This window comes from Cottoperca gobio, chromosome 21, assembly GCF_900634415.1.
Source record: "Cottoperca gobio chromosome 21, fCotGob3.1, whole genome shotgun sequence".
Taxonomy (NCBI): Eukaryota; Metazoa; Chordata; class Actinopteri; order Perciformes; family Bovichtidae; genus Cottoperca; species Cottoperca gobio.
The window spans coordinates 23,275,766-23,346,541 of NC_041375.1; the positions used below are offsets into that span (position 1 = coordinate 23,275,766).

The 70,776-nt window shown below is 42.5% G+C and overlaps 6 protein-coding genes across 8 annotated transcripts; all 6 read left to right on the forward strand.

Moving 5' to 3' along the window:
- The first annotated feature begins 1,569 nt into the window (after positions 1–1,569).
- Positions 1,570–3,607, forward strand: LOC115026178 (trace amine-associated receptor 13c-like). The gene is made up of 2 exons (XM_029458855.1): positions 1,570–2,056; positions 2,323–3,607. Exons 1-2 carry the CDS (start codon positions 1,887–1,889, stop codon positions 3,140–3,142), a joined length of 990 nt encoding a protein of 329 aa, XP_029314715.1. The 5' UTR covers positions 1,570–1,886; the 3' UTR covers positions 3,143–3,607.
- Positions 3,608–14,043: 10,436 nt separating this feature from the next.
- Positions 14,044–25,570, forward strand: LOC115026576 (alpha-tectorin-like). The gene is made up of 17 exons (XM_029459441.1): positions 14,044–14,135; positions 14,291–14,518; positions 14,706–14,789; positions 15,295–15,400; positions 15,507–15,636; positions 16,319–16,562; positions 17,469–17,625; positions 18,543–18,630; positions 18,756–18,818; positions 19,003–19,205; positions 19,481–19,615; positions 20,049–20,236; positions 23,243–23,397; positions 23,530–23,775; positions 23,864–24,026; positions 24,128–24,220; positions 25,473–25,570. The coding sequence occupies exons 1-16, from the start codon at positions 14,079–14,081 to the stop codon at positions 24,218–24,220; spliced, it is 2,340 nt and encodes a 779-aa protein (XP_029315301.1). The 5' UTR covers positions 14,044–14,078; the 3' UTR covers positions 25,473–25,570.
- A 4,489-nt stretch (positions 25,571–30,059) lies between these two features.
- On the forward strand, positions 30,060–31,265 carry LOC115026570 (trace amine-associated receptor 13c-like). The gene is given in 3 exon segments (XM_029459434.1): positions 30,060–30,229; positions 30,499–30,978; positions 30,980–31,265. Coding segments are annotated over 3 exon segments (936 nt in total).
- Positions 31,266–36,472: 5,207 nt separating this feature from the next.
- Positions 36,473–51,279, forward strand: LOC115026511 (alpha-tectorin-like). Of its 3 annotated transcripts, XM_029459360.1 has the most exons (20): positions 36,473–36,595; positions 37,878–37,974; positions 38,711–38,771; positions 39,192–39,289; positions 39,445–39,672; positions 39,866–39,949; positions 40,448–40,553; positions 40,660–40,789; positions 41,482–41,725; positions 42,632–42,788; positions 43,705–43,792; positions 43,918–43,980; positions 44,165–44,367; positions 44,643–44,777; positions 45,211–45,398; positions 48,412–48,566; positions 48,699–48,938; positions 49,024–49,186; positions 49,288–49,380; positions 50,767–51,279. In XM_029459360.1, exons 3-19 carry the CDS (start codon positions 38,726–38,728, stop codon positions 49,378–49,380), a joined length of 2,421 nt encoding a protein of 806 aa, XP_029315220.1. In that variant the 5' UTR covers positions 36,473–36,595; positions 37,878–37,974; positions 38,711–38,725; the 3' UTR covers positions 50,767–51,279. The 3 variants fall into 3 exon arrangements, with proteins under 3 accessions (XP_029315220.1, XP_029315222.1, XP_029315221.1); XM_029459362.1 differs by lacking the exon at positions 39,866–39,949; XM_029459361.1 differs by lacking the exon at positions 36,473–36,595 and having other exon boundaries at positions 37,853–37,974.
- Positions 51,280–56,051: 4,772 nt separating this feature from the next.
- Positions 56,052–57,310, forward strand: LOC115026600 (trace amine-associated receptor 13c-like). Its single transcript, XM_029459474.1, has 2 exons — positions 56,052–56,221; positions 56,491–57,310. Exons 1-2 carry the CDS (start codon positions 56,052–56,054, stop codon positions 57,308–57,310), a joined length of 990 nt encoding a protein of 329 aa, XP_029315334.1.
- A 5,975-nt stretch (positions 57,311–63,285) lies between these two features.
- Positions 63,286–64,550, forward strand: LOC115026424 (trace amine-associated receptor 13c-like). The gene is made up of 2 exons (XM_029459264.1): positions 63,286–63,455; positions 63,731–64,550. The coding sequence occupies exons 1-2, from the start codon at positions 63,286–63,288 to the stop codon at positions 64,548–64,550; spliced, it is 990 nt and encodes a 329-aa protein (XP_029315124.1).
- Positions 64,551–70,776: the final 6,226 nt, after the last annotated feature.

Consider the following 70,776-nt stretch of genomic DNA (forward strand, 5'->3'; position numbering starts at 1 on the left):
ACGCCTACTCCATGTATTAGATGAGATGTTTACAACCCTTTGTGCACACTTGGAGCGGGACCGTCAGACAGTTAACTGGGGCTTTTAGAGCGTTCAGTCTGTGGAAACGGCGAAGTGAAAAGTGTCCTCAGCTGAGAGTATTTTCTATGTTTGACTTATCACGTTAAATAAATATATCGATTGAACTAGAGGATTGCTGTTTTGATTCGACATTCAAGCTCCGAGTTCTTCAGCTTTTTCCAAACCCTTTATACAGCAGGCCCTGATGCTCCGATCCCAGTTCGTTGCAGAGAGTGGCGAACAGCCTGGTGTTGAGTGGACGTGATTTTATGTAGTTGACCATTTTTATCGCAGTCTCAAGAACACTTTTAAGCTCTGGGTTGAGCGCTTTACTCGCAAGAGCATCTCTGTGGATAATACATTGCGTAAAGTTTACGTGGGGCGCCACTTGCAAGACTCTTGCTTTTAGTCCTTTATTTCCGACCAGCATTGATACAGCACCGTATGTACACACACAGATGCACTCATCCCAAGACAGTCCCGCTTGTCATGTTTTGTGAACATTTCCTCGCCTGGGCACTTAACCTCCAGCGGGGACAAAACAGCATATCCTCGTTAAGTTTTCCCTCAAAACGGTATCTGACGAAAACAAGCAGCTGGGCAGAGTTTGATACATCTGTGGATTTATCTAACGGCAAAGCATATTTCCCTTTCTTCACTCTGTCTAACAGCTGACACTTTATGTCCTGGGCCATGTCTGTGATGCAACGGGATATGGTCCCGTCAGACAGCGGCACTGCTTCTCGCTCCCGCGCCTGTTTATCTCCATGCATTGTCTGACTCATAGCGATAGCAGCAGGTTTTATTAGGGTTTCCCCGATTGTGTGTGTAACTTTTTGCCTGTGCAATTAAATATGCCACCTCATATGATGCCTTTTGAGCCAGAAGTCGATGGCCTTTCTGACAGCGGTTCTCCGCGCTCCTCTGCTGCCTTCTCTGCTGGCCTCTCTGCCTTGTCTTTGGTCGGTATTAAAAAAAAAAATGTCCTATAGGATTAAAGACTAGTGTTTTGATTTGGGCTGTTCGGAAGAAATCTGCACACTGACATGTGTGTGTGACGTCTGTGATGTCTACTGCCGGCATTTGCACGGATGTAAAACGGTGGTGTGCGTGATGTCAGCTGGTTAACCCGCCGGCCACCCCAAAAGCAACGTTGCACAGTTTTTGGACTGAGCCGGACACTACAGAAATTTCTATGCGTTGAGTTTGCCTGTAAAGGCTGAACCTGAGTTTAATAAAATGTTGTGTTTTCTACCCTCCTCTCCTTCCGTCCTTTTATGTGTGTGTGGAAAGGGTATTTCCATGATGTCTTTGTGTGTTTTTTCCTTATCTATGATCAGGAATGTGTGATGGTCGAAAAACACGGAGGATGGGGCTGTAAGCTTTTTGTAGCTAATATTCTTCATTCAGTTCCTGTTGGTTTTTCCTATTAAAGATATCATAATATTCTGTAATAATGTAGGGTTGGAGTCACCAATCTTTGCTACACTGTTGTAATTGAGTCACTGAAGTAAAGTCAGAAGGTGTAATGGCTGAAGAAACAACGTGTATGTTTATATTTTCAAACCTTCATGAATCACGTTCACTATCAGAATCATGATGCCGTGGGGTCAACACCTCTAGGGTCACACTGTTTTCAGACACGGCCAACACACGGCTGACATTGCCTTAGTAACTAAAGGAAACAAAGTACAGAGGAGGGACTTCAGTCTTTGCTGGAGAAGATCATAGCAGTAGTCTAGCATGAGAGACGAGAAGAGATAAATCAGCTGTATAACAGAGAGCTTTGACAGAACTCAGCAGCTTCTCACCACCTCCCTCTGCAGATGGAGACTTCAGAAGGAGCTGAACTCTGCTTTCCACAACTCAACAATTCCTGCAGGAAACCCATGCCAGCTCAGTCAGATACCATGCTCACTTACACCGTGGTGTCCTTCATCTCTCTGATCACTGTAGCTCTCAACCTGCTGGTCATCATCTCTATCTCCCACTTCAGGCAGAGACACACTTTCAGCCTAAGATGATATATTTTCATATTAGATATTTAAAATAATTAGGCTTACATGTCTTCTTTTACATAAGAATGTTCCAGTTAACATTAATTCTGTTTTAAAATATTATATGTTCAAACATGATATATAACCTTTAAAAAGTAATTCCAGAATAATTTCATGTCAATATGGATGTCCTTTGTACCACTGCTGTTACCAACAAGCTACTATTGATGAATATCTCATACGTGATGATATTCTTCCTCTCCAGGCAGCTCCACAGCCCCACCAACCTCCTCATCCTCTCCCTGGCTGTCTCAGACTTCTTCGTGGGCCTCCTGCTGATGCCGGTTGAAATTCTTTTAACAGATGCTTGCTGGTGCCTGGGTGACCTAATGTGTGCTCTGTATTGTGTTGTATGTTTTTTCATTACATCTTCTTCTGTTGGAAACATGGTGCTCATATCAATTGATCGTTATTTGGCTATTTGTGACCCTCTACGTTACACCACCAGAGTTACTCTGTACAGAACAAAAGTCTGTGTTTGTCTCTGTTGGATTTGCTCTTTTCTCTATAATTGTCTAATTTTAAAGGACTTTCTGAGACAACCTGATTCATATAATTCCTGCTATGGAGAGTGTGTAGTTGTCCTTAACTATATCACAGGAGCTGTTGACTTTGTCTTTACCTTTATTGTCCCTGTTACTGTCATCATAGTTCTGTATATGAGAGTGTTTGTGGTGGCTGTGTCTCAGGCTCGAGCCATGCGCTCTCATATTGCAGCTGTTACACTCCAGAGTTCAGTTGGTGGAACTGCTAAGAAATCTGAGATGAAAGCAGCCAGGACTCTAGGTATTGTTGTAGTTGTGTTTATAATGTGTTTCGTTCCATATTACTCTCCATACCTGAAAGGTGAGGATATTGAAGACAGTAGTTCATCCTCACTTGTTGCAGTCTGGCTGCTGTATTTTAACTCTTGTCTAAACCCAGTGATCTATGCCTTCTTTTACCCCTGGTTTAGAAAATCTATCAAACTCATTGTTACCTTTAAGATACTTCGGCCTGACTCTTGTGATGCTAAAATACTGTAGAGACAGACTGGAGAAACAGCGTTGTTCTTATATGTTTATATTGTCGAACCTTCATGAATCATTTTCACTATCAGACAATCAATTGTGTTCATTGTCATGACTTCATCTGAAAGTATAATCCTTCTGTTTAGAACATGCTTCTGTCATTACCTCTGCCAAGGAAGTTATGTTTTCAGCTCGGTTTGTCTGTCAGTTTGTCACAGGGCTGTAAAATAGTCAATTTCACAATATGCCTTTTGTGCTCTAATATGCATACATTGTACATAAGTTTGTTTCATTTATATTTCCACTGTGCTAGCAGAAGGTCCTAAACCGTATAACAACTAATTTTGGGAGTAGGTTTTGTTTGTAATATGATTTATACACGCACAACTACATTGCGCATTGTTTCTGTTTTGTATCAAGTGCTGACAGCTGTGTGACTCTTCCACATCTCCCCTCTCTACTCACTGTCTTTTAAAATGCACGAACACAGATACACAGTTTGTCTCCTCACCCAGACTGGCTTACATTCTGTATGATGATTGAACCTTTTTTAAGCAGAGAATAAATACTCCAAAGACAATTGTTCTCCCAAGAATCTTTATTTCAGTATTATAGACTTCCCTAGTCATTTGTATAAAGACTTAATAAAAACTTTCCGCGACAGCTGATACTTTTGTTGACTGTGTCAGGGCTTTTGTGCTTTCATGTTCATGTTCATTCATGTAGTGTCTGTATAATCTGAAACATTAGTTCCCACTGTGGCAGTGTTCTTCATGTCAATAGTTGAGTGTTTTAGCACAGTGACAGTGGATACTTTTGCTTTGGGAGCTTAGTGTAAGATTAGTAATAGAGTACAGTACATTCATTGTGTTTGTTAGCAACATAACATGTATTTATCAGCAGGCAGGTAACAGGCAGACAGAAAACAGCATTGAAACTTTGATGATCTGACAACTGAACAAAAGACATTGAAGCAGGTTACATTGTAGATATAACACTGACAATGGACAGCAGAGGGAGACAGTGTCAGTCTCACAGATATTATAAATGCACATACAGTAGATCCCATACTGTAAAGATGAAAGACAACATCTGTCATTTGTTGATTTTAGGATTTTTAACCTTTAAGTGTATTTTCTTAACATATATTTGGATAAAATAGAATACCATATTCTGGATAGACGCTGATCTTAGTCTCATTTTAGACATTTTAGTCAGGTACAGTTTTTATTGAGACATACGTAGGTCGACAGCTACTGAGCTCTACTGACAATCATCAATGTCTGCAGCAGGAATTAGTCCCAAATATAGACGAACACAGATAACTCTTCTCACGTTTACAGGGATGTTGTGAAACAATGAGACAAACTAGAACAAAAGCATCCTGTAATCATTGTCTGAAGGCGGACTGGTGATATTGCAAACATGTGAGTGAGGGTGTGGAGCTGCCAGAAACAAAACAAACGCATCTCATGTCATTTATTTGAAAGGAAACATTCCAGCTGTCAAACTTAAACATACACATGTAAATATAGCAGGTGCACACACATGGCCACAGTTCCTTATTCTACTTGTTTATGCATATTTCCTTTTAATGATTTTTCATTAAAGTACCTCAAACTGCATTTATTGATAATTACAGCATGAAGTTAAAGTCAATCAAGGCCTTGTCAACGAAGTTCACAGAAGAATGGCTCTGACACTTGAACAGCTTTTAAGGGAATTAAATCAGTGTTGGTGTGTGTGAACACAACTCTGACAACTGGAGCACACAGACATTAATAAATCAAAGTAATATCTACATTTACAAAAGATATCTTGATGAAAAATATCTAAAATGTTATGTCATGCTAGCTTGTGATGCTACATTGACTATGTTCACAGAGCTATGTGTTCTTCACTGGACAACGTTACAGATGTAGTAACTGATTTACACATTACTAAAGTCTTTACTATCAGACATTTCTTAAGTATAAGTGATGCAACCTGATTTGGAAAATCACTAGTTTCAAACTATGGAAGAATTTACAATGAATTATGTTGCATCATGTGTTGATGTGTAGACTTTACATCATATGTTTACGTTGGATAATGGAGGCTTCTCTTTACACCTCTGATTAGAATTATCCCTCTAAGATTAGAGTTTTCAAACATCTGACAAGAATACAAGAAGGTATGAAGAGAGAGAGCAAGAGAGCAATAACTTTGTGTGAAGTATCCTGATGGCTCCTTGCACACAGTACAACCAGCCCCTTCTCAATATATCAATGAAAGCGCACCAGTATGGGATGTGGTCGGAGGCTATGGCACGGTCTGGGACACACACTGCGGTGAACCTGGTCAAGTTTAGGTTGACAGGAGAAATAATTCCTAACTTTTTTCAAGAATCTCACACATAATAATAATCTGTATCCTACAATATGCTTTTTTATCCATCTATCTCTCCTTCTCACACACACACACACACACACACACACACACACACACACACACACACACACACACAGGGGAAGGGAGGAGAAACTGAAGGCTAGGCCGAAGTGGAGGCCATGACAAAAGCAGATTTACCTGCTAAATATAGACTCTCATTGAGACCTGACATACCTGTCAATTAACAGATTAACCTAAACAAAGCATGAAAGTCGTTCCTTTGCGTCCCATATGTCCAAGTCAGCCACTTGAATCTTTACATTGTTCCAAGTTTGGCTAACCTAATAAAGCTTTAGTGCATTATTTTCAGAGTCAAGGTACACTGGAGGGATTTTGTTGGCTGTGGTCTGATAAGTGAGAGATTGTGTGATATTCCCCTGTTAGGGCTCACTTGTGGAGAAGTCAGTACAGGTGCTGTGCACAGTTTCAGAACTACCTGATTAAGATAATAAATAAAAAAGTCAACCAATCAAAACAGGTCATTATTAGAGTTGATTTAATGTTCATTGTGTGTCTTTTGGGCTAACATTTCATGAGTGAAATGTAAATGTCCATCATATAGTTGTGTTAAATTGAAATGCCTCACCAGTACTCAGTTTTCTGTCAGTTATGACTTGTTATTATAATTACTATTATATACTATATAATATACTATCTTATTATCTACACTTTGAGTCATTTTAATCTTAATGCATTTTACTTTGATACAAAGTCAAATTGCATGTAGCAGATTTAATAATTAATGCCAAAATATATATTGATAACTAATGACTCAAAAGGATGTATCATAAACACATTAATTGGTACAACAGCTTTCAGTGTAGAGTTTGCCTGTAGAGGCTGAACCTGAGTTTAATAAAGTGTTGTGTTTTCTACCCTCCTCTCCTTCCGTCCTTTTACCTGTGTGTGTGGAAAGGGTATTTCCATAATGTCTTTGTGTGTTTTTCCTTATCTATGATCAGGAATGTGTGATGGTCGAAAATCACGGAGGATGGGGTTGTAAGCTTTTTGTAGCTTAATATTCTTCATTCATTTCCTGTTGGTTTGTCCTATTAAAGATATCATTTTCAATACCAGGCTGCCACCATTGTACCCCTGAGCAAGTTACTTAACCCTGAGTTGCTCCAGGGAGACTGTCCCTTAATTCAATGTAAGTCGCTCTGGATAAGAGCGTCTGCTAAATGACCTGTAATCATAATATTCTGTAATAATGTAGGGTTGGAGTCATCAATTCAGTAAACACCTTCAAATGTTGATTATGCGCTGAAGTTGTTATGGCTGACTGTTGTACTTGATGATATTTGGCAGTGTTAGTGGGAATGGACCAGCATGTAGGTGTTGATTTTCCCTGGGTCGCCTGCTTGTTTCTCTCTCTGTGTATGTGTCTGTGTTGTGGGCGTGTTGCCCCCCTCACTCTCCCTTGATTGCAGTTCAGTCAACTCCCCTGCTCCAAGCCTCACTCCTGCCATCCATTAACTCATCAACCCAGCAATATATCAACCCCAGTCTTCAGCCACGTCGCTAGATCCTCTACTCAGCTAAAGTGGATCTCTGGCTTCCTGTCCACCCACCTGCTACCCACTTCACCCTCTGCCTCCACGTGCCTGATGTTCTCCGTCCTCCGTCCCCTTTCCCTAGAAACCCTTCAATAAACCTCCTACCTATTGCTCCAAGTTTGTGTCCTGCGTTTGGGTCCTTCCCTTGTTGCACACGTGACAGAACGATCTAGCCACCATGGACCCAGCGGACTATGATGTTTTGAAGACTGCAATCTCCAACCAGGGACAGCGTTTGGGTCATCAGGAGCACACGCTGCAAACTGTTGTGGATTAGTTGAGGGACATCACCTCCACACTGGCAATGCTCTGCTTCCAACAGACCCAAGCTGTGGCAGCAACCTCTGCTCAGCAACCAGTAGCTGCCCAACAAGCTCCTCATGCCTCTCCAGTTTCTGAGCCTCACATCCCACCCCCATCCAAGTATTCTGGTGACCCCAACACCTGCCGTGATTTCCTAACACAGTGTCAGCTAGCTTTTGATGCCCAGCCATCCCGCTACAGCAGTGATGTAGCTAAAGTAGCTTACATTGTTAATCTGTTGGAGGGAGCCCCACTTAGCTTGTACAATGCCCTCTATGTGCAAGGCTCCACCACAGCCCAGTCATTTGTAGCTTTTTCAGCTGAATTAAGCCTTGTTTTTGATCACCCTGTACGGGGGCAGCTCGCAGGTCAACACTTAACAAAACTGCGACAGGGCAAGCTCAGTGTCCATGAGTACATAGGAAAATTTCGCAGTTTGGCTGTTGAATCAGGCTGGAATGATTCTGCCCTTATCACTGCATTTCAGATTGGTTTTAACAGGGATATTGGTCGGGAGGTGGCTCTCAGGGAGGAGGTTAGGTCCTTAGATGAAGCTATCATAGTTATTAGGATATCTGACCAAGTTACTCAGTGGTGCCTTGAGCCAGAGCCCCCTAGAGCAGCTAGCCGTACCTTGGGGGTTTTTGAGGGTGCCAGTTCTAACCCTCAGCCCGAACCGCAGTTCATGCAGTTGGGTCGTGCTTGACTGTCTCCAGCTGAGAGGCTCCGAAGGATGAGAGCAGGGGAGTGCCGGTACTGTGGCCGGACCGGTCATTTCCTGGCTTCCTGCTCCTTTCAGCCAAAAGAATAGGCTCACCGGTAAAAGTGGGGGAACTGGTGAGTCAAACTTCTTCTCCACCCTTCGAACGCTTGCAGTTTCACGCCACCCTGTGTTGGAATCAAGAGTCGTTACCCTTGTTGGCTTTAGTGGATTCTGGTGTGGATGAGAATTTCTTGGACAGTAACCTTGCTGCACAAGCTGGCATTCCTGTCAAATCCCTTGCTTCCCCATTCAATGCTAATGCCCTGGATGGGAGACTTCTGGCCAAAGTCACACTCCGGACCATTCCTGTGCACCTCATTCTATGTGGTAACCATCATGAGCTGATCGAATTCCACCTCATCTCCTCTCCTCGTGCTCCTATTATTCTGGGACAACCCTGGTTAAAGCGTCACAACCCCTATTTTGACTGGACAAGGGCAAAGTTGTAAGTTGGAGTCCCTTTTGTCATTCATCATGTTTGCAGTCTGCCATTCCCCCTACAGGGGGCACTGTTACAATCACGTCACTAGTCTCTGAGCCTCCAAACCTTTCCAGCATTCCCCTCGAATATCATGATCTCGGTAAAGCTTTTAGTAAGCAACGTGCTCTCGCTTTGCCTCCCCATCACCCCTATGATTGTGCCATTGACTTACTTCCTGGTGCTCCCCTACCTTCCAGTCGGCTATACAACCTGTCACGTCCTGAGAGGGAGACCATGGAGAAGTACATCAAAGAATCCTGGTTGCTGGCATTATTTGACCATCCTCTTCTCCTGTTGGTGCTGGCTTCTTTTTTGTGTCCAAGAAGGATAAATCCCTACGGCCATGCATTGACTTCTGAGGGTTGAACAACATCACCATTAAAAACAAGTACCCGCTATCTCTGATCAACTCAGCTTTTGAGCCTCTCCATGGTGCTACTATCTTCACCAAGCTGGATTTGAGGAACGCGTCCCACCTGGTTAGGATTCGAGATGAAGATGAGTGGAAGACAGCATTTAACACCCCCCTTGGCCACTTTGAGTACCTGGTAATGCCCTTCGGATTAACCAATGCTCCTGCGGTTTTCCAGGCTCTGGTCAACGACGTGCTCCGGGACTTCCTCAACCGCTCTGTTTTTGTGTACTTGGACGACATTCTGATATTTTTCTCGCAACATTTCAGAACACATTCAGCATGTCCACCAAGTTCTACAGAGGCTCCTCGAGAACAAGCTGTTTGTCAAGATCAAGAAATGTGAGTTCCACGTCAGTTTAGTGGGTTTTTTGGGTTTCATTTTCGAAGGCGGGCAGGTGAAGACGGATCCTGAAAAGATTCTGGCAGTGGCGGAGTGGCCAAGACCCTTATCAGTGAAACAGCTCCAGCGGTTCCTTGGTTTTGCCAATTTCTACCGACGGTTCCTTAGAGACTATAGTCGTGTGGCAGCCCCCCTGACCCAACTCTCCTCTCCAGCAGTTACCTTCTCCTGGACCCCTGAGGCAGGGTGAGCATTCACTGAACTGAAGAGATGCTTCACCTCTGCCCCTATCCTGGTTCAGCCCGACCCCTCTCGGCGGTTCGTTGTGGAGGTGGATGCTTCCGACACGGGTGTTTGTGCCGTTCTGTCTCGACGCTCTCTCTCAGACCAGAAACTTCACCCCTGTGCCTTTCTCTCTCGCCGCCTATCTCCAGCTGAGCAGAACTACGACGTAGGAAACCGTGAGTTACTGGCTGTCAAACTAGCGCTGGAGGAATGGAGACACTGTCTTGAGGGAGCTGAACACCCATTCATTGTTTGGACTGATCATAAGAACCTGGCCTACATTCAAACAGCCAAACACCTAAACTCTCGCCAAGCCCGTTGGGTGTTGTTTTTTGGCCGCTTCAGGTTCACTCTTACCTACCGCCCTGACTCCCGGAATATTAAACCTGATGCTCTCTTGCAAGCATGTCTCTGAAGAGGTCCCTGCCAGTCCTGACACCATCCTCCCTACCTCGTGTGTTGTGGCGGCAGTTACCTGGGAGATTGAATCCTTGGTTAAGGAGGCTCAACAAACTCAGCCAGATCCAGGTATCGGGCCACCTAACTGTCTGTTTGTTCCTAACTCTGTTCGCTCCCAGGTGCTCCAGTGGGGACACTCGTCCCGGTTTGCCTGTCATCCGGAGATAGGCCGCACTCTGTCCCTCCTCAAGAGACATTTCAGGTGGCCCACTATGGACGCTGACACACGTGCCTTTGTTTCTGCCTGTACAGTGTGTGCTCGTGGAAAGTCCTCTCACCAATCACCTGCTGGTCTGCTCCGCCCCTTGCCCATTCCCAGCCGTCCATGGTCCCACATTGCCCTCGATTTCGTCACGGGTTTACCCCTGTCCCAAGGTAACTCAGCCATTCTAACAATTGTTGATCGTTTTTCCAAAGCTGTGCACTTTGTGGCCCTCCCTAAGCTTCCTACAGCCCTTGAGACGTCCGAGCTGCTGGTCAATCATGTGTTTCGGCTCCACAGAATCCCTTCAGTTATCGTTTCCGACCGAGGCCCACAGTTCGTCTCACAGGTGTGGAGAGCATTCTGCCGAGCTCTTGGCTCCACGGTGAGCCTCTCCTCTGGTTTCCACCCCCAGACTAATGGCCAGACCGAGCGCGCCAATCAGGATCTGGAAGCCGCTCTTCGCTGTGTCACCACCAGGAATCCCTCCTCCTGGAGCTCCCAACTCGCCTGGGTTGAGTATGCCCACAACTCTGTCCAGCGCTGCAACCGGTATGTCCCCTTTTGAAGTTTCCTTGGGCTTTCAACCCCCCTTGTTTCCCGCTCAGGAGGATGACATTGCATTACCGTCAGTCCAGGAACCGGCGCCTCGCCGATCGCCACCGGATCCCAGCCCCCACATATGTACCAGGCCAGAAAGTTTGGTTGTCGTCTAAGGACATTCCCCTTAAGACAGATTCTAGGAAACTCTCACCCCGCTTCATTGGTCCATTTGAGATTGTCACTGTTATCAACCCATCTGTTGTGACTAAAGTTGCCGAAGTCCATGAGGATCCATCCCACCTTCCATGTCTCTCACTTGAAACCGGTGTCTGTCTGATGCATCCAGTGAAACTTCTCAAACACAGAGCTGCTTCACATCCCTGCTCTCCTTCAATTCCTCCAGAGGGTAAGAAAACCAGGTGAAAATTCTTTTTTAGGAAATAATATAGACCAAAGTTTTTTTTTAAGATTGTGCCTCACTTTAAAAAAGTTGCTCTGATGTTCTAGGACAAAAATGTCCGTGTCAAAAAACTGTCGTTAACATTATTTTCCACTTTCACTAAGTTAAATATTTTAACTAACTTCAGTCCTGATCATGGCTCACACATATTCACTCATGCCCATAAACAAAGCTGTTATTCCATCATTCTGGGATTTGGAGTTCATAACGTGATGTGGTAACTCTCTAAAGCGACTCAACTATTGTTTGGTGCCTAGTTTGTGACTGACTGGCCACACCAGGGCTTTAGACCTGTCAGAGTTCTTCCCTGGAGGTAAAACTCATCAGTGACAGCACTTATAATAGACCTGTCAAACCTTTTCCTGCCATGTTACATTCCAGACCACATCTCTATTGGTTTGAACTCAACATTCGAGCTTTAGGATGTTTTTCTTTTGTCTTGTGCAAATGTTTGAACACATCACATGTGTAACCAGTTGAAGCTCACGCTCATGATTGCATGACTTTTGTATTTGCTCATTATGCGTATTAAGTTGAGATTCCTTCTATAAGTCTCTAGGTGTCTTTGCATTTTTGTCCTCAACATGTATGGCGCAATTGTATGTATGGAGTTGAATTTAAAGCAAGAGGAACATGCTAAATTATACTTATCAATCTTTCTTTCTTTGTTTTCGCTGCTTGTTTTATTGAGCAAACGAGAATCTAAACTGTGTAATGTAAAACTAAATACAGACACAACACAGACTCGCTTTTGTGGACCAAATAACTGACAATTTATTTCAACCTAAACCCAAACTGTTACCAGTTATTGAATTATGTTTTTATTTGTCTATACTTTATTGTATGATTTAAGATTGTCATTGAATATGATAATATTTAATCTGCATTTATTCATGATGTTACAAAAGACAATGTATTAATACAGTTTATAACAGATTCTAACCCATAACTCAGCTAAATATGTTTCTGTGCTACTCCAAAATGAATCTTATACCGACACTGAAATACATTTGACACCTTACAAAGAGGTAGACGATGGATGGATGGACCTTACATTGTGCAAGGTGTTATCACAGTCTGCATCAGCATCTCTCAGGTAAATATAGATCATTTGGAAACTGAAATGTTCCATGACAGAAGCCAGTTTGAAGGACTCAAAAGAATACTGTGAGAATTTCTTTACTGTGCTAACGAGAAAACAAGATTTTTTTTTTAATGCTTATACACAGACAGTGTGCTGTGTCGTCCACACAGAGAGGCACGGCAGACAAATCAGTCTGAAGCATCCAGTGAAACTTCTCCTCAAACACAGAGCTGCTTCACATCCCTGCTCTCCTTCAATTCCTCCAGAGGGTAAGAAAACCAGGGAAAATGTTCACTTTTTTAAGAAAGAATATAGACAAGAAAAGTCTTTTTGGGTCATTTTTTTACTTTAAAAATGTGCTCTGATTTTCCAGGACTAACATGTCCGTGTCAAAAAACTGTCTTTAATATGTTTTTCCACTTTCACTGAGTTAAATCTTTTAACTAACTTCAGTCCTGATCATGGCTCACACATATTCACACATTTTCAACCCTTAAATGCCCTTAAAAGTGTACTTCAGTGTTGTTCTTATGAGAAAATAATAATAATAATAATAATAATTCTGTATAATAAATGCTAAATGGATTTTCTCAGTCAGGGATATTATAAAAGGGATCAACAACTTTGAAAATAACATATATTTGTTGGCAAACATGAGAAAATGTCTATCTGGTGGAAAAAAGTAAATACTACAATTTTGAAGACAGGGCTCTAGATTGAGAGCCTGATATAATATAAAGCATGATTTTATGCTGTACTGGCCGCGGGATCATTATTGTGTTTTACTGAAGTACTAAAGAGTGTGACTGGATGTATTTAGACACAATGGAAAACATCTAACAGAATACATGTCACTTTTCAAGGAAAAAGTATTTATCTGTTATTTTGAAGTGGAAGGGGAAATTAATATAAGAAAAACATTCTTCAATTTTAATATGACTTACATATTGTGCATAGAAATATGAAGACCAGTTACCATATGTCTGTTTCTGTATGTTTAAATTATGTCAACTCTAACCCCGTTTCAGGTTCCTGCCGCCAACATGTTCTGCTTCATTCTGTACCTGGCTGCTCTCAGCGTGCTGACAGGTAACACGCCTTCACAACTCAAACACAGCCACACTGACTTCATTCCCACTGCATCTGTTTTATAACTTGCCAGGAAACCAGTATGGTTTCCAGAAGTTATTGTGCTCTGTCAAGAAATCTCTGGTAAAGTCTGGCACATAACCCCCAGTAAAACGGCAATTTGACGTTTTTTAAGTGAGCTTTAGAGACGCGAGTAGGCAGCTGTTTCTCCGTCTTCCAGTCTTGATGCTAAGCTAAGCTAACTAACGGCTGACTCATTTACATATTCAGCGAACATGACAGTGGTATCGATCTCCTCATGTAACTCTCGGTAAGAAAGCATATTGCATATTTCCCAAAATGTCTAACTACTGTTCCAACCTCAAAATAGTGAGGCTATATGATGAAGAGGCTCAACTTGATTGTCCTTTATTGTAAGGGACATTAATGCATACTAAACAACTGAGCAATAAACCTACACAAAATGTTAACTTGTGTGTAATGTGTCTCTATATCTTCAGGTACTGCTGCAACAAACCAGACATTTACCACTTCTGGGGAGATGAACATCTCTTCATGCCCCATCACCTATTATGGACAGAAATATGACAAAGTCTATGTGAGTGATTCAAATGCATTGAACTCTGTGTTTGGTCTTTTCCAATGCATAAAGATTCACTATTTGGGCACTGGCAAGAATCAGAACAAGCCTTCTCAAGTCTAAACTGTTCTTATTGCTAATAGTAATTGTATTTATTTGTTGTCTTCCAACAGTTGGCCTTCGATGCTAACAGATTTGCTGTTTGCTTCAATGGCTTATACCAACCTGGAATCAAAAATGACTGTATTTTGATGTCTGGAGGGACAGCTGACAGAGGCGACCTGGCAGTGCTTAATAAAGAAATACCCACTGGATCCGGGGTTCATCATCTTCTGCCAAACCTTAAACATGCTGGGAAATGTATCAACATAATACCTTTGAAAGATAGGCAACAATCGGAAGTGAGTGTTTTTCAATTTCAGTGTTGACCAGTGTTACTATCAGATGTTAAATAGTAATAATACATATTAATATTAACAATAATAAATATTAATAATAATTACACATATACGTACATATTTCAAATCATAGCCTTTGTTTTTACGTTTTTCTCAGTCGACTCTGTCTTTGTCCATTTCCTGTTGTCAGATTGAACAAGTTGAACTTGGCAACTTTGGGTCACAAGCAATTCTGGCAATCAGGACACATTCTGGATACACAAATGTTGATCTTGTAAGTATAAGTACAGTATAATATTTAGAGAAATATGGATGATTTGACACTTAACTGTACTATGGATAGTGAGGCGGACCAAAAGCTGCGTCCCAATTCAGGGGCTCAATCAGTATCCCGCCCTGGTCGATTATAAGACGTCAGGCGACCCACAAAAGGTTGGGAAATATCCCACTGAAAAAGTAGACAAGGCTCCTTCGAATGTAAAAGAAATAAAGAAATTTACGTGCAAGATGTGACACATCGTCATCACAACGTACATACCACTGTAGGCTATCAAAAAACCGCATGACCAATCAGAAGAAAGGATTTTCTTTCATATTGCGACATTTTCTATGCATGTAATAGATGCATCTGAAGAGCCTCCTCTATTTATTTTGTCAGTGTGCGTTCAATTTTCTATAAGATGTTCATTTTGGCTACATGAACCTGACACAATGTATTAAAAAACCCTGGATTCAAGAGTCTTAGACAGTTACTACTATGTTTTTCGGGCACTTTCCAGGAGGCAGATGCACGAGTCAATGGCCTTACAGTTTCTAAACAGACATTCCAGACAGCTGATACCAATAAGGGCGTCATCACAGACCTGAGCGGATGCAGACTCTCAGGTTAGTAAACCCAGTGGTTCCTAAAGTGTAATTGATTATTGTTGTTTAATTGTGTAACAGTTTATACATCTGTGAATAAAGTCTGACACATTTTCCAAACTCCTAGGTGTTGTTTATAAGACAAATACGACAGTAAGGGACCCAAACATATGCACTTCTGTAACCTGTGACTTCAGTGGAGTCGCTACTGCCGTAAATGATTGTGGTCCCCTGGAGCATTGCCAAGGCGATGGGAGGTAAATATTTGAAGAAATGATACAAAGGAAATCCCTCCTGCACATGACAAAACAAAAACTTCTCAACCTCCTTATAGGGAAGTATGTTTAGTTGATTAGATGACAATATCCAACCAAATGATGGTACTTTTAAATAACTGAGCTCATGGTTAGTGTAGTTTTTTGCATGAAACTCGGTCTATATTTTTTTTGACAGGAAAAAATTACAGAAAACATATTGAAACCTTGAGGTTGTATGCCTCCGTCAACCAATAAAGTTGCAGATTACATCACATGTCTACCAAAATGTCATTTTATTCTATTGGACATTTGTGTGAAATTGTCATTATTAGCGTATGACTTCTATTTGTGCCAAAAAACGTGTTTTGTGAGGTCACAATGGCCTTTGAACACCAAAATCTAATCAGTTCATCCTTGAGTCTAAGTGGATGTTTGTGCCAAATTTGAAGAAACTTCCTCAAGGCATTCCTGAGAATAGGACAAACATACGGACAACCTGAAAACATAAGCCTGAACCTTCACTGTTGATTGCTTGAAATGTTGTTTTTTCAAAATGGATATTATTCCTACGTACATTTTCCATACCACACAAGTTTTTCTTTTTTTAATCTTGACTGCTTCCAAGGTTTCAGTCTTGCTGATGGTGTTATTTTCTGTTTGCATCCGTCTCTGCCTCCTTCAGTTGCAAGTTGAACAGCATGTGCACAGTGACCGGCTCTGCTATCATCGACATTGTTGGCAGAGTTCACTCTGTCCCGGACCGGTGTGGGTACACTCTGATGAAGCCCTCATCGATCCCAGGCTTCCAGGTGCTGGGGTTTTTCCAAGAAAGACGCCGTAAAGATGTTAGTTTTTTGGACCGTGTGACATTGCAGCTGGACAGTGCCGGTGTTCAGATTTCCCTGGAACAAGGCAGCAGGGTTCAGGTAAATTACCTAATCCCACAATCGCTCGAGTAATGTGTGTTAGATCTCATCAATTGAAAGACATTGACAAGAAGAAGCAAAAGGAGAGAGAATGTTTATGACCTGCAACAAAGGTCCCAGGTGGACTCGAACAGAACCAAACACTAGCTCTAGAGAGGGTCTTTCACTTTCTTACGTTACCTAAAGGCCATGGTAGTTCTTCAACACACTCTTAAAACTGCAGTTACACCAGCTGCCGCCTGAGTGTCGCTGCTCCTCAGGAAGTGTTACGGTAAGGACGACCTCTGAGCGAGGAGAAGGTCCCGGAAGATACCGCAGCGTTACCACTCAGCTGCTCATTACAGCAGACTTGTAAAGGGAGGGCTGAGCTGAGGGGTATTCACTTTGTTGTAATCTGCAACCGCAACACTAGATGCCACCAAATCCTACACACTGTCCCTTTAAGAATGAAATTAGTGGGAATGTTTGCCAATTGGCGTTAATAAAATGTGTTATTGTGAGGCAAATGTTACATACTTAAATAACTAGAAATCTTGTAAGGAGAAATTCAAATGCTGCATTCTCAGAGGTTGTTTTGCTTATCTTAACAGCAATTGTTGAAGTTATGAACACTATTGTGACTCCAGAAGGAGAAAAAATCAAACTGCCTACATGACATGACAGAGAAGACACATACACAGTTGAAAATAAACATCTAATAACCAATGTGTCTCCCAAACCTTATCACATCATGTAGTGTTATACAACCACTTACAAAAGAAAAGCAGTGTTTCTTTCATTCTTCCAGTGAAATATGGCAACTTGTTCATGAATGCATTCATTGATAGGCCTTCATTGAGAACAGTGTTATGTTTGTGATGTTTGAGTAAATGTCTTCTGTCACTTTGCTCCTCTGTGGTGATGAAGCTGAATGATGAAGTACTGATGCTCAATGCCACAGCACAGATGGTTCACGGTGTGGAGCTCTCCAGGGACCAGACAGGTGTGACTGCTAAAATATCAGCTTCCAACTACATGGTTTCTGTCCTCTTTGATGGCTACACCGCACTAATCCACATGACAGGTACACAAGAATTAAAACCTAAAGGTGATCTAAAGGCTGTAATAAAATGAAAGTTCATATCAAATCCTTCTCTACTTCCTCATTCATACAATATATATATATATATATCTATTAAGATATTAATCCACATGATTAGTAGAGTAATGCCAGTTGGAATTGTTGTCCTGGACCTTTATCACAGCAGACATTTTGACTTGTCGTAGTAGAGAAAGCACAGTCGTATTTAATAACATTAATGATGGCAGCATTGCACTTAGGGGAGGTCCTGGCATTTTGTATGCTGGCTCACTGGAATAGCTCCATGTATGTCTCAGCAAGAGTGATTAGGGTAGCATTTAAAACTGTAATGGCACAATAATCAGAGGTGGACGTGGAGAATACACTTGGTCTTATCTGTATTTAAAACAAGCTTATAAGTAATAATCGGGAAGCATTAAAGACAGATGATGAGCTTGATTTTGATTAGAACCAGGGACATATAAGATTGCATCGTCTGCATAAAAATGGACATTGACGTAGTACCTATTCAGAATAACAATGTTATTTATGTGTAATGTTAATAGTAATAGACCAAGAATATCAATACTGAAAATTATATTATTATTAAAAGCATGTATCGTTATGTAGGAGGTCAATGCATGATTGATGCATCTTTCGGAACACATTTTCATTTTCAACAAATTAATTTTCAAACGTTAACATTTTCATTTTCTTACTATTTTCTGTTAATCACTTAAGTAAGATGCTAATATCAATACTAAAATCAAGATATGCAATGTCACTACTTTAGGTATTGATGCTCACCTTACTGGGAGGCCTTAACTTGAGTGAATACCATCTGTCTATAGTGTGCTGCTGTGCCAGTCCACTTTAAATATTTATTAATCAGTCAAATGTTATCTCCTGAAACCGTCCAGGACCGAGTGGAGCTCCCGTGGATGGTTTATGTGGGAACTCCAGCAGGTCTTTGATTGAAGAGAAGGTTGCTGAACACTCGGACAGCAGGTAAGACCCCAACACAACATCTAATTAACTTCTACTTCTCATTTGAATTAATAGGTTTGAAATATACTTTTTAAGTATTGAGTTGTTGGTCATTCTTTGATCTTCTGCTGTTTGTTGCCCCACAGCTGTGAGATACAATATGAGGATGATGCTGACGATAAGATCAACTGCAACACCACAACTAAATGGTAAAGGATTAAACTCTCTTTTGATTCATGAACAGGAATCATTCAACTCTGTCATGCTTCACCACATTTAACATGTGTTGGTGTCTTCTGACCAGACATCAATATGGATCTTAAACCCATTTTATCTAGTTTATTCTCGTAAACATGTGCCATGAACTTTCATGTCACATTTTCTCTCGAATAGGTGTAATATCCTGAAGCAGGCTCCTTTCAATGTCTGCAATAAGCACATCAACCCAGAGCCCTTCATAACTGCCTGCACAGACACTTTGTGCAAATACCCTGCAGTGGATGGTCTCAAGTGCCAGTTCCTGGAGGCCTACGCCAGGGCCTGCAGCCACCACAGCAATGTCACGGTGGAAAGTTGGACTCCAAAAACCGGCTGCCGTAAGGCTGTTTTTCAGTATCTTTGGTTATGTTTGAAGATGATTATATGAACTTTCAAATTACTCAATGAATATACTACAACCTTGTTTTAAACACTTTCTGAAGTCCCATTGTTCCACTGTTGTGCCTTTTATGCTAATTTTAAGGAATCTTAAAGTTAGTTATGCTTTAAAAAGTGGCAGATATCTTTGTTAGATATCTTTCACAAATTACTCATATTGAAACTGGAGGCCATTGTTTTCATATCTGCAGCTTTTCTTGATGTATGTTTGCAGCTGCTGTCCCTCGGGCCTTCTGTCAGGACAGGTTCTGCAGTGTTAATGAGTTCTGCGGTGAGAGATATGGTGGGGAACCACAATGTCTCTGTCGGGCCATTTTTGCCTCCAAGTACAAACCGACAAGCTCTTTTGGTGAGTCAGCTATGGCACGAGAAAGTCATACTTATCTTGAAGACTTTTTCAATAGAGGCTGGAAGGATTTCTCAGAGGGAGAGCTGTTTCAGATTTATGGAATAACTGTGGTTACGGTGTTTCTTTTAAGCTTTAACTGTACAAAATCTTGCTTTTGTTTACTTGTGTTTATTTAACTTGCATATTGACTTTATTGGGCCAAATTTAGGGGCTTTAGCACAAAATAATATGATAAATATGAGCTATTAATCTCCCCATCTTCTTCACACCAAAGTTAATGTTATACAGATACAATGTACAAATGCACAAAAGAGGGCTTTAAGAAACTTCAGAAATATGTTTTTCTATGCTGAATGTGGGCATCTTCCTGATCTGTGCTGTTGTCGTTTGGACAAAAGCTAAATTAATATAATGTTTTGTTACGCATGTTCAGGTGAGCCGACGGACTGCAAACAGAAGTCTGCTTCCGTAACTCTGGCTAATTGTCTCTTGGAGGACAAAAACATTGATTACTCTGTCTTACACCTCAATGACGAGGCCTGCAAAGCTGAAATGGACGACCTGACCCACATGGTGACGTTCAACTTTAATAGCAACAACCCTTGTGGTACAGTTGTCATGGTGGGTACGCTTTTTTATTTACTAAGTTTACTCTCAAGAAGCAGCCAAATCCCTTTCAACACCAGAGAAACACTGTTTGTAATCAGTCTGTGGTTACAGGGGTGTGGTCAGCGCACTGCATCATTGATGTGTGACCAGTGTTGTATTGCAGGGTATACAGCACAGGCCTACCTATTTTTCAGTTTGCATTGCGTATTCCATACTTCTAAACCAACCAAAATACTGGCCCATTTGCAATAGCTGCGACCACATAGGAGAATGCATCTACGCATTTATGCATTCACAAACATACACACGCAACCTCCAAAACACTTGACCTCCATGCCAAATTTCAGGTGGAAAAATTGTGTTGCTCGACCGACAAGACTAGCGAGTTGGTGGTGATCTAAGCTGTTTTTCAATTCGGATATTTCCGTTAGTACACTTCAATGTAGTACACTGTATACACTATGCACTTACTTGCGTAGTGTGTGAATTTCGACAGGGTAGTGTTTCAAATCGTACATCGTGTTGTGCACTCACCTGAAATGACGATTGCCGCTGTTAGGCAGCTAGCTTGCTAGCTAGCAGAGCTATCGTTTGACAGCTAAATTACCTACCTAAAATGGCGTCCGTTGAGGGTGAGTGTCCAGCGTACCACACTTAATCAACCTGTCTTTTAGACCCGATTCCAACTAAACTGTTTAAAGAAGTTTTACCCTTAATTAACACCTCGTTATTAAATATGATCAACCTGTCTCTATTATCTGGCTACGTACCAAAATCCTTTAAAGTAGCTGTAATAAAACCACTTCTTAAAAAGCCTAGTCTTGATTCAGAGGTTTTAGCCAAATATAGGCCGATATCTAACCTACCCTTTCTTGCTAAAATCCTTGAGAAAGCAGTCGCAAAACAGTTGTGACTTTTTACTTAATAATAGTTTATTTGAGGTTTTTCAATCTGGATTTAGAGTTCATCATAGCACAGAGACGGCACTGGTGAAAGTTACCAATGACCTTCTATTGGCATCAGACAAAGGACTTGTCTCTGTTCTTGTCTTGTTAGACCTCAGTGCTGCTTTCGACACTGTTGATCATGACATTCTACTACAGAGACTGGAACATTGTGTTGGCATAAAAGGAACCGCACTAAGCTGGTTCAAGTCCTATTTATCTGAGCGATCTCAATTTGTACTTGTTAACGATAAATCCTCCATGACAGCCAATGTCAGTCTTGGAGTTCCGCAGGGTTCTGTACTTGGACCGATTCTATTCACCTTATATATGCTTCCTTTGGGCAATATTATAAGGAACCACTCTATAAACTTTCATTGTTATGCGGATGATACCCAATTATATCTATCAATTAAACCAGATGAAACCAATCAATTGGCTAAACTTCAAGCATGCCTTAAGGACATAAAAACTTGGATGTCTAGCAACTTTTTGATGTTAAACACAGACAAAACTGAAGTTATTATACTTGGCTCTAAACGCCTCCGAAACGCATTTTCTAATGACATAGAAGCTCTGAATGGCATTAACTTGGCCTCCAGCACCACTGTAAGGAATCTTGGCGTCATCTTTGATCAAGATCTGTCGTTTAACTCCCACATAAAACAAATCTCAAGGACTGCCTTCTTTCATCTACGTAACATTGCAAAAATAAGACACATCCTGTCTCAAAATGATGCAGAAAAACTAGTCCATGCATTTGTTACTTCAAGGCTGGATTACTGCAACTCATTGTTATCAGGTTGTCCCAAAAAGTCGCTTAAGACTCTTCAGTTGATCCAACGGGATCATATTACTCCTGTATGAGCTGCACTGCACTGGCTCCCGGTAAAATACAGAATAGAATTCAAAATCCTTCTCCTGACTTGCAAATCAATTAATGGTCAGGCTCCAGCATATCTGAAAGATCTCATAGTACCTTATAAACCAACTAGAGCATTACGCTCCCAGACTGCAGGGTTACTTGTGGTTCCTAGAGTCTCTAAGAGTACAATGGGAGCCAGAGCCTTCAGCTATCAAGCTCCTCTCCAGTGGAACCAGCTTCCAGTTTGTGTTCGGGAGGCAGACACACTCTCCACATTTAAGAGTAGGCTAAAGACTTTCCTTTTTGATAAAGCTTATAGTTAGGACTGGCTCAGATTTGCCCTGGATCAGCCCCTAGTTATGCTTCTATAGGCTTAGACTGCCGGGGGACACCTCCCTGCTCTCTTCCTTCTCTTCCTCTCTCCTCTCCTCCCTCTCTTCTTCTCCCTCTCTATCTGTATGCATTTATGTAAATGTATGTTACTAACTCACCATCCGGGGTATCATCACCAGAGTTTCTGTCTCTCATGTGGCAGGTTGCCACTGATAAAGTTTACGTCAGGATCATGAATCGTGACAGCGCCTGCTGACCTGGTCCTGCTGGACACCAGGAAGCCTTATTGACATTCTTCTGGATTCATCCATACTTTCTATTTCTTTTTTTTCCAACACAACATAATTTCTGTCAAATGTTGTATTTGTACTATGTTGTTTATCCTGTACACACGACATCTATTGCACGTCTGTCCGTCCTGGGAGAGGGATCCCTCCTCAGTTGCTCTCCCTGAGGTTTCTTCCATTTTTCCCCCTTTAATTTTGGGGTTTCTTTTAGGAAGTTTTTCCTTATGCGATGCGAGGGTCTAAGGACAGAGGATGTCGTAACCTGTACAGTCTGTAAAGCACACTGAGACAAATGTATAATTTGTGATATTGGGCTATACAAATAAATTTGATTTGATTTAACTTTTCTGAACGTTATGATTGTACCATCCCGGCACTCATAGTGTACTGCATTTTGCCATACTGTGAACACACTTATACACAGCACCAGTAAAAATGTGTATAGTATTGCACTTAATGAAGCATCAACTACTGTACGGTAACTTCTGCATCATAAAACTTTATTTATTTAGGAGAATCTAGAGGTGAATGAACTGTTAGGTGCATCTGAATCTGCAGTGACCATGTCTTTCTTCATGTGACTATGTAGGCAAACAACAGTCAAATTATCTACAAGAACACCATCATGAGAAGGAACCTCTCCGCGTTTGGCTTAATCAACCGGCAAAGCCCAGTGCATATTGACTTCTCCTGTTATTACAGTCAGCCGGATATCAAGAGCTTGGCCTTCAGACTCAAACACAGGTGTGTGGTGGGTGTACAGTATGTACCTCCAGAGATGTCACCTTTTTGTTACCAAGAAAAGGCTGAGCTTCACTTGTTTTTTTGTATACAGACTGAAGCCGAACATAGTTAGGAATTATCTTTGCTTTTCAGCTCTATGATCCAGCAGATGACTTCTGGAGAATGGAATTACAATCTGAGCATGAAGGCCTACGCCGACGCTGACCGTATCAACGGTATCCAGGCAAACACCGACATCCAACTGAACGAGAAAATCTGGGTGGAGCTTAAGACGGAGGGATTGGATGAAAAAATGGTTGTTGTGGTGACTGACTCCTGTTGGGCAACCGATCAGCCTTCGCCAAGTGGAAGTCTGAGATATGACTTCATCATCCAAGGGTAAGACACGCAGAAATGCTCGTGGTGATTAAACCTGTCTTTATTGTTGTTGTTGTTCTTTCATGTCTGCTTTTCTGTTTTTGAGCAGCTGCCCTAACCCTGCTGACCAGACAGTAAAAGTGGAAGGCAATGGATTGGGAACATCAAACTACTTCACTTTCAACATGTTCCAGTTCGTTGGCAAGACTGGTGACGTCTACTTGCACTGCAAATTAGAGCTGTGTGTCACGGAGAGTAATGCCTGTGCCCCGGTAGGCTCAATTGCTAAATATATTCTCCTTAATGCACAAATAAACATGTATGTTGTCAAATTTAAGAATATTAATCTCTCTGTCTTTTAACTGCTTCACAGAGGTGCGGCCAAGATGTAAGAAGGCGTAGATCTGCCATGTCGAAATATGAGGATAAAAACCCAGCCTTCATCAGCATGGCCTGGACTAGTTAGGTTAGCTGATTCCTACTTTCGATCTCACTTTAAGACAAACAACTTTGCCTTCTTTAATATGCTTAGTGGAAACAACAGATTATCCGCAATGTTTTCCTTGAGAAAAACATGAAGGTTATTGGGACATGGGTGGAGGTTCCTTAAGTGAAACATGCATTTAGTCTGTTACATCCTTTCAGTTAGGACAAGAAAGAAAGGGAAGCAACTCTTCAAGTCACCGTTGAACCAATTAAAGCGTGGTTCGTAGAAAGGTGAGCTACCAGGTTACCTACCAAATCTTGATGAATTGAAGTAAATGGGGGTTTAACAAAAGCAAAACTAAAAACATCTGTTAACAAACTCTCACCCATGTGCAGTATAATCCAAATTCTCATTTATCCAGTCCAATCCACCAATCCACCCAAAAACATGCATTTTCGCTGAAACCATATTTACATTCTCCGCACGTAAGAGCACCGCACCTGTGCAAGTGTGAGCAGACGACTGGATAAATAACACTTACATTTTCTTGGACTAACGCAGTGGTTCCCAAAATGGGGGGCGGACCCCGTACGGGGGGCGCAGAGCTATTGCAGGGGGGGCGCGGCAAGGCTTGAGCCCTGCTAGCATAACATGGACAAGTTTGTGACAGGGCTCCCAGGGGGGGCTCGAAAATCTACATAAGGGGGGCTCTGCAGAAAAGGTTTGGGAACCACTGGATTAACTAGTGTTAAATACTTGAAATCTTCCTTTCAGATACATTTTGAACTAATAAAAAAACGTGTGATTCATTTGCGGTTAACTATGGACAATCATGCGATTAATCGCAATTAAATATTTGAATCGATTGACAGTTTATACGATTGCTGTATAAGAGTACAATAACAATCAGAGGAGATACAGTGTGGTTTGAGTCGTGACACATGACGAGATGATGGGAAGGAACAAACATCCCAAGGACCTTAGAAATCAAACCAACAAACACAAACATCAACCTTTTTGTTTCTGTACCTTCAAACTTCTTCTCTAGGTGGCTTTTTTTAATAAGTAAATATAAAAGCCACTGTTACATGTAACAACATATTCCCAAAGATAAAAGATTTACTGAAAAGTCAGAGGTTACTGACTTACGACAAGTACAAGTATCAGCATAATCACAAATATTATTGTTTGTTCCATTTTTTACTTGTTTTTACCACTTGTTTAGAGAGGACACATTTGTATTATATAGTGATAATAACTAACCATAACTTGTGTTTGGTGATCTTCTTAGGTTTCCATGGACATTTGGACTGACATCGAGCACAAAACCCAAAATGATTCCTGTTTTGCGTTGATGAAGAGTCTGAGTTGCTGTGAATCTTTACAAACACATATAATTGTTATAACCGGACTCATTCAGTGATCTTTTTCTCGCCTTCAATTTGTTTGGTCTTCTGTTGGGTTTCTTTTTAGGGTTGTTTGTATTGGAGAGGTGTTGAGTTGATTATCAGCATCTGACACAAACATATCTGGGCAAATCTTGTAAGGAACATGTTTCAGAAGAAGTTGTGGCTGGTGATTTACAGACTGCAGGTTAAACAGAACTGCAAGGTTAATTGTGTAAGTTTGTGTAAATGAATATCAGCTTTATGAGGAAGGGTGACAGTCCCACAATGTTCCTGTAGGGTTTTCTTTTGAAATGGACTTGTACATTCTTCTGACCAGGTTTGAGAACAGTTGCAAGATCTTGCAAACAATATGGGAATTATTTGAGCTTTAAATGTGTAACCTTCAGTCTGTGGCCTCAACAAGATGATGGTGTATAATCAATAAAAAGCATAAATGTATGGGAATATAACATTAGCTTTGTGTTTTCTTTTTGTTATAAACAATAGTGACTCTATTACAGACCTAATTCCTTTTTGACCTAATTCTTCTTTAGTTTTCTTGTCGTAATTTCTTTATTTTGTTGAACACCTCATTTGAATTTGTTTTCGCTTACGTGTGGCCATCACAAACACACACACACACAGAGTCATTAAGTCCCACTGGGCTCTGAGCGACTGTGTATAGCCCATCACCTGCTCCTATTGGCTGTGTGCCTCTCTGGCTAAGAACATCTTCACACCTGCGTTCATTAGTGTCACATGATGACACGACTGCAATCAGAGGTGTTAAACACTGAACAAGCTGTAACATCAACATATGATGCAATCTTTGCTAAATACACTGACAATTCAAAGTAAACAGTAAACACATTTGTGAAGCAACCTCGACACATTAGCACATGATGCAATCGAGATGAACTTGTGTTGTCAGACACAAAAATATCATCTTCTTCCTCTGTGTGAATGTATTCTGCTTCTGATTATAACACACTGCATTTGGTATGTTCGGCTAATTGCAATAGTAAATTTGAATATATAATGTTTTATATTTATAAAATCTTAAACTTAAATTGTTCAGAACGACTGAACCTGACTATGACCATGTAAAATATGATGTGATTTTACTAGACAGTTTTGAGAATATGAAAAATAAAAACTCAAATCAAAAATACATTACACATAGTAAACATATTAACATAGTATAAAATACAGTAAAGGTACCATTTAAATATGAAGTCATTTACAAGTATCACACCCACTCAAAGGTTGTCAGCCATGTTCCCAACATGACCGGGTCACTCAAAAGATAGTTGCAATATGTGTTTCCCTGTGTTCAATTTGTTGTTTTATATTTCAAAATCCTTTTATATGATAACCTGAGGCAAGCAGGCAGGTGTAATTCCTTAGAATGTGTGTTAAACATCACAGAGGTTTCTTTATTATTCCCATTACTGTCAATATGAGGGGGTTTTGAAGCATGTGGGGACAGCTGCTTGGGCCTGTGACAGGTTGAAGATGTCAGTAAGCTACCCAGCACAGGCCCTGAGCATGTATTCCGGTATACCATAGGGCTATCAGCCTTACGTGAATTGTACTATTAGACTATGGCCCCCCCTCAACGGGAGCCTCCAGGCGACCCACCAGGCTTCTCCGCGTGGTCCCGGTGGAAATCCCGAATGAGAGAGTGGTCCAGTATGAGCCGGCGGGACAACCACATCCTCTCCTCTGGACCGTATCCCACCCAATCCACCAGGTACTGGTAGCCACGGCCCCGTCGGCGGATGTCCAACAGTCGTCGGATCGTGTAAGCCTTGTGGTTGTCGATGATTCGGGTGGGTGGAGGGGCGACGGTAGTAGGGCACAAAGGTCTAGAGGAAACTGGTTTCAACTGAGATACATGAAAGGTGGGATGAATCTTCAGGGATGATGGTAATTTCAGTCTGACCACGAATGGGTTAATTACCTTCTCCACCTCAAATTGAGCAATGAAACGATGCTTTAACTTCTTGGATTCCACCTGTAATGGAATGTCTTTAGAAGATAGCCAAACTCTCTGACCTATTTGCCACTCTGGTGTGGGGGTCCGGTGACGGTCGGCGATGTGTTGGTTACGCTCAGTGGTCCTCAGCAGAGCCAAGCGAGCACCCCTCCAAATCTCCCTGCAGCGACGCAGATGAGCTTGGCAATCAAGTCCTCCTGGACTGGAAACAAAGGTGATTGATATCCCAAAGAACACTCAAATGGAGACATACCCATGGCGGCGCAGGAGAGCGAATTGTGGGCATACTCGATCCAGGGATGATGAACACTCCAGGAAGAGGGATTCTGAGCTGTGATGCACCGTAGCATGGACCCCAGGTCTTGGTTGGCTCGCTCCGTCTGCCCATTAGTCTGTGGATGATAACCAGAGGAAAGACTAACAGATGCCCCATTAGCACGACAGAATGCCTTCCATACCTGAGACGAAAACTGTGGTCCCCGGTCAGAAACGATGTCACTGGGGATGCCATGTAACCGGACCACATGGCTGACCAGGAGACCGGCAGTCTCGAAGGCAGTGGGGAGCTTGGGAAGGGGTATGAAGTGTACGGCCTTGGAGAATCTGTCCACGATGGTGAGAATGACTGTGTTTCCTTGGGAAAGTGGCAGACCAGTAACAAAATCCAAACCTATGTGACTCCACTGACTAGGAACTGGGAGCGGCCGAAGCAAACCGGAGGCCTTGCTGCGTGCGCAGACCATGCAGGCAAGAACAAAGGCACGGGAATCAACCTCCAATAGAAAACAGTCTGGAAAGATTATCAGGTTTACCGTTCTTGGAACCTGGACAAAAAGTCAGTGTGAAATTGAACCTGCCGAAGAACAATGCCCAGCGAGCTTGCCGGGAATTTAGTTTCTTGGCGGATTGAATGTAAGCCAGGTTCCTGTGATCCGTCCAGTCGATGAACGGCTGCTCAGTCCCCTCCAACCAGTGTCTCCACTCCTCCAACGCCAGCCGACGTCGTAGTTCTGTTCAGTCCCAGACAGGCGTCTGGAGAAAAACGCACAAGGATGGAGCTTCTGGTCAGTCGTAGAGCATTGGGACAGAATTGCCCATATCCGGAGTTGGAGGCATCCACCTCGACGATAAATTGCAAAGCTGGGTCGGGATGAATGAGGACCGGAGCTGACGTAAACCGTCTCTTCAGCTCTGTAAATGCAGCCTCAGCCTGAGGAGTCCATGAGAAGGATGCTGCCGTGATGCGGTGGGATATGGTCCCGTCAGACAGCGGCACTGCTTCTAGCTCCTGCGCCTGTTTATCCCCATGCATTGTCCGACTCATAGCGATAGCAGCAGGTTTTATTAGGGTTTCCCCGATTGTGTGTGTAACTTTTTGCCTATGCAATTAAATATGTCACCTCATATGATGCCTTTTGAGCCAGAAGTCGATGGCATTTCTGACGGCGGATCTTCGCTGGCCTCTCTGCCTTGTCTTTGGTCGGTATTAAAACGTTTCATTTTGAAAAATAATGTCCTATAGGCTTAAAGACTAGTGTATTGATTTGGGCTGTTCGGAAGAAATCTGCACACTGACATGTGTGTGTGACGTCTGTGATGTCTACTGCGGCGCTGTAAAGTGACCTTTCACCTGAAAATGATACTGTCGTTAATCTGTCGTAATCACCTCAGGGGTCACATCGAGAGGATTCTGAAAATCATCTCGCGACCCCTCGGCGTCTTGCGACCCCCCACTTTGGGAACCCCTAATCTAGGGTATGAAAAGACACTACACTGGATATAAGTTTGTTTCCGCATTTGCACGGATGTGAAACGGTGGTGTGCGTCCTGCCGCGAATGTCAGCTGGTTAACCCGCCGGCCACCCCAAAAGCAACGTTGCGCAGTTTTTGGACTGAGCCGGACACTAGTGAAATTTCTATGCGTTGAGTTTGCCTGTAAAGGCTGAACCTGAGTTTAATAAAATGTTGTGTTTTCTACCCTCCTCTCCTTCCGTCCTTTTATGTGTGTGTGGAAAGGGTATTTCCATGATGTCTTTGTGTGTTTTTTCCTTATCTATGATCAGGAATGTGTGATGGTCGAAAAACACGGAGGATGGGGCTGTAAGCTTTTTGTAGCTAATATTCTTCATTCAGTTCCTGTTGGTTTTTCCTATTAAAGATATCATAATATTCTGTAATAATGTAGGGTTGGAGTCACCAATCTTTGCTACACTGTTGTAATTGAGTCACTGAAGTAAAGTCAGAAGGTGTAATGGCTGAAGAAACAACGTGTATGTTTATATTTTCAAACCTTCATGAATCACGTTCACTATCAGAATCATGATGCCGTTGTCTTAGTAATTACAGAAAACAAAGTACAGAGGAGGGACTTCAGTCTTTGCTGGAGAAGAACATAGCAGTAGTCTGGCATGAGAGACGAGAAGAGATAAATCAGCTGTATAACAGAGAGCTTTGACAGAACTCAGCAGCTTCTCACCACCTCCCTCTGCAGATGGAGACTTCAGAAGGAGCTGAACTCTGCTTTCCACAACTCAACAATTCCTGCAGGAAACCCATGCCAGCTCAGTCAGATGCCATGCTCACTTACACCCTGTTGTCCTTCATCTCTGTGCTCACTGTAGCTCTCAACCTGCTGGTCATCACCTCTATCTCCCACTTCAGGCAGAGACACACTTTCATTCTAAGTTTATATATTTTCATGATGTAGATTTAAAATAATTAGGCATACATGTCTTCTTTTACATAAGAATGTTTTAGTTAATATTAGATCTGTTTTAAAATATTATATGTTCAAACATGATGTGAAATAACCTTTAAGAAGTCATTCCAGAATAATTTCATGTCAATAAGAATGTCCTTTCTTCTACTGCTGTTACTAACAAGCTACTATTAATGATAATCTCATACGTGATGATATTCTTCCTCTCCAGGCAGCTCCACACCCCCACCAACCTCCTCATCCTCTCCCTGGCTGTCTCAGACTTCTTCGTGGGCCTCCTGCTGATGCCTGTTGGAATCCTTTTAATAGGTGCTTGCTGGTTCCTGGGTGACCTAATGTGTGCTCTGTATTATGTTGTATGTTTTTTCATTACATCTTCTTCTGTTGGAAACATGGTGCTCATATCAATTGATCGTTATTTGGCTATTTGTGACCCTCTACGTTACACCACCAGAGTTACTCTGGACAGAACAAAAGTCTGTGTTTGTCTGTGTTGGATTTGCTGTTTTCTCTATAATTGTCTAATTGTAAAGGACTTTCTGAGACAACCTGATTTATATAATTCCTGCTATGGAGAGTGTGTAATTGTCCTTAACTATATCACAGGAGCTGTTGACATTGTGTTTACCTTTATTGGCCCCGTTACTGTCATCATAGTTCTGTATATGAGAGTGTTTGTGGTGGCGTTCAGTTGGTGGAACTGCTAAGAAATCTGAGATGAAAGCAGCCAGGACTCTAGGTATTGTTGTAGTTGTGTTTCTAATGTGTTTCGTTCCATATTACTCTCCATACCTGAAAGGTGAGGATATTGAAGAGAGTAGTTTATCCTCACTTGTTCCAGTCTGGCTGCTGTATTTTAACTTTTGTCTAAACCCAGTGATCTATGCCTTCTTTTACCCCTGGTTTAGAAAATCTATCAAACTCATTGTTACCTTTAAGATACTTCGGCCTGACTCTTGTGATGCTAAAATACTGTAGAGACAGACTGGAGAAACATTGTAGATTTATATTTAGTCTCATTTTAGACATTTTAGTCAGGTACAGCATCCTGTAATCACTGTCTGAAGGTGGACTGATGATATTGCAAACATGTGAGTGAGGAAGAATTGATAGCCATAATTAATATAGACATATAATTTGAAGACTTTATGGAGTTCTAGTCCAGTTGACGAGATATTTCATACACACAAATCCCGAGATCAAATTCTTTATAGATGAAATGTTTATTGAACTATTAATAAGTAAGATAAATGGTGAATAAATTATGAAGAACATGAAAATGTATTATTTCACCTGCCGGTTCTAATCGACAGATGTGAAGTTGTAGCAGGTTGGGTTTGGACCTTGGCATTATTGTATATTGTCGGCGCTTTTTACCTTGGTCATATGTGTATGAGACCAATTTTCTTGACCTCTCTCTCAGCCTGTTGTTGGGAAATATGTGGCTGGGGTTTGGGTAGTCGTGGCAGGTTTCGAAGAACCAAAGGCAGACAAGGAAAAGTGGTAAGAAGAAGAAGCACGAGAAAAGGCAGCAACAGAAGAGCGTGATCTGCCTTTTGTAGCTTAATATTATTCATTCATTTCCTGTTGGTTTTTCCTATTAAAGATATCATTTTCAATACCAGGCTGCCACCATTGTACCCTTGAGCAAGTTACTTAACCCTGAGTTGCTCCAGGGAGACTGTCCCTGTACTTAATTCAATGTAAGTCGCTCTGGATAAGAGCGTCTGCTAAATGACCTGTAATCATAATATTCTGTAATAATGTAGGGTTGGAGTCACCAATTCAGTAAACACCTTCAAATGTTGATTATGCGCTGAAGTTGTTATGGCTGACTGTTGTACTTGATGATGGTTGGCAGTGTTCGTGGGAATGGACCAGCATGCAGGTGTTGATTTTCCAAATGGACAAATGTTATTTAAACCGGAAACAACAAGTGTCACGGCCACGCCTCCTGTCATTCCTTGTGTTTTCCCTGGGTCGCCTGCTTGTTTCTCTCTCTGTGTATGTGTCTGTGTTGTGGGCGTGTCGCCCCCACACTTTCCCTTGATTGCAGTTCAGTCAACTCACCTGCTCCAAGCCTCACTCCTGCCATCCATTAACTCATCATCCCAGCAGTATATCAACCCCAGTCTTCAGCCACGTCGCTAGATCCTCTACTCAGCTACAGTGGATCGCTGGCTTCCTGTCCACCCACCTGCTACCCACTTCACCCTCTGCCTCCACGTGCCTGATGTTCTCCGTCCTCCGTCCCCTTTCCCTGGAAACCCCTTCAATAAACCTCCTACCTATTGCTCCAAGTTTGTGTCCTGCGTTTGGGTCCTTCCCTTGTTGCACACGTGACAGAACGATCTAGCCACCATGGACCCAGCGGACTATGATGTTTTGAAGACTGCAATCTCCAACCAGGGACAGCGTTTGGGTCATCAGGAGCACACGCTGCAAACTGTTGTGGATTAGTTGAGGGACATCACCTCCACACTGGCAATGCTCTGCTTCCAACAGACCCAAGCTGTGGCAGCAACCTCTGCTCAGCAACCAGTAGCTGCCCAACAAGCTCCTCATGCCTCTCCAGTTTCTGAGCCTCACATCCCACCCCCATCCAAGTATTCTGGTGACCCCAACACCTGCCGTGATTTCCTAACACAGTGTCAGCTAGCTTTTGATGCCCAGCCATCCCACTACAGCAGTGAGGTAGCTAAAGTAGCTTGCATTGTTAATCTGTTGGAGGGAGCCCCACTTAGCTTGTACAATGCCCTCTGTGTAAGGCTCCACCACAGCCCAGTCATGTGTCATGCTGAATTAAGCCTTGTTTTTGACCACCCTGTACGGGGGCAGCTCGCAGGTCAACACTTAACAAAACTGCGACAGGGCAAGCTCAGTGTCCGTGAGTACATAGGAAAATTTCGCAGTTTGGCTGTTGAATCAGGCTGGAATGATTCTGCCCTTATCACTGCATTTCAGATTGGTCTTAACAGGGATATTGGTCGGGAGGTGGCTCTCAGGGAGGAGGTTAGGTCCTTAGATGAAGCTATCATAGTTATTAGGATATCTGACCAAGTTACTCAGTGGCACCTTGAGCCAGAGCCCCCTAGAGCAGCTAGCCGTACCTTGGGGGTTTTTGAGGGTGCCAGTTCTAACCCTCAGCCCGAACCGCAGTTCATGCAGTTGGGTCGTGCTTGACTGTCTCCAGCTGAGAGGCTCCGAAGGATGAGAGCAGGGGAGTGCCGGTACTGCGTCCGGACTGGCCATTTCCTGGCTTCCTGCCCCTTTCAGCCAAAAGAATAGGCTCACCGGTAAAAGTGGGGGAACTGGTGAGTCAAACTTCTTCTCCACCCTTCGAACGCTTGCAGTTTCATGCCACCCTGTGTTGGAATCAAGAGTCGTTACCCTTGTTGGCTTTAGTGGATTCTGGTGTGAATGAGAATTTCTTGGACAGTAACCTTGCTGCACAAGCTGGCATTCCTGTCAAATCCCTTGCTTTCCCATTCAATGCTAATGCCCTGGATGGGAGACTTCTGGCCAAAGTCACACTCCGGACCAGTCCTGTGCACCTCATTCTATCTGGTAACCATCATGAGCTGATCGAATTCCACCTCATCTCCTCTCCTCATGCTCCTATTATTCTGGGACAACCCTGGTTAAAGCGTCACAACCCCTATTTTGACTGGACACGGGCAAAGTTGTAAGTTGGAGTCCCTTTTGTCATTCATGTTTGCAGTCTGCCATTCCCCCTACAGGGGGCACTGTTACAATCACGTCACTAGTCTCTGAGCCTCCAAACCTTTCCAGCATTCCCCTCGAATATCATGATCTCGGTAAAGCTTTTAGTAAGCAACGTGCTCTCGCTTTGCCTCCCCATCACCCCTATGAATGTGCTATTGACTTACTTCCTGGTGCTCCCCTACCTTCCAGTCGGCTATACAACCTGTCACGTCCTGAGAGGGAGACCATGGAGAAGTACATCAAAGAATCCCTGGTTGCTGGCATTATTCGACCATCCTCATCTCCTGTTGGTGCTTGCTTCTTTTTTGTGTCCAAGAAGGATAAATCCCTACGGCCATGCATTGACTTCTGAGGGTTGAACAACATCACCATTAAAAACAAGTACCCGCTACCTCTGATCAACTCAGCTTTTGAGCCTCTCCATGGTGCTACTATCTTCACCAAGCTGGATTTGAGGAACGCGTCCCACCTGGTTAGGACTTCCTCAACCGCTCTGTTTTTGTGTACTTGGACGACATTCTGATATTTTTCTCGCAACATTTCAGAACACATTCAGCATGTCCACCAAGTTCTACAGAGGCTCCTCGAGAACAAGCTGTTTGTCAAGATCAAGAAATGTGAGTTCCACGTCAGTTCAGTGGGTTTTTTGGGTTTCATCTTCGAAGGCGGGCAGGTGAAGACGGATCCTGAAAAGATTCTGGCAGTGGCGGAGTGGCCAAGACCCTTATCAGTGAAACAGCTCCAGCGGTTCCTTGGTTTTGCCAATTTCTACCGACGGTTCCTTGGAGACTATAGTCGTGTGGCAGCCCCCCTGACCCAACTCACCTCTCCAGCAGTTACCTTCTCCTGGACCCCTGAGGCAGGGCAAGCATTCACTGAACTGAAGAGATGCTTCACCTCTGCCCCTATCCTGGTTCAGCCCGACCCCTCTCGACGGTTCGTTGTGGAGGTGGATGCTTCCGACACGGGTGTTTGTGCCGTTCTGTCTCGACGCTCTCTCTCAGACCAGAAACTTCACCCCTGTGCCTTTCTCTCTCGCCGCCTATCCCCAGCTGAGCAGAACTACGACATAGGAAACCGTGAGTTACTGGCTATCAAACTAGCGCTGGAGGAATGGAGACAGACTGTCTTGAGGGAGCTGAACACCCATTCATTGTTTGGACTGATCATAAGAACCTGGCCTACATTCAAACAGCCAAACGCCTAAACTCTCGCCAAGCCCGTTGGGTGTTGTTTTTTGGCCGCTTCAGGTTCACTCTTACCTACTGCCCTGACTCCCGGAATATTAAACCTGATGCTCTCTTGCCAGCATGTCTCTGAAGAGGTCCCTGCCAGTCCTGACACCATCCTCCCTACCTCGTGTGTTGTGGCGGCAGTTACCTAGAAGATTGAATCCTTGGTTAAGGAGGCTCAACAAACTCAGCCAGATCCAGGTATCGGGCCACCTAACTGTGTGTTTGTTCCTAACTTTGTTCGCTCCCAGGTGCTCCAGTGGGGACACTCGTCCCGGTTTGCCTGTCATCCGGGGATAGGCCGCACTCTGTCCCTCCTGAAGAGACATTTCAGGTGGCCCACTATGGACGCTGACACACGTGCCTTTGTTTCTGCCTGTACAGTGTGTGCTCGTGGAAAGTCCTCTCACCGCTCACCTGCTGGTCTGCTCCGCCCCTTGCCCATTCCCAGCCGTCCATGGTCCCACATTGCCCTCGATTTTGTCACGGATTTACCCCTGTCCCAAGGTAACTCAGCCATTCTAACAATTGTTGATCGTTTTTCCAAAGCTGTGCACTTTGTAGCCCTCCCTAAGCTTCCTACAGCCCTTGAGACGTCCGAGCTGCTGGTCAATCATGTGTTTCGGCTCCACGGAATCCCTTCAGTTATCGTTTCCGACCGAGGCCCACAGTTCGTCTCACAGGTGTGGAGAGCATTCTGCCGAGCTCTTGGCTCCACGGTGAGCCTCTCCTCTGGTTTCCACCCCCAGACTAACGGTCAGACCGAGCGTGCCAATCAGGATCTGGAAGCCGCTCTTCGCTGTGTCACCACCAGGAATCCCTCCTCCTGGAGCTCCCAACTCGCCTGGGTTGAGTATGCCCACAACTCTGTCCAGCGCTGCAACCGGTATGTCCCCTTTTGAAGTTTCCTTGGGCTTTCAACCCCCCTTGTTTCGCACTCAGGAGGATGACATTGCAGTACCGTCAGTCCAGGCTCATCTCCGCCGGTGCCGCAGGGTTTGGAGGGACGCTCGGTCCTCGCTGCTCCGCACTGCTTACCGGAACCGGCGTCTCACCGATCGCCACCGGATCCCAGCCCCCACATACGTACCAGGCCAGAAAGTTTGGTTGTCGTCTAAGGACATTCCCCTAAAGACAGATTCTAGGAAACTCTCACCCCGCTTCATTGGTCCATTTGAGATTGTCACTGTATCAACCCATCTGTTGTGACTAAAGTTGCCGAAGTCCATGAGGATCCATCCCACCTTCCATGTCTCTCACTTGAAACCGGTGTCTGTCTGAAGCATCCAGTGAAACTTCTCAAACACAGAGCTGCTTCACATCCCTGCTCTCCTTCAATTCCTCCAGAGGGTAAGAAAACCAGGTGAAAAATCTTTTTTAGGAAATAATATAGACCAACGTTTTTTTTGAAGGTTGTGCCTCACTTTAAAAAAGTTGCTCTGATGTTCTAGGACAAAAATGTCCGTGTCAAAAAACTGTCGTTAACATTATTTTCCACTTTCACTAAGTTAAATCTTTTAACTAACTTCAGTCCTGATCATGGCTCAAACATATTCACTCATGCCCATAAACAAAGCTGTTATTCCATCTTTCTGGGATTTGGAGTTCATAACGTGATGTGGTAACTCTCTAAAGCTCAACTATTGTTTGGTGCTTAGTTTGTGACTGACTGGCCACACCAGGGCTTTAGACCTGTCAGAGTTCTTCCCTGGAGATAAAACTCATCAGTGACAGCACTTATAATAGACCTGTCAAACCTTTTCCTGCCATGTTACATTCCAGACCACATCTCTATTGGTTTGAACTGAACATTCGAGCTTTAGGATGTTTTTCTTTTGTCTTGTTCAAATGTTTGAACACATCACATGTGTAACCAGTTGAAGCTCACGCTCATGATTGCATGACTTTTGTATTTGCTCATTATGCGTATTAAGTTGAGATTCCTTCTATAAGTCTCTAGGTGTCTTTGCATTTTTGTCCTCAACATGTATGGCGCAATTGTATGTATGGAGTTGAATTTAAAGCAAGAGGAACATGCTAAATTATACTTATCAATCTTTCTTTCTTTGTTTTCGCTGCTTGTTTTATTGAGCAAACGAGAATCTAAACCTTGTAATGTAAAACTAAATACAGACACAACACAGACTCACTTTTGTGGACCAAATAACTGACAATTTATTTCAACCTAAACCCAAACTGTTACCAGTTATTGAATTATGTTTTTATTTGTCTATACTTTATTGTATGATTTAAGATTGTCATTGAATATGATAATATTTAATCTGTATTTATTCATGATATGTTACAAAAGACAATGTATTAATACAGTTTATAACAGATTCTAACCCATAACTCAGCTAAATATGTTTCTGTGCTACTCCAAAATGAATCTTATACCGACACTGAAATACATTTGACACCTTACAAAGAGGTAGACGATGGATGGATGGACCTTACATTGTGCAAGGTGTTATCACAGTCTGCATCAGCATCTCTCAGGTATATATAGATCATTTGGAAACTGGAATGTTCCATGACAGAAGCCAGTTTGAAGGACTCAAAAGAATACTGTGAGAATTTCTTTACTGTGCTAACGAGAAAACAAGATTTTTTTTTTTAATCGTCCACACAGAGGCACGGCAGACAAATCAGTCTGAAGCATCCAGTGAAACTTCTCCTCAAACACAGAGCTGCTTCACATCCCTGCTCTCCTTCAATTCCTCCAGAGGGTAAGAAAACCAGGGGAAATGTTCACTATTTTAAGAAAGAATATAGACAAGAAAAGTCTTTTTGGGTCATTTTTTTACTTTAAAAATTTGCTCTGATGTTCCAGGACTAACATGTCCGTGTCAAAAAACTGTCTTTAATATTTTTTTCCACTTTCACTGAATTAAATCTTTTAACTAACTTCAGTCCTGATCATGACTCACACATATTCACACATTTTCAACCCTTAAATGCTAGTTTACTTCAGTGTTCTTATGAGAAAATAATAATAATAATAAAAATTCTGTATAATAAATGCTAAATGGATTTTCTCAGTCAGGGATATTATAAAAGGGATCAACAACTTTGAAAATAACATATTTGTTGGCAAACTGTCTATCTGGTGGAAAAAAGTAAATACTACAATTTTGAAGACAGGGCTCTAGATTGAGAGCCTGATATAATATAAAGCATGATTTTATGCTGTACTGGCCGCGGGATCATTATTGTGTTTTACTGAAGTACTAAAGAGTGTGACTGGATGTATTTAGACACAATGGAAAACATCTAACAGAATACATGTCACTTTTCAAGGAAAAAGTATTTATCTGTCATTTTGAAGTGGAAGGGAAAATTAATATAAGAAAAATATTCTTCAATTTTAATATGACTTACATATTGTGCATAGAAATATGAAGACCAGTTACCATATGTCTGTTTCTGTATGTTTAAATTATGTCAACTCTAACCCTGTTTCAGGTTCCTGCCGCCAACATGTTCTGCTTCATTCTGTACCTGGCTGCTCTCAGCCTGCTGACAGGTAACACGCCTTCACAACTCAAACACAGCCACACTGACTTCATTCCCACTGCATCTGTTTTATAACTTGCCAGGAAACCAGTATGGTTTCCAGAAAGTTATTGTGCTCTGTCAAGAAATCTCTGGTAAAGTCTGGCACATAACCCCCAGTAAAACGGCAATTTGACGTTTTTTAAGTGAGCTTTAGAGACACATTTACATATTCAGCGAACATGACAGTGGTATCGCTCTCCTCATGTAACTCTCAGTAAGAAAGCATATTGCATATTTCCCAAAATGTCTATAAAATAGTGAGGCTATATGGTGAAGAGGCTCAACTTGATTGTCCTTTATTGTAAGGGACATTAATGCATACTAAACAACTGAGCAATAAACCTACACAAAATGTTAACTTGTGTGTAATGTGTCTCCATATCTTCAGGTACTGCTGCAACAAACCAGACATTTACCACTTCTGGGGAGATGAACATCTCTTCATGCCCCATCACCTATTATGGACAGAAATATGACAAAGTCTATGTGAGTGATTCAAATGCATTGAACTCTGTGTTTGGTCTTTTCCAATGCATAAAGATTCACTATTTGGGCACTGGCAAGAATCAGAACAAGCCTTCTCAAGTCTAAACTGTTCTTATTGCTAATAGTAATTGTATTTATTTGTTGTCTTCCAACAGTTGGCCTTCGATGCTAACAGATTTGCTGTTTGCTTCAATGGCTTATACCAACCTGGAATCAAAAATGACTGTATTTTGATGTCTGGAGGGACAGCTGACAGAGGCGACCTGGCAGTGCTTAATAAAGAAATACCCACTGGATCCGGGGTTCATCATCTTCTGCCAAACCTTAAACATGCTGGGAAATGTATCAACATAATACCTTTGAAAGATAGGCAACAATCGGAAGTGAGTGTTTTTCAATTTCAGTGTTGACCAGTGTTACTATCAGATGTTAAATAGTAATAATAATAATACATATTAATATTAACAATAATAAATATTAATAATAATTACACATATACATGCATATTTCAAATCATAGCCTTTGTTTTTACGTTTTTCTCAGTCGACTCTGTCTTTGTCCATTTCCTATTGTCAGATTGAACAAGTTGAACTTAGCAACTTTGGGTCACAAGCAATTCTGGCAATCAGGACACATTCTGGATACACAAATATTGATCTTGTAAGTATAGTATAATATTTAGAGAAATATGGATGATTTGACACTTAACTGTACTATGGATAGTGAGGCGGACCAAAAGCTGCGTCCCAATTCAGGGGCTCAATCGGTATCCCGCCCTAGTCGATTATAAGACGTCAGGCGACCCACAAAAGGTTGGGAAATATCCCACTGAAAAAGTAGACAAGGCTCCTTCGAATGTAAAAGAAATAAAGAAATTTACGTGCAAGATGTGACACATCGTCATCACAACGTACATACCACTGTAGGCTATCAAAAACCGCATGACCAATCGGAAGAAAGGATTTTCTTTCATATTGCGACATTTTCTATACATGTAATAGATGCATCTGAAGAGCCTCCTCTATTGATTTTGTCAGTGTGCGTTCAATTTTCTATAAGATGTTCATTTTGGCTACATGAACCTGACACAATGTATTAAAAAAGCCTGGATTCAAGAGTCTTGGACACTTACTATTATGTTTTTCGGGCACTTTCCAGGAGGCAGATGCACGAGTCAATGGCCTTACAGTTTCTAAACAGACATTCCAGACAGCTGATACCAATAAGGGCGTCATCACAGACCTGAGCGGATGCAGACTCTCAGGTTAGTAAACCCAGTGGTTCCTAAAGTGTAATTGATTATTGTTGTTTAATTGTGTAACAGTTTATACATCTGTGAATAAAGTCTGACACATTTTCCAAACTCCTAGGTGTTGTTTATAAGACAAATACGACAGTAAGGGACCCAAACATATGCACTTCTGTAACCTGTGACTTCAGTGGAGTCGCTACTGCCGTAAATGATTGTGGTCCCCTGGAGCATTGCCAAGGCGATGGGAGGTAAATATTTGAAGAAATGATACAAAGGAAATCCCTCCTGCACATGACAAAACAAAAACTTCTCAACCTCCTTATAGGGAAGTATGTTTAGTTGATTAGATGACAATATCCAACCAAATGATGGTACTTTTAAATAACTGAGCTCATGGTTAGTGTAGTTTTTTGCATGAAACTCGGTCTATATTTTTTTTGACAGGAAAAAATTACAGAAAACATATTGAAACCTTGAGGTTGTATGCCTCCGTCAACCAATAAAGTTGCAGATTACATCACATGTCTACCAAAATGTCATTTTATTCTATTGGACATTTGTGTGAAATTGTCATTATTAGCGTATGACTTCTATTTGTGCCAAAAAACGTGTTTTGTGAGGTCACAATGGCCTTTGAACACCAAAATCTAATCAGTTCATCCTTGAGTCTAAGTGGATGTTTGTGCCAAATTTGAAGAAACTTCCTCAAGGCATTCCTGAGAATAGGACAAACATACGGACAACCTGAAAACATAAGGCCTCTGAAGCCTGAACCTTCACTGTTGATTGCTTGAAATGTTGTTTTTTCAAAATGGATATTATTCCTACGTACATTTTCCATACCACACAAGTTTTTCTTTTTTTAATCTTGACTGCTTCCAAGGTTTCAGTCTTGCTGATGGTGTTATTTTCTGTTTGCATCCGTCTCTGCCTCCTTCAGTTGCAAGTTGAACAGCATGTGCACAGTGACCGGCTCTGCTATCATCGACATTGTTGGCAGAGTTCACTCTGTCCCGGACCGGTGTGGGTACACTCTGATGAAGCCCTCATCGATCCCAGGCTTCCAGGTGCTGGGGTTTTTCCAAGAAAGACGCCGTAAAGATGTTAGTTTTTTGGACCGTGTGACATTGCAGCTGGACAGTGCCGGTGTTCAGATTTCCCTGGAACAAGGCAGCAGGGTTCAGGTAAATTACCTAATCCCACAATCGCTCGAGTAATGTGTGTTAGATCTCATCAATTGAAAGACATTGACAAGAAGAAGCAAAAGGAGAGAGAATGTTTATGACCTGCAACAAAGGTCCCAGGTGGACTCGAACAGAACCAAACACTAGCTCTAGAGAGGGTCTTTCACTTTCTTACGTTACTTAAAGGCCATGGTAGTTCTTCAACACACTCTTAAAACTGCAGTTACACCAGCTGCCGCCTGAGTGTCGCTGCTCCTCAGGAAGTGTTACGGTAAGGACGACCTCTGAGCGAGGAGAAGGTCCCGGAAGATACCGCAGCGTTACCACTCAGCTGCTCATTACAGCAGACTTGTAAAGGGAGGGCTGAGCTGAGGGGTATTCACTTTGTTGTAATCTGCAACCGCAACACTAGATGCCACCAAATCCTACACACTGTCCCTTTAAGAATGAAATTAGTGGGAATGTTTGCCAATTGGCGTTAATAAAATGTGTTATTGTGAGGCAAATGTTACATACTTAAATAACTAGAAATCTTGTAAGGAGCCATTCAAATTCTGCATTCTCAGAGGTTGTTTTGCTTATCTTAACAGCAATTGTTGAAGTTATGAACACTATTGTGACTCCAGAAGGAGAAAAAATCAAACTGCCTACATGACATGACAGAGAAGACACATACACAGTTGAAAATAAACATCTAATAACCAATGTGTCTCCCAAACCTTATCACATCATGTAGTGTTATACAACCACTTACAAAAGAAAAGCAGTGTTTCTTTCATTCTTCCAGTGAAATATGGCAACTTGTTCATGAATGCATTCATTGATAGGCCTTCATTGAGAACAGTGTTATGTTTGTGATGTTTGAGTAAATGTCTTCTGTCACTTTGCTCCTCTGTGGTGATGAAGCTGAATGATGAAGTACTGATGCTCAATGCCACAGCACAGATGGTTCACGGTGTGGAGCTCTCCAGGGACCAGACAGGTGTGACTGCTAAAATATCAGCTTCCAACTACATGGTTTCTGTCCTCTTTGATGGCTACACCGCACTAATCCACATGACAGGTACACAAGAATTAAAACCTAAAGGTGATCTAAAGGCTGTAATAAAATGAAAGTTCATATCAAATCCTTCTCTACTTCCTCATTCATACAATATATATATATATATATATCTATTAAGATATTAATCCACATGATTAGTAGAGTAATGCCAGTTGGAATTGTTGTCCTGGACCTTTATCACAGCAGACATTTTGACTTGTCGTAGTAGAGAAAGCACAGTCGTATTTAATAACATTAATGATGGCAGCATTGCACTTAGGGGAGGTCCTGGCATTTTGTATGCTGGCTCACTGGAATAGCTCCATGTATGTCTCAGCAAGAGTGATTAGGGTAGCATTTAAAACTGTAATGGCACAATAATCAGAGGTGGACGTGGAGAATACACTTGGTCTTATCTGTATTTAAAACAAGCTTATAAGTAATAATCGGGAAGCATTAAAGACAGATGATGAGCTTGATTTTGATTAGAACCAGGGACATATAAGATTGCATCGTCTGCATAAAAATGGACATTGACGTAGTACCTATTCAGAATAACAATGTTATTTATGTGTAATGTTAATAGTAATAGACCAAGAATATCAATACTGAAAATTATATTATTATTAAAAGCATGTATCGTTATGTAGGAGGTCAATGCATGATTGATGCATCTTTCGGAACACATTTTCATTTTCAACAAATTAATTTTCAAACGTTAACATTTTCTTCTTACTATTTTCTGTTAATCACTTAAGTAAGATGCTAATATCAATACTAAAATCAAGATATGCAATGTCACTACTTTAGGTATTGATGCTCACCTTACTGGGAGGCCTTAACTTGAGTGAATACCATCTGTCTATAGTGTGCTGCTGTGCCAGTCCACTTTAAATATTTATTAATCAGTCAAATGTTATCTCCTGAAACCGTCCAGGACCGAGTGGAGCTCCCGTGGATGGTTTATGTGGGAACTCCAGCAGGTCTTTGATTGAAGAGAAGGTTGCTGAACACTCGGACAGCAGGTAAGACCCCAACACAACATCTAATTAACTTCTACTTCTCATTTGAATTAATAGGTTTGAAATATACTTTTTAAGTATTGAGTTGTTGGTCATTCTTTGATCTTCTGCTGTTTGTTGCCCCACAGCTGTGAGATACAATATGAGGATGATGCTGACGATAAGATCAACTGCAACACCAAAACTAAATGGTAAAGGATTAAACTCTCTTTTGATTCATGAACAGGAATCATTCAACTCTGTCATGCTTCACCACATTTAACATGTGTTGGTGTCTTCTGACCAGACATCAATATGGATCTTAAACCCATTTTATCTAGTTTATTCTCGTAAACATGTGCCATGAACTTTCATGTCACATTTTCTCTCGAATAGGTGTAATATCCTGAAGCAGGCTCCTTTCAATGTCTGCAATAAGCACATCAACCCAGAGCCCTTCATAACTGCCTGCACAGACACTTTGTGCAAATACCCTGCAGTGGATGGTCTCAAGTGCCAGTTCCTGGAGGCCTACGCCAGGGCCTGCAGCCACCACAGCAATGTCACGGTGGAAAGTTGGACTCCAAAAACCGGCTGCCGTAAGGCTGTTTTTCAGTATCTTTGGTTATGTTTGAAGATGATTATATGAACTTTCAAATTACTCAATGAATATACTACAACCTTGTTTTAAACACTTTCTGAAGTCCCATTGTTCCACTGTTGTGCCTTTTATGCTAATTTTAAGGAATCTTAAAGTTAGTTATGCTTTAAAAAGTGGCAGATATCTTTGTTAGATATCTTTCACAAATTACTCATATTGAAACTGGAGGCCATTGTTTTCATATCTGCAGCTTTTCTTGATGTATGTTTGCAGCTGCTGTCCCTCGGGCCTTCTGTCAGGACAGGTTCTGCAGTGTTAATGAGTTCTGCGGTGAGAGATATGGTGGGGAACCACAATGTCTCTGTCGGGCCATTTTTGCCTCCAAGTACAAACCGACAAGCTCTTTTGGTGAGTCAGCTATGGCACGAGAAAGTCATACTTATCTTGAAGACTTTTTCAATAGAGGCTGGAAGGATTTCTCAGAGGGAGAGCTGTTTCAGATTTATGGAATAACTGTGGTTACGGTGTTTCTTTTAAGCTTTAACTGTACAAAATCTTGCTTTTGTTTACTTGTGTTTATTTAACTTGCATATTGACTTTATTGGGCCAAATTTAGGGGCTTTAGCACAAAATAATATGATAAATATGAGCTATTAATCTCCCCATCTTCTTCACACCAAAGTTAATGTTATACAGATACAATGTACAAATGCACAAAAGAGTGCTTTAAGAAACTTCAGAAATATGTTTTTCTATGCTGAATGTGGGCATCTTCCTGATCTGTGCTGTTGTCGTTTGGACAAAAGCTAAATTAATATAATGTTTTGTTACGCATGTTCAGGTGAGCCGACGGACTGCAAACAGAAGTCTGCTTCCGTAACTCTGGCTAATTGTCTCTTGGAGGACAAAAACATTGATTACTCTGTCTTACACCTCAATGACGAGGCCTGCAAAGCTGAAATGGACGACCTGACCCACATGGTGACGTTCAACTTTAATAGCAACAACCCTTGTGGTACAGTTGTCATGGTGGGTACGCTTTTTTATTTACTAAGTTTACTCTCAAGAAGCAGCCAAATCCCTTTCAACACCAGAGAAACACTGTTTGTAATCAGTCTGTGGTTACAGGGGTGTGGTCAGCGCACTGCATCATTGATGTGTGACCAGTGTTGTATTGCAGGGTATACAGCACAGGCCTACCTATTTTTCAGTTTGCATTGCGTATTCCATACTTCTAAACCAACCAAAATACTGGCCCATTTGCAATAGCTGCGACCACATAGGAGAATGCATCTACGCATTTATGCATTCACAAACATACACACACATACACACGCAACCTCCAAAACACTTGACCTCCATGCCAAATTTCAGGTGGAAAAATTGTGTTGCTCGACCGACAAGACTAGCGAGTTGGTGGTGATCTAAGCTGTTTTTCAATTCGGATATTTCCGTTAGTACACTTCAATGTAGTACACTGTATACACTATGCACTTACTTGCGTAGTGTGTGAATTTCGACAGGGTAGTGTTTCAAATCGTACATCGTGTTGTGCACTCACCTGAAATGACGATTGCCGCTGTTAGGCAGCTAGCTTGCTAGCTAGCAGAGCTATCGTTTGACAGCTAAATTACCTACCTAAAATGGTGTCCGTTGAGGGTGAGTGTCCAGCGTACCACACTTAATCAACCTGTCTTTTAGACCCGATTCCAACTAAACTGTTTAAAGAAGTTTTACCCTTAATTAACACCTCGTTATTAAATATGATCAACCTGTCTCTATTATCTGGCTACGTACCAAAATCCTTTAAAGTAGCTGTAATAAAACCACTTCTTAAAAAGCCTAGTCTTGATCCAGAGGTTTTAGCCAAATATAGGCCGATATCTAACCTACCCTTTCTCGCTAAAATCCTTGAGAAAGCAGTCGCAAAACAGTTGTGTGACTTTTTACTTAATAATAGTTTATTTGAGGTTTTTCAATCTGGATTTAGAGTTCATCATAGCACAGAGACGGCACTGGTGAAAGTTACCAATGACCTTCTATTGGCATCAGACAAAGGACTTGTCTCTGTTCTTGTCTTGTTAGACCTCAGTGCTGCTTTCGACACTGTTGATCATGACATTCTACTACAGAGACTGGAACATTGTGTTGGCATAAAAGGAACCGCACTAAGCTGGTTCAAGTCCTATTTATCTGAGCGATCTCAATTTGTACTTGTTAACGATAAATCCTCCATGACAGCCAATGGCAGTCTTGGAGTTCCGCAGGGTTCTGTACTTGGACCGATTCTATTCACCTTATATATGCTTCCTTTGGGCAATATTATAAGGAACCACTCTATAAACTTTCATTGTTATGCGGATGATACCCAATTATATCTATCAATTAAACCAGATGAAACCAATCAATTGGCTAAACTTCAAGCATGCCTTAAGGACATAAAAACTTGGATGTCTAGCAACTTTTTGATGTTAAACACAGACAAAACTGAAGTTATTATACTTGGCTCTAAACGCCTCCGAAACGCATTTTCTAATGACATAGAAGCTCTGAATGGCATTAACTTGGCCTCCAGCACCACTGTAAGGAATCTTGGCGTCATCTTTGATCAAGATCTGTCGTTTAACTCCCACATAAAACAAATCTCAAGGACTGCCTTCTTTCATCTACGTAACATTGCAAAAATAAGACACATCCTGTCTCAAAATGATGCAGAAAAACTAGTCCATGCATTTGTTACTTCAAGGCTGGATTACTGCAACTCATTGTTATCAGGTTGTCCCAAAAAGTCGCTTAAGACTCTTCAGTTGATCCAACGGGATCATATTACTCCTGTATGAGCTGCACTGCACTGGCTCCCGGTAAAATACAGAATAGAATTCAAAATCCTTCTCCTGACTTGCAAATCAATTAATGGTCAGGCTCCAGCATATCTGAAAGATCTCATAGTACCTTATAAACCAACTAGAGCATTACGCTCCCAGACTGCAGGGTTACTTGTGGTTCCTAGAGTCTCTAAGAGTACAATGGGAGCCAGAGCCTTCAGCTATCAAGCTCCTCTCCAGTGGAACCAGCTTCCAGTTTGTATTCGGGAGGCAGACACACTCTCCACATTTAAGAGTAGGCTAAAGACTTTCCTTTTTGATAAAGCTTATAGTTAGGGCTGGCTCAGGTTTGCCCTGGATCAGCCCCTAGTTATGCTGCTATAGGCTTAGACTGCCGGGGGACACCTCCCTGCTCTCTTCCTTCTCTTCCTCTCTCCTCCCTCTCTTCTTCTCCCTCTCTATCTGTATGCATTTATGTAAAAATATGTTACTAACTCACCATCCGGGGTATCATCCCCGGAGTGTCTGTCTCTCATGTGGCAGGTTGCCACTGATAAAGTTTACGTCAGGATCATGAATCGTGACAGCGCCTGCTGACCTGGTCCTGCTGGACACCAGGAAGCCTTATTGACATTTTTCTGGATTCATCCATACTTTCTATTTCTTTTTTTTCCAACACAACATAATTTCTGTCAAATGTTGTATTTGTACTATGTTGTTTATCCTGTACACACGACATCTATTGCACGTCTGTCCGTCCTGGGAGAGGGATCCCTCCTCAGTTGCTCTCCCTGAGGTTTCTTCCATTTTTCCCCCTTTAATTTTGGGGTTTCTTTTAGGAAGTTTTTCCTTGTGCGATGCGAGGGTCTAAGGACAGAGGATGTCGTAACCTGTACAGTCTGTAAAGCACACTGAGACAAATGTATAATTTGTGATATTGGGCTATACAAATAAATTTGATTTGATTTAACTTTTCTGAACGTTATGATTGTACCATCCCGGCACTCATAGTGTACTGCATTTTGCCATACTGTGAACACACTTATACACAGCACCAGTAAAAATGTGTATAGTATTGCACTTAATGAAGCATCAACTACTGTACGGTAACTTCTGCATCCTAAAACTTTATTTATTTAGGAGAATCTAGAGGTGAATGAACTGTTAGGTGCATCTGAATCTGCAGTGACCATGTCTTTCTTCATGTGACTATGTAGGCAAACAACAGTCAAATTATCTACAAGAACACCATCATGAGAAGGAACCTCTCCGCGTTTGGCTTAATCAACCGTCAAAGCCCAGTGCATATTGACTTCTCCTGTTATTACAGTCAGCCAGATATCAAGAGCTTGGGCTTCAGACTCAAACACAGGTGTGTGGTGGGTGTACAGTATATACCTCCAGAGATGTCACCTTTTTGTTACCAAGAAAAGGCTGAGCTTCACTTGTTTTTTTGTATACAGACTGAAGCCGAACATAGTTAGGAATTATCTTTGCTTTTCAGCTCTATGATCCAGCAGATGACTTCTGGAGAATGGAATTACAATCTGAGCATGAAGGCCTACGCTGACCGTATCAACGGTATCCAGGCAAACACCGACATCCAACTGAACGAGAAAATCTGGGTGGAGCTTAAGACGGAGGGATTGGATGAAAAAATGGTTGTTGTGGTGACTGACTCCTGTTGGGCAACCGATCAGCCTTCGCCAAGTGGAAGTCTGAGATATGACTTCATCATCCAAGGGTAAGACACGCAGAAATGCTCGTGGTGATTAAACCTGTCTTTGTTGTTGTTGTTCTTTCATGTCTGCTTTTCTGTTTTTGAGCAGCTGCCCTAACCCTGCTGACCAGACAGTAAAAGTGGAAGGCAATGGATTGGGAACATCAAACTACTTCACTTTCAACATGTTCCAGTTTGTTGGCAAGACTGGTGACGTCTACTTGCACTGCAAATTAGAGCTGTGTGTCACGGAGAGTAATGCCTGTGCCCCGGTAGGCTCAATTGCTAAATATATTCTCCTTAATGCACAAATAAACATGTATGTTGTCAAATTTAAGAATATTAATCTCTCTGTCTTTTAACTGCTTCACAGAGGTGCGGCCAAGATGTAAGAAGGCGTAGATCTGCCATGTCGAAATATGAGGATAAAAACCCAGCCTTCATCAGCATGGCCTGGACTAGTTAGGTTAGCTGATTCCTACTTTCGACTTCAACAACTTCTGATCTCACTTTAAGACAAACAACTTTGCCTTCTTTAATATGCTTAGTGGAAACAACAGATTATCCGCAATGTTTTCCTTGAGAAAAACATGAAGGGTTATTGGGACATGGGTGGAGGTTCCTTAAGTGAAACATGCATTTAGTCTGTTACATCCTTTCAGTTAGGACAAGAAAGAAAGGGAAGCAACTCTTCAAGTCACCGTTGAACCAATTAAAGCGTGGTTCGTAGAAAGGTGAGCTACCAGGTTACCTACCAAATCCGGCAATTTAGAAAGGAGTACTTCAACCTTGAAAAGAACATTTTCATATTCATTTGTCACCGTGTTACCTTGAATTCATGAAGAAAACTTTGTTTTTCACAAAGAATCCAAAAACAGGGAAAGGTCTTGATGAATTGAAGTAAATGGGGGTTTAACAAAAGCAAAACTAAAAACATCTGTTAACAAACTCTCACACATGTGCAGTATGATCCAAATTCTCATTTATCCAGTCCAATCCACCCAAAAACATGCATTTTCGCTGAAACCATATTTACATTCTCCGCACGTAAGGGCACCGCACCTGTGCAAGTGTGAGCAGACGACTGGATAAATAACACTTACATTTTCTTGGACTAACGCAGTGGTTCCCAAAATGGGGGGCGGACCCCGTACGGGGGGCGCAGAGCTATTGCAGGGGGGTCGCGGCAAGGCTTGAGCCCTGCTAGCATAACATGGACAAGTTTGTGACAGGGCTCCCAGGGGGGGCTCGAAAATCTACATAAGGGGGGCTCTACAGAAAAGGTTTGGGAACCACTGGATTAACTAGTGTTAAATACTTGAAATCTTCCTTTCAGATACATTTTGAACTAATAAAAAAACGTGTGATTCATTTGCGTTTAACTATGGACAATCATGCGATTAATCGCAATTAAATATTTGAATCGATTGACAGTTTATACGATTGCTGTATAAGAGTACAATAACAATCAGAGGAGATACAGTGTGGTTTGAGTCGTGACACATGACGAGATGATGGGAAGGAACAAACATCCCAAGGACCTTAGAAATCAAACCAACAAACACAAACATCAACCTTTTTGTTTCTGTACCATCAAACTTCTTCTCTAGGTGGCTTTTTTTAATAAGTAAATATAAAAGCCACTGTTGCATGTAAAAACACATTCCCAAAGATAAAAGATTTACTGAAAGAAGTCAGAGGTTACTGACTTACGACAAGTACAAGTATCAGCATAATCACAAATATTATAGTTTGTTCCATTTTTTACTTGTTTTTACCACTTGTTTAGAGAGGACACATTTGTATTTAGTGATAATAACTAACCATAACTTGTGTTTGGTGATCTTCTTAGGTTTCCATGGACATTCGGACTGACATCGAGCACAAAACCCAAAATGATTCCTGTTGCGCTGATGAAGAGTCTGAGTTGCTGTGAATCTTTACAAACACATATAATTGTTATAACCGGGCTCATTCAGTGATCTTTTTCTCGCCTTCAATTAGTTTGGTCTTATTTTGGATTTTTTTTTAGGGTGGTTTGCATTGGAGAGCTGTTGAGTTGATTATCAGCATCTGACGCGGCTGGAAGAAAGCACCAATATTACTTTATAATTGAACAGATAAACATGGACACTAACATATCTGGGCAAATCTTGTAAGGAACATGTTTCAGAAGTTGTGGCTGGTGATTTAAAGACTGCAGGTTAAACAGAACTGCAAAGTTAATTGTGTAAGTTTGTGTAAATGAATATCAGCTTTATGAGGGAGGGTGACAGTCCCACAATGTTCCTGTAGGGCTTTCTTTTGAAATGGACTTGTACATTCTTCTGACCAGGTTTGGACACAGTTCCAAGATCTTGCAAACAATGTGGGAATTATTTAAGATTGAAATGTGTAACCTTCAGTCTGTGGCCTCAACAAGATGATGGTGTATAATCAATAAAAAGCATAAATGTATGGGAATATAACATTAGCTTTGTGTTTTCTTTTGTTATAAACAATAGTGACTCTATTACAGACCTAATTCCTTTTTGACCTAATTCTTCTTTAGTTTTCTTGTCGTAATTTCTTTATTTTGTTGAACACCTCATTTGAATTTGTTTTCGCTTACATGTGGCCATCACAAACACACACACACACACACACACACACACAGAGTCATTAAGTCCCACTGGGCTCTGAGCGACTGTGTATAGCCCATCACCTGCTCCTATTGGCTGTGTGCCTCTCTGGCTAAGAACATCTTCACACCTGCGTTCATTAGTGTCACATGATGACACGACTGCAATCAGAGGTGTTAAACACTGAACAAGCTGTAACATCAACATATGATGCAATCTTTGCTAAATACACTAACAATTCAAAGTAAAGAGTAAACACATTTGTGAAGCAACCTCGACACATTAGCACATGATGCAATCCAGATGAACTTATGTTGTCAGACACAGAAATATCTTCTTCTTCCTCTGTGTGAATGTATTCTGCTTCTGATTATAACACACTGCATTTGGTATGTTCGGCTAATTGCAATAGTAAATTTGAATATATCAGTTTTTTATATTTATAAAATCTTAAACTTAAATTGTTCAGAACGACTGAACCTGAATATAACCATGTAAAATATGATGTGATTTTACTACATTACACATAGTAAACATATTAACATAGTATAAAATACAGTAAAGGTACTTGTTTTTAAACTCTGGATGACCCTTACTATAACCATTTAAATATGAAGTCATTTTCAAGTATCACACCCACTCAAAGGTTGTCAGCCATGTTCCCAACATGACCAGGTCACTCAAAAGATAGTTGCAATATGTGTTTCCCTGTGTTCAATTTGTTGTTTTATATTTCAAAATCCTTTTATATGATAACCTGAGGCAAGCAGGCAAGTGTAATTCCTGAGAATGTGTGTTAAACATCACAGAGGTTTCTTTATTATTCCCATTACTGTCAATATGAGGGGGTTTTGAAGCATGTGGGGACAGCTGCTTGGGCCTGTGACAGGTTGAAGATGTCAGTAAGCTACCCAGCACAGGCCCTGAGCATGTATTCCGGTATACCATAGGGCTATCAGCCTTACGTGCATTGTACTATTAGACTATGGCCCCCCCTCAACGGGAGCCTCCAGGCGACCCACCAGGCTTCTCCGGGTGGTCCCGGTGGAAATCCCGAATGAGAGAGTGGTCCAGTATGAGCCGGCGGGACAACCACATCCTCTCCTCTGGACCGTATCCCACACAATCCACCAGGTACTGGTACCCACGGCCCCGTCAGCGGATGTCCAACAGTCGTTGGATCGTGTAAGCCTTGTGGTTGTCGATGATTCGGGTGGGTGGAGGGGCGACGGTAGTAGGGCACAAAGGTCTAGAGGAAACTGTTTCAACTGAGATACATGAAAGGTGGGATGAATCTTCAGGGATGATGGTAATTTCAGTCTGACCACGAATGGGTTAATTACCTTCTCCACCTCAAATGGACCAATGAAACGATGCTTTAACTTCTTAGATTCCACCTGTAATGGAATGTCTTTAGAAGATAGCCAAACCCTCTGACCTATTTGCCACTCTGGTGCGGGGGTCCGGTGACGGTCGGCGATGTGTTGGTTACGCTCAGTGGTCCTCAGCAGAGCCAAGCGAGCACCCCTCCAAATCTCCCTGCAGCGACGCAGATGAGCTTGGCAATTGAGTCCTCCTGGACTGGAAACAAAGGTGGTTGATATCCCAAAGAACACTCAAATTGAGACATACCCATGGCGGCGCAAGAGAGCGAATTGTGGGCATACTCGATCCAGGGATGATGAACACTCCAGGAAGAGGGATTCTGAGCTGTGACGCACCGTAGCATGGACCCCAGGTCTTGGTTGGCTCGCTCCGTCTGCCCATTAGTCTGTGGATGATAACCAGAGGAAAGACTAACAGATGCCCCATTAGCACGACAGAATGCCTTCCATACCTGAGACGAAAACTGTGGTCCCCGGTCAGAAACGATGTCACTGGGGATGCCATGTAACCGGACCACATGGCTGACCAGGAGACCGGCAGTCTCGAAGGCAGTGGGGAGCTTGGGAAGGGGTATGAAATGTACGGCCTTGGAGAATCTGTCCACGATGGTGAGAATGACTGTGTTTCCTTGGGAAAGTGGCAGACCAGTAACAAAATCCAAACCTATGTGACTCCACTGACAACTAGGAACTGGGAGCAGCCGAAGCAAACCGGAGGCCTTGCTGCGTGCGCAGACCATGCAGGCAAGAACAAAGGCACGGGAATCAACCTCCAATGGAAAACAGTCTGGACAGATTATCAGGTTTACCGTTCTTGGAACCTGGACAAAAAGTCAGTGTGAAATTGAACCTGCCGAAGAACAATGCCCAGCGAGTTTGCCGGGAATTTAGTCTCTTGGCGGATTGAATGTAAGCCAGGTTCCTGTGATCCGTCCAGTCGATGAACGGCTACTCAGTCCCCTCCAACCAGTGTCTCCACTCCTCCAACGCCAGCTTAACCGTGAGTAGTTCCCTGTTGCCGATGTCGTAGTTCTGTTCAGTCCCAGACAGGCGTCTGGAGAAAAACGCACAAGGATGGAGCTTCTGGTCAGTCGTAGAGCATTGGGACAGAATTGCCCCTATCCGGAGTTGGAGGCATCCACCTCGACGATAAATTGCAAAGCTGGGTCGGGATGAATGAAGACCGGAGCTGACGTAAACCGTCTCTTCAGCTCTGTAAATGCAGCCTCAGCCTGAGGAGTCCATGAGAAGGATGCTGCGGGGGATGTAAGTTGATTGAGGGGTCCTGTAACCCAGCTGTAGTCCCTAATGAACCGGCGATAGAAGTTAGCAAAACCCAGGAAACACTGAGGCTGCCTCCGAGTGGTTGTTGGGACCACTGAACCACTGCTTGAATCTTCTCTGGATCCGTCCTGACCTGCCCCCTCTCCATAATGTACCCCAGGAAGTCCACCGAATCCACATGAAACTTGCATTTCTCGGCCTTCGCAAACTATTTATTCTCCAGAAGCCTTTGGAGAACTTGTTGCACGTGTTGTACATGCTCCTCCAAAGTGCGGGAAAAAATCAAAATGTCGTCCAGATACACAAATACAGAACGACTCAGCAGGTCTCGGAGGACATCGTTCACTAGAGTTTTGTCAAGTTTTGTGAACATTTCCTCGCCTGTGCACTTAACCTCCAGCGCGGTGCTAAACAACATGTCCTCGTTAAGTTTTCCCTCAAAACGGTATCTGACGAAAACAAGCAGCTGGGCAGAGTTTGATACATCTGTGGATTCATCTAATTGCAAAGCATATTTCCCCTTCTTCACTCTGTTAATCAGCTGGCACTTTATGTCCTGGGCCATGTCCGTGATGCGGCGGGATATGGTCCCGTCAGACAGCGGCACTGCTTCTAGCTCCTGCGCCTGTTTATCCCCATGCATTGTCCGACTCATAGCGATAGCAGCAGGTTTTATTAGGGTTTCCCCGATTGTGTGTGTAATTTTTTGCCTATGCAATTAAATATGTCACCTCATATGATGCCTTTTGAGCCAGAAGTCGATGGCCTTTCTGACGGCGGTTCTCCGCTCTCCTCTGCTGCATTCTCCGCTGGCCTCTCTGTCTTGTCTTTGGTCGGTATTAAAACGTTTCATTTTGAAAAATAATGTCCTATAGGCTTAAAGACTAGTGTATTGATTTGGGCTGTTCGGAAGAAATCTGCACACTGACATGTGTGTGTGACGTCTGTGATGTCTACTGCGGCGCTGTAAAGTGACCTTTCACCTGAAAATGATACTGTCGTTAATCTGTCGTAATCACCTCAGGAGTCACATCGAGAGGATTCTGAAAATCATCTTGCAACCCCCCCTCGGCGTCTTGCGACCCCCCACTTTGGAAATCCCTAATCTAGGGTATGAAAAGACACTACACTGGATATAAGTTTGTTTCCGCATTTGCACGGATGTGAAGCGGTGGTGTGCGTCCTGCCGCGAATGTCAGCTGGTTAACCCGCCGGCCACCCCAAAAGCAACGTTGCGCAGTTTTTGGACTGAGCCGGACACTAGTGAAATTTCTATGCGTTGAGTTTGCCTGTAAAGGCTGAACCTGAGTTTAATAAAATGTTGTGTTTTCTACCCTCCTCTCCTTCCGTCCTTTTATGTGTGTGTGGAAAGTCTATTTCCATGATGTCTTTGTGTGTTTTTTCCTTATCTATGATCAGGAATGTGTGATGGTCGAAAAACACGGAGGATGGGGCTGTAAGCTTTTTGTAGCTAATATTCTTCATTCAGTTCCTGTTGGTTTGTCCTATTAAAGATATCATAATATTCTGTAATAATGTAGGGTTGGAGTCACCAATCTTTGCTACACTGTTGTAATTGAGTCACTGAAGTAAAGTCAGAAGGTGTAATGGCTGAAGAAACAACGTGTATGTTTATATTTTCAAACCTTCATGAATCACGTTCACTATCAGAATCATGATGCCGTTGTCTTAGTAATTACAGAAAACAAAGTACAGAGGAGGGACTTCAGTCTTTGCTGGAGAAGAACATAGCAGTAGTCTGGCATGAGAGACGAGAAGAGATAAATCAGCTGTATAACAGAGAGCTTTGACAGAACTCAGCAGATTCTCACCACCTCCCTCTGCAGATGGAGACTTCAGAAGGAGCTGAACTCTGCTTTCCACAACTCAACAATTCCTGCAGGAAACCCATGCCAGCTCAGTCAGATGCCATGCTCACTTACACCCTGTTGTCCTTCATCTCTGTGCTCACTGTAGCTCTCAACCTGCTGGTCATCAACTCTATCTCCCACTTCAGGCAGAGACACACTTTCATTCTAAGTTTATATATATTCATGATGTAGATTTAAAATAATTAGGCATACATGTCTTCTTTTACATAAGAATGTTTTAGTTAATATTAGATCTGTTTTAAAATATTATATGTTCAAACATGATGTGAAATAACCTTTAAGAAGTCATTCCAGAATAATTTCATGACAATAAGAATGTCCTTTCTTCTACTGCTGTTACTAACAAGCTACTATTGATGATAATCTCATACGTGATGATATTCTTCCTCTCCAGGCAGCTCCACACCCCCACCAACCTCCTCATCCTCTCCCTGGCTGTCTCAGACTTCTTCGTGGGCCTCCTGCTGATGCCGGTTGGAATCCTTTTAATAGGTGCTTGCTGGTTCCTGGGTGACCTAATGTGTGCTCTGTATTATGTTGTATGTTTTTTCATTACATCTTCTTTTGTTGGAAACATGGTGCTCATATCAATTGATCGTTATTTGGCTATTTGTGACCCTCTACGTTACACCACCAAAGTTACTCTGGACAGAACAAAAGTCTGTGTTTGTCTGTGTTGGATTTGCTGTTTTCTCTATAATTGTCTAATTGTAAAGGACTTTCTGAGACAACCTGATTCATATAATTCCTGCTATGGAGAGTGTGTATTTGTCCTTAACTATATCACAGGAACTGTTGACTTTGTCTTTACCTTTATTGGCCCCGTTACTGTCATCATAGTTCTGTATATGAGAGTGTTTGTGGTGGCTGTGTCTCAGGCTCGAGCCTTGCGCTCTCATATTGCAGCTGTTACACTCCAGCGTTCAGTTGGTGGAACTGCTAAGAAATCTGAGATGAAAGCAGCCAGGACTCTAGGTATTGTTGTAGTTGTGTTTATAATGTGTTTCGTTCCATATTACTCTCCATCCATGAAAGGTGAGGATATTGAAGAGAGCAGTTCATCCTCACTTGTTATAGGCTGGCTGCTGTATTTTAACTCTTGTCTAAACCCAGTGATCTATGCCTTCTTTTACCCCTGGTTTAGAAAATCTATCAAACTCATTGTTACCTTTGAGATACTTCGGCCTGACTCTTGTGATACTAAAATACTGTAGAGACAGACTGGAGAAACAGCGTTGTTCTTATATGTTTATATTGTCAAACCTTCATGAATCATTATCACTATCAGACAATCATTGTGTTGATTGTCATGACTTCATCTGAAAGTATAATCCAACATGCTTCTGTCATTACCTCTGCCAAGGAAGTTATGTTTTCAGATCGGTTTGTCTGTCAGTTTGTCACAGGGCTGTAAAATAGTCAATTTCCCAATATGCCTTTTGTGCTCTAATATGTATACATTGTAGATAAGTTTGTTTCAGTTATATTTCCACTGTGCTAGCAGAAGGTTCTAAACTGTATAACAACTCATTTTGGGAGTAGGTTTTGTTTGCATTAGTGCAGTTTCAGTAATATGATTTATACTACATTGTGCGTTTCTGTTTTGTATCAAGTGCTGACAGCTGTGTGACTCTTCCACATCTCCCCTCTCTACTCACTGTCTTTTACAATGCATGAACACAGATACACAGTTTGTCTCCTCACCCAGACTGGCTTACATTCTGTATGATGATTGAACCTTTTTTAAGCAGAGAATAAATACTCCAAAGACAATTGTTCTCTCAAGAATCTTTATTTCAGTATTATAGACTTCACTAGTCATTTGTATAAAGACTTAATAAAAACTTTCCGCGACAGCTGATGAACAAATTATTTTTCACTTTTGTTGACTTTGTGTCAGGGCTTTTGTGCAGCATTCATGTAGTGTCAGTATAATCTGAAACATTAGTTCCCACTGTGGCAGTCCCACTTCATGTCAATAGTTGAGTGTTTTAGCTCAGTGGCAGTGGATACTTTTGCTTTGGGAGCTTAGTGTAAGATTAGTAATAGAGTACAGTACATTCATTGTGTTTCTTAGCAACATAATAGGTATTTATCAGCAGGCAGGTAACAGGCAGACAGAAATCAGCATTGAAACTTTGATGATCTGACAACTAAACAAAAGACATTGAAGCAGGTTACATTGTAGATATAACACTGACAACGGACAGCAGAGGGAGACAGTGTCAGTCTCACAGATATTATAAATGCACATACAGTAGATCCCTTACTGTAAAGATCAAAGACAACATCTGACATTTGTTGATTTTAGGATTTCAGTAACCTTTCAGTGTATTTTCTTAACATATATTTGGATAAAATAGAATACCATATTCTGGATAGACCCTGATCTTAGTCTCATTTTAGACATTTTAGTCAGGTACAGTTTTTATTGAGACATACGTAGGTCGACAGCTACTGAGCTGTACTGACAATCATCAAGTGCCTCAAACTGCATTTATTGATAATTACAGCATGAAGTTAAAGTGAATCAAGGCCTTGTCAACGAAGTTCACAGAAGAATGGCTCTGACACTTGAACAGCTTTTAAGGGAATTAAATCAGTTTTGGTGTGTGTGAACACGACTCTGACAACTGGAGCACACAGACATTAATAAATCAAAGTAATATCTACATTTACAAAAGATATCTTGATGAAAAATATCTAAAATGTAATGTCATGCTAGCTTGTGATGCTACATTGACTATGTTCACAGAGCTATGTGTTCTTCACTGGACAACGTTACAGATGTAGTAACTGATTTACACATTACTAAAGTCTTTACTATCAGACATTTCTTAAGTATAAGTGATGTAACCTGATTTGGAAAATCACTAGTTTCAAACTATGGAAGAATTTACAACGAATTATGTTGCATCATGTGTTGATGTGTAGACTTTACATCATATGTTTACGTTGGATAATGGAGGCTTCTCTTTACACCTCTGATTGGAATTATCCCTCTAAGATTAGAGTTTTCAAACATCTGACAAGAATACAAGAAGGTATGAAGAGAGAGAGCAAGAGAGCAATAACTTATCCTGATGGCTCCTTGCACACAGTACAACCAGCCCCTTCTCAATATATCAATGAAAGTACACCAGTATGGGATGTGGTCGGAGGCTATGGCACGGTCTGGGCCACACACTGCGGTGAACCTGGTCAAGTTTAGGTTGACAGGAGAAATAATTCCTAACTTTTTTCAAGAATCTCACACATAATAATAATCTGTATCCTACAATATGCTTTTTTATCCATCTATTTCTCCTTCTCACACACACATTTTACTTTGATACAAAGTCAAATTGCTTGTAGCAGATTTAATAATTAATGCCAAAATATATATTGATAACTAATGACTCAAAAGGATGTATCATAAACACTTTAATTGGTACAAAGGGTGAAGGAGAGTGATGGGACTCAACTTTGACTAACACTTGGATACTTGGAGCACCACCTTCTAAAGGAAGAATTGATAGCCATAATTAATATAGACGTATAATTTGAAGGCTTTATGGAGTTCTAGATAACACACAAATCCCGAGATCAAGTTCTTTATAGATGAAATGTTTATTGAACTATTAATAAGTAAGATAAATATGTGGCTGGGGTTTGGGAAGTTGTGGCAGGTTTCGAAGAACCAAAGGCAAATGAGGAAAAGTGGTAAGGAGAAGAAGCACGAGAAGAGGCAGCAACAGAAGAGCGTGATCTGGACAAAGCCGGACACTAAAGAAAGCTTTCTGTGTAGAGTTTGCCTGTAGAGGCTGAACCTGAGTTTAATAAAGTGTTGTGTTTTCTACCCTCCTCTCCTTCCGTCCTTTTACCTGTGTGTGTGGACAGGGTATTTCCACATCTGGTGCCTGAACGAGGACTATGATGGAAGAAGAGACTCCGAAGAGCCCGCTGGGACCTCTCCGACCCGGCCATCGCCGATTGCCATGAAGAAGATGACTGCCAAAGGAGATCCAAAGGCTTTTCTGGGCATCTTTGAGGGCACAGCGGCGGTGTGTGGGTGGCCAAAGGAGGAGTGGTCGGTGCGGCTGATTCCCCTTCTCTCCGGGGCAGCCCAGCTGGCAGCACACAGCCTGCCAGCGTACTCCAGACATACTTACGACCAGCTCCGGAGGGCTATCCTGGAACGGCTGAGCAGCATGCTGGAGGGACGCTGGCGCCAGCCCAGTGGCCTGCCCTTTTAGTACACTGGCCGCCCTTTCTCCTTCGTGCAGCAGATCCTCGAAGTAGCAAGGCGCTAGCTCCGGGCCTGCCGGGAGGACCACCCCCACCCCTTACTAATCCCCCACGTCTTTTTATTTCTTCCCAGGACCCAGTCGGCGAGGCTGGTCGCCCAGCACCACGGAGGGCTCCTCAGGTGACAGGGCAAGTTTGTTAGCAGTGCGGGCAGCCCGGCCACACCCCATGGGAGTATCCGCTTATGGAATTTGGGCAGCTGGTCGGGGTTGCCGGGCCACCAGACTCCTCCTCCGGTCCGGAAGGGACGTACCGTGTACCGGTGTGTGTGTACTCAGACTATGATCCACAAGAACTTAGTTCGGCCCAGGTCATTGCTGGAAGCACCGTGGGTGAGGGTGAGGTGTGTGCATGGAGATATTCACGAGTATCCAGTGGTGACCCTTATAATTTCGTTTAAGGGGAAAAAGCATTAAGGTTTAAGATTAAGGCTGGAGTTAGTACTCGCCTTTACGCGCCCCCTGATCCTGGGAACAAATTTGCCCCGCTATATCCGAACGCTGCACTGACTCAGCCCCACTTTTTGGTGATTAGGGACAGGCTATACCGTGTCAGGCATCCCCTTTTTTCACTTTTCACAATTGTATCACCTTTCATTACAGAAAGCAACCAGTCCATTCAAAACAGTAGGAAAGCTATGGCTACAAGGTTTCACACAAAAGAGCAAAATGTTGCATCTTTAAAACCAAGGAGACATAAGTTGTTTTCCCAACAGGTCCATGTCCACTAATGTAGAAAAAAAGATGAATATATTAAAACCCTGTTTATAATATCCTCAACACTTCCAAGCATGCATAAGGTGCTTTGAAAACAAGCCCATATCCATAAAATTAAATACTAAATGCAAATAGAGCATAGTAAAACAGTAGCATCAGACTCACAATAACATAAATATCTAATACATTTTTACAATTTAACAGTAAGTAGGCTTGTTTGAATCATAAAGCAGATCTGTCTTTGCATTTACACTAAGAATGCATTACATGCCTGAGTCAGGTGATGTACACTTTTTTTTTTTTTTATATTCAGAACTCAGTTTTCACATTGAACAGGTGTTCTTTTATTAAATGATATGTATCTTATTTATGTGCATTACTGCGTTACTTTGCGCATTCACATTCTCTCCTCTGCTTCGCGGGGCTCAGTCAGTCAGATACAGCGGACGAAGGGAGAGAAGAGAACTAAAACAAAGAAGGGATGCTAAAGTGGCTCTCTTGTTCTCTGCAAAAGCGACCAAAAGCCACTTGACTCTGTTAAATGATTCTAATGGTCCCTGTACTTTCCTTCTCCGTTCCTCTGAGCCCACGGGAAATCTGGCAGAAAACGAGCCGTGACTTGACTTGTAGTGCCTCTTCACGTTGTATTCCTTCATCACGGAAATACAAGTATTTACTGGCAAAGTAAATAAATATTTGTCCGTCAGAATCAACTCTAGGATTATTTAGCTTGGAGAGAGACATATTTAAACGTGTTGTTAGCGTGCCGAGCTAAACTAAGGGAGTGACTTTCTATGTGGCCCGCCAACCCAGTGTGCAGCGTGAGCTTGACTGAGCCGACGGCAGGTGCGAACAGAGTGCGTTTTCTTTCCGGACGCCGCTGCAGCTCGAAGTGGAATGGAAACACCTGCGTTTTCGCTGCATTTGGTGTGAATCAGGCTTTAGTTTTATTTATGCCATCCCGATTTGCAGGCAACCTCTTGCGGGCCAGAAAAAAGTTCAGAAGGCCCGTGAGCCGCTAATTGAATAGGCCTGATCTAGGGTATGAAAAGACACAACACCGGATCATGACCCAATTTTATTGGGCGGGCATTCGGGCAGATGTGAAGCGGTGGTGTGCGTGATGTCAGCTGGTTAACCCGCAGGCCACCCCAAAAGCAACATTGCACAGTTTTTGGACTGAGCCGGACACTAGAGAAATTTCTATGCGTTGAGTTTGCCTGTAAAGGCTGAACATGAGTGTGGCAGTGGGGTGTGGTTAGGGCGCCGGCTGCTGGGGAGAGACAGGAGTGTCCCAGCTGGAGGCCAGACAGCTGAACGGAATCAGGTAATCAGTCACATAATAAATGCACGGTGATGGCCTGGTTCTGTTCTCTTGCAGTAGGCTGGGTTCGAGACTAGACGGAGACGCTTCTGCAGCCACGACGCAGAGCAGCCTGGAGGACAGCGGACAGCAGAGCGACCGACAGGAGAGCGACCTGTGTCAGCTGTGCCTGTGTATAAACCATACCTGTGTGAGAATAAAGCGTGTGTGTGACACTACACCTCCTCTCTGTCATAACTATCCCTGACTGTGGACAAGAGGGTCCACAATGAGTTTAATAAAATGTTGTGTTTTCTACCCTCCTCTCCTTCCGTCCTTTTATGTGTGTGTGGAAAGGGTATTTCCATGATGTCTTTGTGTGTTTTTTCCTTATCAATGATCAGGAATGTGTGAAAAACACGGAGGATGGGGCTGTAAGGTTTTTGTAGTTAATATTCTTCATTCAGTTCCTGTTGGTTTTTCCTATTAAAGATATCATAATATTCTGTAATAATGTAGGGTTGGAGTCACCAATCTTTGCTACACTGTTGTAATTGAGTCACTGAAGTAAAGTCAGAAGGTGTAATGGCTGAAGAAATAACATGTCTGTTTATATTTTCCAACCTTCATGAATCACGTTCACTATCAGAATCATGATGCCGTGGGGTCAACACCTCTAGGGTCACACTGTTTTCAGACACGGCCGACACACGGCTGACATTGCCTTAGTAACTACAGAAAACAAAGTACAGAGGAGGGACTTCAGTCTTTGCTGGAGAAGAAAATAGCAGTAGTCTGGCATGAGAGATGAGAAGAGATAAATCAGCTGTATAACAGAGAGCTTTGCCAGAACTCAGCAGCTTCTCACCACCTCCCTCTGCAGATGGAGACTTCAGAAGGAGCTGAACTCTGCTTTCCACAACTCAACAATTCCTGCAGGAAACCCATGCCAGCTCAGTCAGATGCCATGCTCACTTACACCCTGTTGTCCTTCATCTCTGTGCTCACTGTAGCTCTCAACCTGCTGGTCATCACCTCTATCTCCCACTTCAGGCAGAGACACACTTTCAGCCTAAGATTATATATTTTCATGATGTATATTTAAAATAATTAGGCATACATGTCTTCTTTTACATAAGAATGTTTTAGTTAATATTAGATCTGTTTTAAAATATTATATGTTCAAACATGATATGAAATAACCTTTAAGAAGTCATTCCAGAATTTCATGTCAATAAGAATGTCCTTTGTTCTACTGCTGTTACTAACAAGCTACTATTGATGATAATCTCTATTATATATTATATATATATATTCTTCCTCTCCAGGCAGCTCCACACCCCCACCAACCTCCTCATCCTCTCCCTGGCTGTCTCAGACTTCTTCGTGGGCCTCCTGCTGATGCCTGTTGGAATCATTTTAACAGATGCTTGCTGGTTCCTGGGTGACCTAATGTGTGCTCTGTATTTCGTTGTATGTTTTTTCATTACATCTTCTTCTGTTGGAAACATGGTGCTCATATCAATTGATCGTTATTTGGCTATTTGTGACCCTCTACGTTACACCACCAAAGTTACTCTGGACAGAACAAAAGTCTGTGTTTGTCTGTGTTGGATTTGCTCTTTTCTCTATAATTGTCTAATTGTAAAGGACTTTCTGAGACAACCTGATTCATATAATTCCTGCTATGGAGAGTGTGTATTTGTCATTAACTATATCACAGGAGCTGTTGACTTTGTCTTTACCTTTATTGTCCCCGTTACTGTCATCATAGTTCTGTATATGAGAGTGTTTGTGGTGGCTGTGTCTCAGGCTCGAGCCATGCGCTCTCATATTGCAGCTGTTACACTCCAGAGTTCAGTTGGTGGAACTGCTAAGAAATCTGAGATGAAAGCAGCCAGGACTCTAGGTATTGTTGTAGTTGTGTTTATAATGTGTTTCGTTCCATATTACTCTCCATCCATGAAAGGTGAGGATATTGAAGAGAGTAGTTTTTCCTCACTTATTATAGGCTGGCTGCTGTATTTTAACTCTTGTCTAAACCCAGTGATCTATGCCTTCTTTTACCCCTGGTTTAGAAGATCTATCAAACTCATTGTTACCTTTAAGATACTTCGGCCTGACTCTTGTGATACTAAAATACTGTAGAGACAGACTGGAGAAACAGCGTTGTTCTTATATGTTTATATTATCAAACCTTCATGAATCATTATCACTATCAGACAATCATTGTGTTGATTGTCATGACTTCATCTGAAAGTATAATCCAACATGCTTCTGTCATTACCTCTGCCAAGGAAGTTATGTTTTCAGCTCGGTTTGTCTGTCAGTTTGTCACAGGGCTGTAAAATAGTCAATTTCACGATATGCCTTTTGTGCTCTAATATGCATACATTGTAGATAAGTTTGTTTCATTTATATTTCCACTGTGCTAGCAGAAGGTTCTAAACTGTATAACAACTAATTTTGGGAGTAGGTTTTGTTTGTAATATGATTTATACACGCACAACTACATTGCGCGTTGTTTCTGTTTTGTATTAAGTGCTGACAGCTGTGTGACTCTTCCACATCCCCCCTCTCTACTCACTGTCTTTTAAAATGCACGAACACAGATACACATTTTGTCTCCTCACCCAGACTGGTTTTATTAGACTTCACTTCACTTTTATTAGACTTGATTTGTATAAAGACTTAATAAAAACCTTCCGCGGCAGCTGATTAACTAATTATTTTACATTTTGGTTGATTTTGTGTCAGGGCTTTTGTGCTGCATTCATGTAGTGTCTGTATAATCTGAAACATTAGTTCCCAGTGTGGCAGTGTTCTTCATGTCCACAGTTGAATGATTTTGCTAGTAATAGGGTACACTACATTAATTGTTTTTTGCAACATAAAAGGTATTTAACAGGTATTTAACAGCAGGTAGGTAACAGACAGACAGAAAACAGCATTGAAACTATGATGATCTGACAACTGCTGATGTTATTGAGGTGGGTCTGTGTGTCAGGGTCAGGGTGAAACTCCAATTTTTCTGAAGAATAAAAGTGCATTGAGATGAATCCCAATTGGGGTGATTGTCCAAAGATTATTGAAAAATACTTTAAGCAATATGTGCATAACTTGTTAAAACTACACATTTACAATATTACTGTACATTTCATCAATATTAAGTTTCAACATGTTGAAAAAATACTTTACAATAAATAAATATATAGCTAAAGAAACACCACATTATTCAGTAAATATCTTGAAATATTGATTGTGCTCTCTAGTTGTTGAAGTGCCCTCCTTCTTCTTAAAGGTCAGGCATGACAGATAATTAAATTCCCCATCAGAAAATCTGTGTTAGACATTTAAAGGCCCAAAACTATTGCACTCAATGAATGGCCAATAAACCATCTACCCATTTGAGTAGTATATATCTGGATGTGGCCTGTAAAAGGGCAGCTGGGAAGTATCATAGTTGCATAGAAAAATTGGAGATATGGTGCATGCTGCTGCTGTGTGGCTCAGCTTAAAGTTAAACCGAAGAGACATTCAGAGGAGGAGGGTACGACTGCAGAGGCTCATGGCATAGTGTTCACAAATAGTAAGAGGATGCTAATATGGATTTAGAAAATATATCACAGAACATGTGTCACAGATCTCTCGTTGCCGACCCTGCTCCTGACCTTGTTGCTTTGCTTGTTTCCTGCCCAAGCCTGTTTGGGACCTGTCTGCCTCGTCTGTTTCCCGACCCAGACCCGATTCCTTCAACCTGCCTTGCCTGTTTTCCGACCCTCTCCCCGGCCCCCGATTTACCCCTTGCCTGCTACCTATTGGTTCGTCATTGTGGATTATTATCATCCCGCTGTGGATCTGTTTACTCGGCTATAATCTGCTCCTGACTACAAATAAAAGTTTTACCAATTATCCTTGGTTTCCTGTGTGCTGCACTTGGGTCCATCGACTTGTTGTGACAACATGCTTGAATTGAACACAAGCATAACTGAAATTGTTCTTGCACATGTAATGTGTTTCCATGTGCACATAGTAGAAATTATTCTTAAGCGCTTTCTGCCAGAAATATTGTAATGGGAAAATACTGCATTGCTTCTGTCTCGCCGATGCACAGTTCAAGTATTTATATCAACTAAGTCACGTATGACCTTGGATGACCGCTCATGTATAGGTTCCCGTGTCATCGACAAGATCAGTCCTATTTGATCTTCCCGCTAGACGCAGGCTATTACTTGCAGAGCATTAGCTTGAGCTACATAAAATATTATTAATTATTCAAAGTTCGTTGATCTGTCCCTCTCTAGGGAGGGAACTGTGTGTTCACTGTTCAGACCCTCAAATCTCGGACTGGTGGTTGCTCCAGTCATGTTAATCAGCGGTGAGATTGTTAATTGTTAGATTGTTAAAGAGCTAATTGAGCGTGGCTGATTATGACAGCATTTAGTATCAGTGAAGAGAGTGGTCCGCTCTCCTCTCACTGTAGTGTTGTACGCCGGCTCGCGTCATGTTTTCAGCTTTTCCTCATTTTGGCTAACGTGGGGTGCTAGTAGGAGCTAGTTGATATTTATACGGTGTTGATTCTTTTCTATAATTTGACTTTTCCATTAGTTAGCAATAACAGAGTGCTCTTGCTCAGGCTAACTTGGTGGGACGTTAACACAAGTTAGCTGCTACAGTATACAATATTTGCCTGTTACTGGTTTTTCATTCCAGTTAGTGGAGTGATCTTACTCAAACTAACTGATGGACCGCTAACATGAGGTAGTTGTCATCTAAACTGTGGGCCATACAGTATCTCCTAGAAATATTATTGTTTTCATAGTAAGCAGACTGCTCTTGCTCACGCTAACCCAAAACTGCACCAGTGAAGAGTGTCCTTGCTCCCCTCTCACTGCTCTCGCTCAAGACTGACGTAGCAGCCCACAGCAACTGGTGAGTGGTTCTCTGCTGCTGTCGCTATGTTTAGCTCTCCTGGCTGTGACATCTGTATGGCTCCTCTTCAACCAGAGAACGGCCATGACCTTTTACCCATTCTGCCATCTGAGTGAGGGCCTCTCGGAGGACCCGTGCATGAATTGAGCTTAGCATGACTCCAGCCCAACTGCTGTTTTCTAGGATGGACCTTCTAGCTGCTGAGCTGGTCCAGATAAAGTCACTCCTCCTGGCTCTCCATTCTGGTGCTGGTACGGAGAATACTGCTGCACCCAATCCACTTATGGCCGATTTGGTTCAAGAGGAGGATATTTTCTCGATGGCATCTTCAGCCACTCAATTTAATGAGTGTGACAAGGAGGATCCCTCCTGTGCCTCCGGGCCTTGCTCCTGTTCCTCAGCTCCTTGCTCCTCCTGTGGGGGCAGAAGACTGCTCCATGGGGGCATGGCACCGGCTTGCCTGCAGCTAGATGTACGGCAGTCAGAATCTACCTGCTTTCTAAGGCTTTTGATACAGTGGCACGGGGCCGTATCGGCAACTCCTTCTTTCACCTCATGCTCGCCCTCTCATACTCCCTGCTTTCGGCGCTTCCTCCAACAGCCTCAGTGATGCTTAATTACACGCATTTACCCTAATGTCAAGGGAACTTGAGCGCCTGATCTCTACTTGGTTCAGACTCGCCACCAGGTTTAGCTAGTGCAGTCACCCTTGTCAGAGACATGTAGAAGGACTCTTCGTACTATCCCAGTGGAACCAGGGGAGTTGTTTGGCTCAGCTGCCCTACAGGTGCTAGAGCGGACTGTCCAAGCTAGTCGGACCACACAGCAGTTCTCTGCTCTTCGCAGGGATATACTTCCCCTGGCAGGCCTAGGGGTTCCACATCTGCCTCCGTAAGCCGTCACCAGCTCACTCCAGTAGCCACCATGGGCCTCAGCTCACCACTGAGAGGCCGGCCCACTACCATCGCGGCCCTGCTTGCTTTCCCACTGGACAATCGCGGGTGTTGGGATGTAACCGTCGAGACCCCAGCGGCCGGAGGAGAGATATTGTGCCTCATCATCAGGCAGTTTCTTCGTTTTACCTTGGAAAGCTGTCATTTTCAGTTTTGGGTGCTTCCATTTGGAGTCTTCCTCTCCCCACGGGTGTTCACCACGTTATGAGTGAAGTCTGCAGTGTAGAGGGCACCAGAACAGCTCCCCGGGTCCTCACGTACTGTAGACAGTTGGTGAGATAGTCCAGAATCCAGCTGGTGAGGTGATGATCCATGGCTGAGAGCTCCAGCTTGTCCCCCAGCAGCCTGGGTTGAATGGTGTTGAAGGCACTGGAGAAATCAAAGACCATGATTCTCAGTGTCCCCAGCCTTCTCCAGGTGAAATAGGGATCTCTGAATCAGGGAGATGACACCGTCATCCACCCCGATGCCAGGTTGGTAGGCAAACTGAAGTGAGTCCATCGATGGTCTCACAAGGGGTCGAAGATGGCTAAGGACCACAATCTCCAGGGTCTTCATCACCTCCTGAGGCGTTCTCAGGTTAGTGTGGAGATATAATCTCTCCACCGAGTCCTGGGTCTTCCCCGGCATCTCCTCCCAGCTGGACGTGCCTGGAACACCTCCCTAGGGAGGCGCCCACTTGATGCTCGAACCACCTCAACTGGCTCCTCAAGCGGCTCTACTCCGAGTCTTTCACGGATGGCTGAGCTTCTCACCCTATCTCTACCCACCCGCCTGAAAAAAAACATTTTGGCCGCTTGTATCTGCAATCTCGTTCTTTCAGTCATGAGCCAAGGTAGGAACAAAAATCGCTTGGTAGATCGAGAACTTTGCCTTCTGGCTCAGCTGTCTTTTCGTCACAACGGTACGGTAAAGCGAATGCAATACCGCCCCCGCTGCTCCGATTCTCCGGCCAATCTCTCGCTTCATTGTCCCCTCACTCGCGAACAAGACCCTGAGGTACTAGAACTCCTTCATTTGGGGTAAGGACTCATTCCCTACCCGGAGTAGGCAATCCACTGGTTTCCTGCTGAGAGCCATGGCCTCAGATTTCTGCTTTACACTGCGAACCGATCCAGTGACTGCTGAAGGTCACAGACCGATGATGCCATCAGGACCACATCATCTACAAAGAGCAGCGATGAGATCCTCAGGCCTCCGAATTGCAACCCCTCTCCTCCACGACTACGCCTCGATATCCTGTCCATGAATATCACAAACAGGATCGGTGATAAAGCGCAGCCCTGACTTACTGCAGAGCATCCAGACACATCTCTCTTAGGTCTTACCAGGTCTGTCCAGAGTCTTCCCCAGATGGTGATCAGTTGACAGCTCCGCCCCTCTCTTCACCCGAGTGTCCAAAACATGCAGCCTCAGATCAGATGATGCGATCACAAAATCGATCATTGACCTTAGGCCTAGGGTGCTCTGGTACGATGTACACTTATGAGCATTCTTATGTTCGAACATGGTGTTCGTTATGGCCATTCCATGACTAGCACAGAGGTCCAACAACAAACGACCATTCAGGTTTAAATCAGGTAGACCGTTCCTCCCAATCACGCCTCTCCAGGTGTCTCCATCGTTTCCCACGTGCATGTTGAAGTCTCCCAACAGAACTACTGATAATGAGTTGCAGTAATCTAGCCTTCAAGTAACAAATGCATGGACTACCTTTTCTGCATCATTTTGAAACGGAATGGGCCTTATTTGTGCTGGCGGCCAAATTAATGCCATTCAGAGTTGCTATGTTATTAGAAAATGTGTTTTGGAGGCATTTTGGGCCAGGTATAATAACTTCAGTTTTGTCTTTGTTTAACATCAAAGAGTTTCTGGTGTCACAACAAGTCGAGGGTGGACCCAAGTGCAGCACACAGGAAACCAAGGATAATTGGTAATGACCTTTATTAGTAATCAGGAGCAGGTTATGGCTGAGTACACTGATCCACAGCAGGATGATAATAATCCATAAAGACCAACCAATAGGTAGCAGGCAAGGGGTAAGTCGGGGCCGGGCGGAGGGTCGGGAAACATGGAAGGCAGACAGATCCAAATCAGGCTTGGTCGGGAAACAGGCAAAGCAGGCAGGTCAGGGGCAGGCAGGGTCGGCAACGAGAGATCTGTTTGGGGAAGAGCGCTGGAAAGACTTGCATGATACAGAGTACAATCTGGCACTGAGTGAGTGACTGGGAGAGGCTTAAATAAGGGCTTGATTAATTGGCAGCAGCCTGAGCCCAAGGTGAGGTGATGAGGTGGGAGTGGAAAAGTACTGGGCTGAGGTACTGGAGCAGACTGTGACAGCTGGACATCCAAGTTTTTAATGTCCTTAAGGCATGCTTGAAGTTTAGCTAATTGTTTGGTTTCATCTAGCTTGATTGATAGATATAATTGGGTATCATCCGCATAACAATGAAAGTTTATGGAGTGGTTCCTTATAATATTGCAGGAAG

What these genes read in the sequence shown, in the direction of transcription:
- LOC115026178 (XM_029458855.1), top strand. Translation starts at nt 1,887, where the DNA reads ATGGAGACTTCAGAAGGAGCTGAACTCTGCTTTCCACAACTCAACAAT. An exon ending in ATCTCTATCTCCCACTTCAG is followed by an intron (nt 2,057 to 2,322) that starts GCAGAGACACAC and finishes CTTCCTCTCCAG; the next exon opens with GCAGCTCCACAGCCCCACCA.
- LOC115026576 (XM_029459441.1), top strand. Translation starts at nt 14,079, where the DNA reads ATGAACATCTCTTCATGCCCCATCACCTATTATGGACAGAAATATGAC. An exon ending in CGCACTAATCCACATGACAG is followed by an intron (nt 17,626 to 18,542) that starts GTACACAAGAAT and finishes GAAACCGTCCAG; the next exon opens with GACCGAGTGGAGCTCCCGTG. An exon ending in AGAGTAATGCCTGTGCCCCG is followed by an intron (nt 24,027 to 24,127) that starts GTAGGCTCAATT and finishes ACTGCTTCACAG; the next exon opens with AGGTGCGGCCAAGATGTAAG.
- LOC115026511 (XM_029459360.1), top strand. Translation starts at nt 38,726, where the DNA reads ATGTTCTGCTTCATTCTGTACCTGGCTGCTCTCAGCCTGCTGACAG. An exon ending in GATACACAAATATTGATCTT is followed by an intron (nt 39,950 to 40,447) that starts GTAAGTATAGTA and finishes GGCACTTTCCAG; the next exon opens with GAGGCAGATGCACGAGTCAA. An exon ending in TGCAACACCAAAACTAAATG is followed by an intron (nt 43,981 to 44,164) that starts GTAAAGGATTAA and finishes TCTCTCGAATAG; the next exon opens with GTGTAATATCCTGAAGCAGG.
- LOC115026600 (XM_029459474.1), top strand. Translation starts at nt 56,052, where the DNA reads ATGGAGACTTCAGAAGGAGCTGAACTCTGCTTTCCACAACTCAACAAT. An exon ending in AACTCTATCTCCCACTTCAG is followed by an intron (nt 56,222 to 56,490) that starts GCAGAGACACAC and finishes CTTCCTCTCCAG; the next exon opens with GCAGCTCCACACCCCCACCA.
- LOC115026424 (XM_029459264.1), top strand. Translation starts at nt 63,286, where the DNA reads ATGGAGACTTCAGAAGGAGCTGAACTCTGCTTTCCACAACTCAACAAT. An exon ending in ACCTCTATCTCCCACTTCAG is followed by an intron (nt 63,456 to 63,730) that starts GCAGAGACACAC and finishes CTTCCTCTCCAG; the next exon opens with GCAGCTCCACACCCCCACCA.